This window comes from Musa acuminata, chromosome BXJ2-7, assembly GCF_036884655.1.
Source record: "Musa acuminata AAA Group cultivar baxijiao chromosome BXJ2-7, Cavendish_Baxijiao_AAA, whole genome shotgun sequence".
Taxonomy (NCBI): Eukaryota; Viridiplantae; Streptophyta; class Magnoliopsida; order Zingiberales; family Musaceae; genus Musa; species Musa acuminata.
Genome location: NC_088344.1, coordinates 26,718,207 through 26,790,295, shown reverse-complemented (window position 1 = coordinate 26,790,295; position 72,089 = coordinate 26,718,207). Strand labels below are relative to the sequence as shown.

The window sequence follows — 72,089 nt, the reverse complement described above, 5'->3', positions numbered from 1 at the left end:
ATTGGTCCATTGACGCTTCATCCGATTCTTCGACGCATCGTCCAGTCTTGCAGCCTATTGCCCAATCGGCCAGTTGATCTTTGCAACTCCGATATCCTTGGTGCAATATCCGCTCTTCTTGGCCCGAAGCCTTCTATCGATACGTCGACTGATCCTCCGACCCGACGTCCAATCTTCTGACACGTTTTCCTTCGGCCCAACATGATTCTTCCTACTTTAATTGTCTCTCCCTGATCGAAGCATTCTACGTCACTCAAAACGTAGATTAAATAATAAACACTTATCAATTGGTTTCATCATTAAAATACAAGATTCAATAATTTTAAGTCACGAATTCCGAAAAAGATATTCTCTTTAGTAAACAATAAAAGAATTGTAGGAGAACAAATAATAAAAATATGTTCAATGAAACCTTGCTTGATGTTGTAATAAAAATATTGAAGTTTTGATACCATGATTTGACGATTTTATGTATGAGATTTTAAAGTTATACATGATGATTTTTGTGATTTATTGGTCTCGATGGTTTTTATGACAAAATTAATTTTTCGATCCTAAACGTTGATGCACATTTTTATTTGGCATAAATGAAATAAATCACATGAATTTAAACAACTAAAAAATGAAAAGTTGGTTTTTGAAAATTTCTTTTTCTCTATCTTATCAATTTTTCACTAAGATTGATAAAGTTGTTTGTGTCCATTTTGAATCTCTTGAAAGTAATGTTGAGATTTTGATGATTTGAATTTAATGATTTTTATCGAAATCATGATCTTGATTTCTCATGAATTATAACTTGAAATCATTTATGAATCAAGATCTCCTACTATGTGTTCTTATATCTATTGAAATTTATCGAAATGAATCATGATTTTTTGGAATTATAATGATTCATAAAGAATTGAGAGATATTATACATGAATCAAGATCATTTACGTGACATCTTTTTGCTATAGGAATGTCTTCATCTATATCATCATCTTGATTTCTCGATATTCAATACATGATATTTTTCTATGAATCAAGATTTTTCATACTATGATTCTTCTTGATATTCTCCATGTGATGGAATGATACATGCAATACTTATTTTTTTTATTATGATGATGTATGTGATGCATATGATGTGTATCATGAATGCTCTAAATGATGAATGTTTGGTATCATGATCAAAATGTTGATAAATGCTTAAACGTTTTTAATGTTTTAGTATCATGTATGTTATGCTCATAATGATGATTGATTTATTTGTATCATGCATGAAAAATGAAATGTATGGTTTTGAAATTGTGCATGTCTTAATTTGAAAATGTAATGATGCATAAATAAGATTGATACTTACCTTTGTCATGATTTAGAAATTGATGTAAAGGATCTTCCCTTCTTTTTGATAATGACAAAGGGGAAGAAATGTTGCTAGCTAGCTTGCACAAGTCAAGAGAAGATACAAATGTACTTAATGTAGTTTGCTTCATGTAAAACATTGTCTCTTGCTAGCTTGTTATCTTGCATTTTGCTAGCTTGTACTTTGCAAAGAAAGCAAAAACTAGCACTTCTCAAAAAAGAAGAAAGAATTTACTATCTTGAACATCACAAAAATTTGCTACCTTGCATGATGTAAAATTTGATAGAATTACTAGCTTGTGATCTAAAGAGAAGCAAAGAGTTGCTATCTCAAAAGAAGCAAAAGTGCTATCTTGCAAATCTCAAGAGAAGCAATGTGTGCTAAGTTACACATTTCAAGAAGAGGCAAAAATTGCTATCTTGAATATTACCAAAAATTACTATCTTGCCTATCTCAAGAAAAGCAAATATGCCAACTTACATATCTATCATGATAAAACTTGATCTTATCTTTTTCATGCAGTGATTTGAACTTAGATATCTCAAACACATGAATAGTTGGATTTCTCCTTTTTGTTGATGACAAAGGGGGAGAAGTATGATGTTATGCATAAGTTTATGATGACATGTTGCTTGGATTTTTGAATCAAAGAGTTTCTATCAATATGGTATATTGATAGGGAGAGTTTGTTTAAACTCTGAGAGTTAAGTTTAACTCCATCATCAATTGGTTGTCATCATCAAAAAGGGGGAGATTGTTGAATCTTGGATTTTGATGATGAAACCAATCAATATGTGTTTATATTTTAATTTACATTTTGAGTGACATAGGATGCTTCGATCAGGATGAGACAATTAAAGTAGGAAGAATCATGTTGTGCCGGAGGAGAACATGTCAAAAGATTGGACGTCGGGCCGGAGGAACGGTTGACGTATCAACAGAAGGCTTCGGGTCGTGGATTTGGGCATCGGGCCAAGAAGAGTGGATATTGTGCTAAGGATATCGGAGTTGCAGAGTTAACTGGCCGATTGGGCAATAGGCCGTAAGAGAGGACGATGCGCCGAATAATCAAACGAAGCGTCGAGGGACCAATGACATGCCGAACAACTTGATTAATGCTTAGTATTAATTGTTTAGATCGAAGTATGTTTTATATGTGCAAGATTAACTACGATGGCAAGGCATGGAGCAAAATAAAGTCCTGGAGTCAAGGACGCGATCACATTAGGAGTTCGAGAGTTCATCGGAAGTCCGGACGTTCGTCGAAAGTTCTGGATGAACTAGTCGAGAAGTCTCGGAGCTTGCTAGAGAAGCTCGTCAGAACTCACCAAGAAGATCGTCGTGAAGTCCAGGAGCTTACCGGGAGTCCGTCGGAAGTTTACCGGAAGATCGTCGGAAGCTCGTAGGAAGAATAGACATAGGGAGTTGTTTTGCTTAGCAAATGTCTTAGGATTTCGTAGTTAGCACGTAATTGGACTTGGATTGGGCCAACCCAATTATGAGCTAGCTAGGCCCATGTAAGAACTGTGTTGGGCCCAATAAGAAGCCCAAACAATGCCCCAAGAAGTCTCACCATCGTGGCACAGTCTTCAAGATTATGTCAAGCGGTGGTACCGCTAGTCTGGGCGGTTGTACCACCCCTAGCAGGGTGCCAGGTGGTGGTACCACCAATCTGGGCAGTGGTACTACCCAACACTGAGCCCCAAGCGGTGGTACCGCCAAACATGGGCGGTGGTACCGCCCAGGATAGTTTCAGTCAAATTGACACTAGGCGGTGGTACCGCCCGTACCCGGAGAACCCAGGATGAGAAAGTTTTATGCTCCAAGTTTGAATCAACTTGAAGCCTATAAATACCCCTCTCATCTCTGGTTAAAACACATTAGCACAGAGAAGTTTAAAGAGAGAAAAACGCTGTTGTAATCTCTTGTGAGAATCCTCCTCCTTGAGTCTAAGTGTTAGATTAGTTTGAGATGAGTGAGTGCTTGTAAGGGTTGTCTCCCAAACCTAGTAAAAGGAGAAGAGGGGTGTAAGAAGGAGATTGATCTTCGCCTAGTAAAGAAAGATCATTAGTGAATGCCGGTGGCCTCGACGGAATAGGAATCAGAGGAGTGGATGTAGGTCATGATTAACCGAACCACTATAAACTGTCGTCTTCTCTAGTTTGCATTTTATTCTTGCCATTTACATACCGTAAACTACTTAGATAGTCACTATGCTTCCTTATGCTTCCATGTTATTAACTTTCCAAAATCGATTTTCAACGTAAATGACTTTTATCGTACGAAGGTTTTTTGAACCGATGTAGTTTTTACCGCTGGACTAATTCACCCCCCCCCCCCTTAGTGCCGACCCCTGATCCTAATAGCTAGTACCCGGGATGAGACTTTTTTTTGCTCCAATTTTGAAGCCATTTAGGGTCTATAAATACCCCAACTATTCCTACATGGAGTAGCAAGAATTGAGCACGAAATTGAGTTGAAAAGGGGGAAAGAATACTTGAGAAAAGGGTAGTTGATCTTCGCTCATTGAAGGAAGATTGTTATTGGATACCGGTAGCCTCAACAGAAGAGGATTTGGGATTGGATATAGGTCATGACAATTGAACCACTATAAAAATCTTGTTTGCATTTACTTTAAGCTCTTTACTTTAATTGCAAACTGAATTCTTACTTATATTACACTTATATATGTTTTCAAGTCAAGCATCTTTACGATATCAATTTTCATTGTATGAAGTTTTTTTAAATTAATTAAATTTACATTTTTATCTAGTGCACTAATTCATCCTCCCCCCCTCTTAGTTCCAACTCGATCCTAATAGTTGGTACTAGAGCCACATTTTTTCTCGTTTGGTTTAACAACCAAGAGAAATGATTTTTTTCGGCTTTCAAAAGGGTCACTCTATTATTCGTCCTCTAATGTTCAATGGGATGAACTATACTTATTGGAAAACTCGAATAAGAGTTTTCTTGCTTTCTATGTATTTGAATTTATGGAATATTATCAAAAGTGATTTTCAAAAGTCTTCTACTCCAATGAACAAATGGAATGACTTGGAGAAAAAAAAATTCTTTAAAAGCTAGAGCTATAAATGCTCTATTTTGTGCTTTGGATAAAAATAAATTCAATTGGGTTTCTATTTACGAAATAGCTTATGACATTTGGCATACACTTGAAATCACACAAGAAGGCACGAGTAGGGTTAAACATTCTAAAGTTAATCTTTTGATGCATGATTTTAAGTTGTTTCATATGAAACCAAGCAAAACCATTAGAGACATGTACACCCGTTTTACGGATGTCGTCAATGGTTTAAAAAGCCTTGGTAAATATTTTTCTAATTTTGAACTTGTGAATAAAATATTGAGATCCCTTCCAAAGTGTTAGGACCCTAAAGGAACGATCATTCAAGAGGCCAAGGATTTGAATAATTTTCCTCCCGAAGAACTTATTGGATCTTTGATAACCTATGAAATAACATATAAGACACATGATGACCTTTATGAACATGAGGATAACTTTTCAAAGAACAGGAAGGATTTGACACTTCGAACAAAAGAAAATCACTCGAGCGAAAGCTTAAGTGATGATGACATAGAACTCCTCACAAGTAAATTTATAAAATTTATAAAACATGAAACTAAGAATAAAAATGAACTTAAAAGAAAAAAAGTTGTCAAAGAACAATAAAGCACTCAAGGTGACTTGGGACAAAATGAGTGCATATGTAGATGAGGAGCAAACCAATAAAGACGTGAACTTCTCCTTAATGACTCTCGACAATGAGGTAAACAACTCAAACGAAACAACTTTACCTTATTTTGAAATTACTTGATGCTTTTCATGAGTTGTTTTTAAATTAGTTAGTAAAAATAAGAAAAAAATATAAAAAATATCATGCTTCTCTTTCTAAGTTATTTTGAAAAAATTAAAATTTGAGCATGAAAATTGCATGTTAATTCCTAGCACTAAGCATAAAAAATTAGATTTAATTAAAAAGAAAAATACATTACTATAATAAACAAAATAATTTTGAAAATACTTTATATTTGATGAAATCAATTTTGATTATTTAACGATGTATAATGATGTAATGATGTAATGAAAATATTAAAAGTTTTTGAACAATGCTTGATGATTTTATTCTATGCATCAGATTTTAAAGTTATACATAATGATTTTTGTGATTTATTAATCTTGATGATTTTTGCGATAAATCTTGCACTTTCATTTTAAATGATGATATATGTTTTGATTTGGTAAAAAAAGACAAGTACATGCTTCTATGAAATCAATAACATGAATTGAAACAACTAAAAAAGGAATGCATTTTAAAAAGTTCTCTATCTTATCAAATTTTCAATAAGAAATTGATAAATCTATTTATGTCATTTTGAATCTCTTGAAAGTGATTTTGATGATTTGTTAATTTGAATTTGGATGAGTTTCATCTAATCATGATTTTTATCTTGATTTATTGATATTTATAACTTGAGATTTATTCTATATGAATCAAGATCTTTTATCCTCGATGTTTCTTTTTGTTATCTACTATCCAAATAAATCATGATTGATATTATTGTTATGAATCAAGATCTTTTATCCTCGATGTTTCTTTTTGCTATCTACTATCCAAATGAATCATGATTGATATCATTGCTATGTTTCTTCTTATTTTTTACTAAAGAGGAAAATTTTCTAGTGAATCATGATTTTTCAGAACTACAATTTTTTTATGATTCATAAAGAATTGAAAGATATTATACATGAATCGAGATCCTTTATATGTTCTCTTATGACTCCTTTTGCTATAGGAATGTCTTTATCTATATCATGATCTTGAATTCTTGATATTGATACTTGAAATCTTTCTATGAATCAAGATCTTGTTTATGAACTCCCATAATTCTTTTTTTTTACTATTTACTATGATTCTTCTTTTCGCTATTTAAGTCATCAAAAAATAATCATAATTTTTCTCTTGATATTTGATTATAACTTGAAAGTTTTATTATGGATCAAGATTTTTCACAAATTGTCCCCCGACAATTCTACTTGGTATGCTCTAAAAAGGGGGGATTCATTCAAATTAACCATGATACATCACTAGGCTTCTTGATGTTTATAATTTAAAGTTTATTATGTACAATTTTATTGTATTTATGATTTGTATATCTCGTGATATGATTGAATCATTGTTGTAAAAAAAGGAAGAAAATTGTTAGCTTGTATATTGCAAAAGAGAACCAAAAAAGTGATAGCTTGAATGATAAACTTAAATCTCACAAATGCATAAACTCTTCTTATACTTTTTTTGGATCTTGATCTTGATTTCTTGATTTTTATGACTTGAGTGTTCTTTTTAAATCAAGATTGTTTCCTATCATTCCTTTTATTTACAAAAGAAAAAATTTGTCAAAAATGACACATGGTCTTTTGGTATTCATGAATTAATCTTTCATTTTTTATGATTGAAACATTGATGCAAATTTATCTTTATTGTTTACCCTTGTCATTATATGAAAATTGATGTAAAGGGAAAAGAATTATAAAATTATATTCTTCCCTTCTATTTGACAATGACAAAGGGGGAGATAAAATTTGCTTGCTTGCACACTTCAAAATGCAAAAATAAGCTATCTTGCACTTCTCAAAAGAGAAAAAGAAACTCACTAGCTTGAATGTTCTAAAGTGATGAAAAATTTGTTAAATAGCTAAGCTTTCATATCTCTAAAACTTGATAGTTGCACTTCTCCGTTTTGTTGATGACAAAGGGAGAAAAAATATGATGATATGAGAATCATACATGGTAGGATGTAATATACTTTGATATTTTGATACCATGATGATTTGAAATATTTATGATGATACATGCAAAACTTATTATAATGATGCATGAAATGCAATAATATGCATATAATGTGTTGCAAATATTCATAATTAAATTTGCTTTGACTTGAATTCAATTTGAATTCAAGGTTCTATTAATATGGCATATTGATAGGGGGAGTTAAGATTAACTCCGTCATCAATTGGTTGTCAACATCAAAAAGGGAGAGATTATTGAATCTCATATTTTGATGATGAAATCAATTGATGTGTTTGTGATCTAATCTATATTTTGAGTGACACAGGATTAGCTTCAATTAGGAAAGACATTAAAGCAGGAAGAATCAATGTTGGGCCGGAGTGAAACATGTTAGAAGATTGGACGTCGAGCCAGAGGATTGATCGACGTATTGATAGAAGACTTTGTGCCATAAGTTCCAGCATTGGACCTAGAAGAGCGGACATTGCGCCAAGGAGATCGGAGTTGCAGAGGTCAACATGCCGATTGAGCAAAAGGTCGCAAAAGAGGATGATACGCCGAAGGATTAGATGAAGTGCTGATGAACCAATGACATGCTAAAAATATTTGATTAACACTTTATAATAATTGTCTAGATCGAAGTAGTGTTAAGATGTAATTGGGTTGGAATTAATCTAACTCAATTAGGGGGCCTATTGGGCTTGAGTTTGGACTATTTTAGGCCAAGTGAAAGGCACATTCAGTCATCCTAAGTTAAGAGGAACCACCCATGAGCTGGAAAAGTCAAGAGCACACTTTTTCATACTGTCAGGCGGTGGTACTGCCCAGTATCAGTGCTGCAAGCGGTGCTACCGCCAGTACTCGGGAAACCCGAGATGAGACCTTTTTTTGCTCTAATTTTGAAACTATTTAGGGTCTGTAAATACCTCAGTTATTCCTACATGGAGTAGTAAGAATTAAGCACGAAATTGAATTCAAAACGGGAAAGAATACTTGAGAAAAATTGTGAAACTCTCTTAGGATTTAGGATCACTTCTTCCTAGTATTTAGAAGTTTGTCTAAAGAGAGCAGTGAGGTATAAGAAAGAGAGGCTTGTAAGGGTTGCCTCTTAAACCTGTGAAAAGGAGAAAGAGTGTAAAAGGGTAGTTGATCTTCGCCAATTGAAGGAAGATCGTTAGTAGATGTCGGTAGCCTCAACGGAAGAGAAATCGGGAGTGGATATAGGTCATGACATCCAAACAAGTATACAAATCTGGTTTGCATTTATTTTAAGCTATTTACTTTAATTGCAAACTGAATTCTTACTTTCACTATGCTTCTGTATGTTTTCAAGTCAAGCATCTTTACGATATCAGTTTTCATCGTACGAAGTTTTTCAAAATTAATTAAATTTATTATTTTTATTCACTGCACTAATTCATCGTGCCCCCCCCCCCCCCCCCCCCCCGCCCCCCTCTCTTAGTGTCAACTCGATCCTAACAAGAATAGCCTCTAAGCATATAGAGGAGAGAACTCAACTTTCTAATAGGGTTTGCAACCTTAGAATCATAGAGTATTGGGGTATTTATAGACCCCAAATGACTTTAAAAATTAGAGCCAAAATTTAAATCCCTGAGATTTTGGGGTACTGGCGGTACCACCACTTGTGCTGGCTAGTACCATCGCTTATAGCACTGACACTAGACGGTACCACCGCCTAGTCTTGTAGTACCACCACCTGAAACTAGGTGGTACCACAGCTCAATCTGACGATACTACCGCTTGACACAATCTTGGAGATTGTGTCTTGGAGACTATGCTCTCCACTAGGCTCAAAATAGTCTCAACTCAGGCCCAATGGGTCCCTAATTGAGTTAGCATGGTTACACTTGAAACAACTTAATTATGACATAACTATGACCAATTAAAATAACTGATTACATGATTAGAATTCTATGTTATCTAGCATGTCATTGGTTCATCCAGTGCTTATCTAATCCTTCGGCGCATTGTCCTCTCCTTCGGTGTATTGTCCAATCGGTATGTTGACCTATCATAACTTCCAATCTCCTTGACGCAATGTCTGATTGTTCAGTCAGATGCCCAAACTCACAACACGAAGTCCTTTTGCCGGCACATTGACCGATCCTCTGGTCAATGTCCAATCTTCTGATATATTCAATCCAACTCAACGTCTGATTCCTCCTACTTTAATCGATTTGCCTTTTCTAATTAAAGTTAGTCCTACGTCACTTAAAATACAGATTAGATCGTAAACCCATCAATTGATTTCATCATCAAAATCCGAGATTCAACAATCTCCCTTTTTTTATGATGACAACCAATTGATTATGGAGTTTAAACTAAACTCCTCATATCAATATGCCATCATTTCAATCATGAATTATATATAATACATCATATCATTACTTACATCATAGGTTCAAGTATTGCATCCAAACTATCATACATAATAAAATTTTATTATATCATACATGATCATCACCATACCTTCTCCTCCTTTGTCATCAACAAAAAAGAGAACTGCAACTAGTAAGTTTTTGAAATATGCAAGCTAGTAAGATAGCAAGTTTTGAAAATGCAAGCTAGCAAATTTAGCAATTTTTTTGCTTCTTGAGATGGGCAAAATAGCACTTTTGCTTCTCTTAAGATTGCAAGCTAGCAATTCTTACTTCTCTTTTGAGATAAGTTTACAAGTTTTGCTTCTTAAGATGGGCAAGATAGTAATTTTTTCTTCCTTTTCTATATGTCCAAGGTAGCAATTTTTCTTTTCTTTGTGATGTGCAAGCTAGCAAGATTTTCTCCCCCTTTGTTATTGTCAAAGAAAAAGAAGAATACAATAGTATAATTTTTCTCCCTTTTTTATATCAATGATTCATTCATATCATGAGATATACAAATTATAAATATAAGGCAATTGTATATAATAAAATTCAAGTCATAAACATCAAGAAGTCAAGTGACATATCATAGTTAATTTGAATACATCTCTTCGATAGTTAAAGAAAAATTCTTGATTTATAGAAAACTCAATTTGTAAAAATCGAGAAATCAAGAAATCAATATTATGATCCAAAAAATGTATAAGGAGAATTTATGCATTTGGGAGATTCAACATGCTTAAGTTTAATATTCAAGCTAGCAATTATGGTTCTCTTGAGATGTTAGCAATTTTATTTCTCCCCTTTGTCATTACAAACAAGAAAAAAGAAGAGGGGAGGTACAAAAATTTACATCAATGATCATCACATGAAAGATATTAAAGATCATGAAAGATCAATACAAAAAATCATTGGTCTTTTGTATTATAAAGAAAATTTTCAAAATATAAGAGATCAATTTGATTATCAATACAAAGGAGTCATAATGAATCTCAAGTTGAGAAATTAAGATTATAATTTATATAAATCTCCTCTTAAATAAAAACATCATAGAGAATTTCAAGAATATCGAGAAATCAGGAGAAGGATAATGATTAAAAGAAATATCCTTTTTAGTGAATAGCAAAAGGAAGAATCATAATAAAGGATCTTGATTCAATAAAAAATGTAAGTCATTGAAAACCGAGAAAACAAGATAAAAATCATGATTCGTTTGGATAAATTAAATAGCAAAAAGAAGAATCATAGTAAACAATCTTGATTCATAAAGATCTCAAATTTTAATTATCAAGGAATCAAGATCATGATTTCGATAAAACTCATTCAAATTCAAATCGTCAAATCATCAAATTCACTTTCAAGAGATTCAAAATGACATAAATAGATTTATCAATCTCTTATTGAAAAATCGATAAGATAGTGGAAGAGAAATTTTTAAGAAAAATGCATTCCCTTTTTATATGTTTCAATTTATGTGATTTATTTCACGTAAGCATGCCTTTATCTTTTATGTCAAATAAAAACATGCATCATTGTTTAAAACAGAAAAAGCAAATTTCATCATAAAAATCATCCAAATCAATAAATCATAAATCATAAAAAATATCATTACTTCAAATCATCATGCATAATTAAATCATTAAATCATCATTTCATTAAACATAAAGCATTTTCAATCAAAATCATATTGTTTTTAGCTAGTGAGCTTTGTGAAGTATGTTGGATCTTCGATCATAAGCCTTGAGTATCCACTATCAAAATTTTATTTTTGCTCCTAGCTTTTGATTGTAGATATATCTATAAGAAACGTGAGATTCTTTTAGGTACCCATTTGACTTTGTGTCCCTCACAGTTGAATCTATCTATTTTAATTTTTGGCATTAAGATATTCATGGTTCTTTTAGGAACTCAAACAAATTTATGTGAGTCATACTTTTTAAATGAACATTTAAAAGTAAAATGACCACATCTATCATAAAAATTACATCTATTTTCATGGGATACATGTAATGTGGGTCCTTTAATGAAGATAGTTGGCTTTTGTTGAGTGGTATTCACAAAGCCAATTCCTTCCTTTCTATGAATATGACTCTTATTAGCAAGAATCATGTTCAAATATTTACTACCAATTTTAAATTTATCTAATATTTATTGTAATAATAAAATTTTCTTTTTGCATAAATCCAATTCTTCACATTTAATGCAAGAGTTTAACATGCAATTATAATGCTCATATTTTAATTTTTTAATTCATTAGAAAGTTAAGCATGATCCTTTTTTAGCAATTTATAATTTTTATCAACTAATTTAAATTTATCATACAAATCATTGAATGCATCAAATAATTCATTATAAGATAAAGACATTTTGGTTGAGTCATTTATCTCGTCATCGAGAGCCATTAAGGTGTAGTTTGTCATCTCGCCTTTGTTGGTTTGCTTCTCGTCTTCGGCTGAACTTAATTCGTCCTAAGTTGCCTTAAGTACTTTATTCTTCTTTGGCAACTTCTATTTTTTAGTTCATTTTTATTTTTTGATTCTTGTTTTATGAACCTTTTAAATTTACTTGTAAGGAGTTCAAGGTCATCATTACTTGAGTTTTCACTCGAGTGGTCTTCTTTTATTCTAAGTGTCAAATCCTTCCTGTTCTTTGAAATGAGTAGTTCAAGGTCATCATTACCTGAGTTTTCGCTCGAGTAGTCTTCTTTTATTCTAAGTGTCAAATCCTTCCTGTTCTTTGAAAGGTTGTTCTCAAGTTCATCATATGCTATACACGTCATTTCATAGGTAATCAAAGACTCGATAAGTTCTTCAAGCAGAAAGTTATTTAAGTCCTTTGCTTCGTATTGTCATTATTTTAGGATCCTAACTTTTTGGAAGGGATCTTAGAATCTTATTTACAAGTTCGAGATTAGTAAAATATTTGCCATAAGCTTTCAAGCCATTGATGACATTCGTAAAACGGGTGTACTTGTCAATAATGGTTTTACTTAGTTTCATTCGAACTAAGTCAAAATTATGCATCAAAAGATTTATTTTAGACTCTTTAACTCAAAGAGAAATGTGGCTCTGATACCAATTGTTAGGACCAAAATTGGCACTAAGATGAGGGGGTGAATTAGTGCGTTCGTAAAAGTTACATTGATTCAAAAATCTCATTTGATAAAATCGTATTAGAAATATGTTTAACTTGAAAACATTCGTAAGAATATAATAAGCAAGTAAAGCAATTTGCAATAAAGGTAAATAGCAAAATAGAAATACAAACCGAGTTTTATAGTGGTTCGGTCATCACAACCTATGTCTACTCCCGATTCCTCTTCCGTCAAGGCCACCGGCATTTACTAATGATCTTCTTTCCAACAAGCGAAAATCAACTACCCTTATAACTCTTTCTCCTTTACACAGGTTCAGGAGAGAACCTTTATACCCCTCTATTATAAGTATTCCCTCACACTCTCCCTTAGAACAGCCTCTACGCATATGGAGGACAGAACTCAGCTTTCTAATAGGGTTTCCAACCTTAGAATCATAGAGTTTTGTTCTACCTTTTGTGCTCTCTTAAGCAAGAGAGATTTGGGTATTTATAGACCCCAAATGACTTCAAAAATTGGAGCCAAAATTTAAATCCCTAAGATTTCGAGGTATTGGCAGTACCACCGCTTATGTTGGGTAGTACCACTACTTGTAGCACTGATACTGAGCGGTACCACCACCTGACATAATCTTGGAGATTATATCTTGGAGACTAAGTCACTAGCGATTCCACCGCTTGGACCGATAGTGTCATCGCCTGACCCAACTTTTAGGTCACTGAATGGGCTTTCCATTAGGCCCAAAACAGTCCCAACTTAGGCGCAATGGGCCCCTAATTGAGTTGGCATGGTTACACCTGAAACTAACTCAATTATGACCTAACTACAACTAATTAAGACAAGCGATTATAAGACTAAAATTCTATGTTGACCTCCCATAACTTTCGATCTCCTTAGCGCAATGTCTGATCCTTCGACCTGATACCCAAACTCATAGCACGAAGTCCTTCTACCGGCACATCGATCGATCCTCCGGCCGACATCCAATCTTCAAACATGTTCAATCCGACCTAACGTATGATTCCTCCTACTTTAATCTAATTATCTTTTATAATCGAAGTTAGTCCTATGTCACTCAAAACGCATATTAGATCATAAACTCATAAATTGATTTCATCATCAAAATCTAAGATTCAATAAAATATGTAGTGTGAGTCCTTTTACAAATATAGTTGCCTTTTGACATGTGTTACTTCTTGTGAAACCAATATATTCTTTTCTAAATACACAATCTTATTTAGTAAAAAATTATATCAAGTGATTTATTTTTTAATTTTAATTTTTTATTATTTATCATAGCAATATATTTTCTTTTTTAAGAGATTCTATTATATTATTATTTTTAATTGATTCTCCTAACCAATATTCTAGTTTCTCATTCATGGCAATTAGGCCCTTTTTTTAATTTTTCAAAGCATATAATTTTTAAAATAACTCCTTTTTAAGTTTAAGATTAGATGATCTTAAATCTTCACATTTATAACAAAGAGTATAAGATATTAATATATATTTGTTATGAATAATTTTTAATGTATCAAATTCATTAGTAAGTAATGTATGATCTTTTTTAGTGAATTATATTTTTTACTGGTCTTTTTGAGTTCATCAAATAAATCATGAAATGCTTCAAATAATTCTTCATGCGATAAGGAAGCTTCGAGAGAGTCAAATGCCTCATCATTGAGAAATATTAAGGCATAATTTATCATTTCTTCTTCAACAATTCGCTCTTTTACTTCTAACTCACTTGATTTATCTTATGTTACTTTGAGTATCTTCTTCTTCTTTTAGGTTAATAACTTCTTCTTCAATTATGGATAATCATTTTTGAAATGTCTCGGCTTTTTTCATTCATAGCATACAACTATATCTTAGGCTTACTTTTAGTTTATCCTTCTCTTCTTGCTAGATTTGTCTTGTTTTTCCTTATGAATTTTTTAAATCATTTTATAAGAAGTGTTATTTTTTCATCATCATCACTTAAGCTTTCACTTGAGTAATCTTCTTTGGATTTAAGAGTTATATCCTTTATTTTCTTTGAAATGTTTTCCTTTTCTTCATCAGAGTTTTGTATATCATTTAATAGGTCATTAAAGATCCTATGAACTCTTTAAGAGAAAGATTGTTCATATCTTTAGCTTCTTGAATGGTTATTACTTTTGGATCTTAAAATCCTACTCACTTTAGAAAGAGACCTTAAAATCTTACTCACTAATTTAATATTATTATAATTTGGGGGTGGGGGGGGGGTGAATTAGTGCAATGGATAAAATCACCAGTTTGAAAAATCTTTAATTCGATTAAAACCGATCTCGGAAAGATAACTTCAAATCTCATTCGTAAGCGTAGTGAAAGCAGTAAGTAGGTAAGGTAGTTTGCAGTAAAGATAAATTGCAAGAATAAAAATACAAACCGAGTTATAATGGTTCGATCATTGTGACCTACATCCACTCCGCCAATTCTCATTCCATCGAGGCCACCAGCATACACTAACGATCTACCTTCAATAGGCAAAGATCAACTACCCTTACAACTTAATTCTCCTTTTGACAAGTTCAGAAGAGAACCTTTACAACCCCCCTTCACTCATCTCTTAAGCAAGACTAACACTTTAGAGTTTGAAGAGTTCACACAAGATTACAATAGTGTTTTCTTTTCTTTTTACTCTCAGTTGTTGTGTGTTAACCAAGGATGAGAGGGTTATTTATAGGCCTCACGTTGATTCAAACTTGAAGCCTAAAAATATCTCATCCCGGGTTTCCCGGGTCTTGGCGGTACCACCGCCTGTGCTAGGTGGTACCATCGCTTGGGAGACTATGTCTAGGTAGTACCACTATCCAGATTGATGGTACCACTACCTAACACTACCATTGGGCGGTACCAATGCCCAGTCTGGCAGTACCATCGCCTAATATAGTCTCGGAGACTGTGCCACCGACGATGGCACCAGTTGGGTCATTGTTTAGGACTTTTACTTGGCCCAACACAGTCCATAAATGAGCCAAACTGACTCCTAATTGGGTTGGCCCAATTCTAATCCTAATTATATACTAATTACAATTTCTAGGGCATATAGTAAGCAAATTCGGTCCGGTTAGTCTTGGTTTCTTCCGGCGAGCTTCCAGCGATCTTCTAGCGAACTTTCGATGGTCTCTCGGCAATGTTCCAATAGACACCCAGAAAGCTCCTGGACTTCACGATGATCTTCTTTGACAAGCTCCTAGACTTCTCGGTCAATTTTGGCAGAACTTCCAATGAATGTCCGGACTTCCAACGAACTCTCGAACTCCTAACGAAATCTTATTCTCGACTCCGGGACTTCATTTTGCTTTATGCCTTGATCATTATCATAGTTAATCCTGCATAAATAAAACCTACTTCGATTTTAGATAATTATTATAAAGTTTGAATCATGTTGTCCGGTATGTCATTGGTTCATCGACGCTTTGTCCTATTCTTCGGCTCATTGTCCTCTCTTGCGGCCTATTGCCCAATTGGCCAGTTGACCTCCGTAATTCTGATTTTCTTGGTGTAATTTCCACTCTTCTTGGTCCAATGTCCGAACCCATGGCTTGAAGCCTTATGTCGATACGTCGACCGATCCTCCAGCTCTATATCCAATCTTCTAACATGTTCCATTCCGGCCCAATATGATTCTTCCAACTTTAATTGTCTCTCCATGATCAAAGCTTCTTGTGTCACTTAAAATACATATCAAATCATAAACACTATCAATTGGTTTTATTATTAAAATCTGAGATTCAATAATCTCTCCCTTTTTTATGATGACAACACCAATTGATGACGGAGTTTAAACAAACTCCCCCTATCAATATGTCATATTGATTGAATCTTGAATTTAAGTCAAAGCAATATTTCATCATGAATATGTGCAACATAAAATTATGCATAATCAAATTTTCAATACATCATTCCATGCATGATCATCATTATAACTTCTCCCCCTTTGTCATCAACAAAAAGGAGAAGTGCAACTTTCAAATTTTTTGAGATATGTAAGTTTTACAATATACAAGCTAGCAAATTTTTTCATCACTTTACAACATGCATAATCACCAAATCATCATTAATTTTAAAAATGTGTAAGATTGTAAATTTTGTAAGTTTGCATTCTTGCTTCATGAGATAGGTAAGATAGCACTTTTGCTTCTCTTGAGATGTGCACAGTTTTTCTATCTTGCAAATGTGCAAGCTAACGAATTAATCTCCCCTTTGTTATTGTCAAAAAGAATGGAAGAATATAATTTTATAATTCTTTTTCCCTTTACAATAATTTTCAAATCATGACAAAGGTAAAGTATTAATTTTATTTTAATATGTTTGTGCATCATTATAATTTCAAATTAAAACATGCATAATTTCAAATCCTTACATTTCATCCTTCATGCGTGATATCAAAAATAAATCATTACTATGGGCATATCATACATGATACTCAAGCATTCATGATATATCATTAAAAAAAATTATAGTATTGCATACATCATTTCAAATCATAAATTTTTCACATCATAATGGTATTAATATTTTAAATTATATTACATCCTATCATGCATGATCATAATTTCTCATTTGTACGAATCAACATAATATCATGAGTATTTCATGCATAATTTCATATCATCACATGAATAATATCAAGAAAAATTAATTGGGTGATGAGATAAACACTTCATGAATACAAGAAATTGTATATAAAAATCATATCATGAAATATAAAATATTAAAGATCATGAAGGATTAATTCATGAATACTAAATGACATGATTTATCTTGACAAATCTTCCTTTTAGTAAATAACAAAAAGAAACATGGGAGTTCAAAAACAAGATCTTGATTCATAGAAAATTTTCAAATATCAATATCGAGAATTCAAGATCATGATTCGAAAAATCTTTAAGAAGAATTTATGCATTTGAGAGATTTAACATGTCTAAGTTTATCATTCAAGCTATCAAATTTGGTTCTCTGGAGATTCTAGCTATATTCTTTACCCCTTTTATCATTATAAGCAAGAAAGAAGAAGGGTAGAAATGCATAATAAAACTCAAGTCATAAATTCTCAAGATGTCAAGTAGCATACCATAGTTTTTTCTTTTTAGAATAAGTCTCCTTTTTAGTGAATAGCAAAAAGAATTGTAGGAGAACAAAAACAAGATCTTGATTCATAGAAAAATCTCATATATCAAATATCAAGAAATAAAGATCATGATTTGAATAAAACCCATTAAATTCAAATCAATTTCATAATCCAAGAGATTCACAAAAGTATAATATACATGGATTCATAAATCTTTTATTAAAAAATCAATAAGATAGAGATGTTTCATTTTAAGTTGTTGGTTTCATATAAGCATGCCTTTGTCTTTTTATACCAAATAAAAACATGCATCAATGTTTAGGATCAAAAAATAAATTTCATCATAAAAAATATAAAGACTAAAAAAAATATAACACATTAAACATAAGGCTTCTTCAAATAAGAGATTTGATTCATCATTTTAATTTCAATGATAATATATTTTCCTTTTTATATGTTTTATTTTATGTGATTAATTTCATATAAATATACTCAAGTTTTTCATATAAAAACCATTCATCTTATTTAAAACCGAAAAAACAACTTTCATTGTGACAAAGATCAATGAGCCATGAATCACAAAAATCATCATGCATAATTTCAAAATATAAACTTATTAAGCTTGATCATTATGCATCAATACTTTGGGCATGACATCAAAACATAGTTTCAAGTTTTCAAGGTATAACATAAATAATTTCAAACTATAAACTCATTAAGCATGATATCATCAAACATGATTTCATAAAGCATTTTCAATCAAAGTCGAAAATCATCAATTTAGATACATATTATTTTTTTTAATGAAAAAATACATAGGATTAATCATTAGATTTAAATCTAACATTTTATTGTATTTTCATAAAATATGGAATTGTCATTATCATTTTCAAAATTAGCTAGAAAAAGAAAAAGCATGATCCCTTTTTTTTATTTATTTAATATAATTTTTTTACTAACTAATTTAAGAATAACATATGAAATGCATCAAGTAATTTCAAAATAAACTAAGGGGTTTTGTTTGAGTTTTTTACCTCATTGTCGAGAGTCACTAAAGTGAAGTTTGTCGTTTCATCTTCATCGATTTGCTTCTCTTCTTCGAATGCACTCGTTTCATCCCAAGTCACTTTGAGTGCTCTCTTCGCCTTTAACAACTTTTTTTTAAGTGTATTTTTACTTTTTTATTCTTGTTTTAAGTACTTTTTAAGTTTTATCGTAAGAAGTTCAAAGTCATCATCACTTGAGCTCTCGCTCGAGTGGTCATCTTGAGTTCTAAGTGTCAAATCCTTCATATTCTTTGAAAGGTTGTTCTCATGTTCATCAAGTTTCATATAACTCATTTCATAGGTTATCAACAACCCAATTAGTTCTTCAATAGAAAAATGGTCTAAGTTTTATTATTATTATATTGTCGTTACTTTCGAATCTTAATTTTTTGAAAGAGATCATAAAACTTTATTAACAAGTTTAAAATTTGAAATACATTGCCAAAAGATTTTAAGCCATTGAAAACATCCGTAAAACAAGTGTACATGTCAATAATAGTTTCACATGGCTTCATTCGAAATAGTTCAAAATCATGCATCAAAAGATTTATCTTAGAATCATTTACTCTACTAGTACCTTCGTGTGTGATTTCGAGTGTATGTTAAATGTCAAAAGTCGTTTCATAAATAAAAACTCTATTGAATTCAATTTTATCTAAAGCGTAAAATAAGGCATTCATAGTCTTGGCATTTAAAGAGAAAGTCTTCTTCTCCAACTCATTCTAATCATTCATTGGAAGAGAAGACTTTTGAAAACCATTTTCAATAAAATTCCATAAATTTAGATATAAAGAAAGCAAGAAAACTCTTATTTGATTTTTTCAATATGTGTAGTCCGTCCCATTGAACATGAGAGGACGAATGAGAGAGTGACCATCTTGAAAGCCGAAAATGGTCATTTCTCTTAGGTGTTAAACCAAATGATAAAGACATGGCTCTGATACCAACTGTTAGGCACAAGTCAACACTAAGAGGGGGGGTGAATTAGTACAGTGGATAAAATCGATCTCGGAAAGATAACTTCAAATCTCGTTCATAAGCGTAGTGAAAGCAGTAAGCAGGTAAGGCAATTTGCAGTAAAGATAAATTGCAAGAATGGAATTGCAAACCAAGTTATAGCGGTTCAGTCGTCGTGACCTACATCCACTCTGTCGATTCTCCTTCCGTCGAGGCCACCAGCATCCACTAATGATCTTTCTTCAATGGGCGAAGATCAACTATCCTTACAACTCGATTCTCTTTTTGACAGGTTCATGAAAGAACCTTTACAACCTCCCCCCCCCCCCCCCCCCTTTCACTCCTCTCTTAAGCAAGACTAACACTTTAGAGTTTGAGGAATTCACAAAAGATTACAATAGTGTTTTCTTTTCATTTTGCTCTCAGTTGTTGTGTGTTAACCAAGGAAGAGAGGGGTATTTATAGGCCTCAAGTTGATTCAAACTTGGAGCCTAAAAAGGTCTCATCCTAAGTTTCCCAAGTCTTGGTGGTACCACCACTTGTAGTGTTGAATCTCGGATTTTGATGATGAGGTCAATTGTCATTTGTTATCTAATCCATATATTGAGATAAGTGTGCAGGATTAACTATGATGAAAGTAAGACATGCAGCAGGAGTTACGCCGGAGTCAAGACTATGATCACGTTGGGAGTTCGAGAGCTCGACGGAAGTCCGGACGGTCGTCGGAGGTTCTACGAGAACAAATCCGAGAAGTCCAAGAGCTTGCCAAAAGAAGCTCGTCGAAACTCGCCAAGTGGATTGTCGCAAGTCCAGGAGTTTGCTGGAAGTCCGCCGGAGCATCGCCGAAGGTTCATCGGATGTTCATCGAAAGTTCGCTGGAAGCTCGCCGGAAGAAGTGATTGACACACCAGAGCAAGTTGCAGTAAATGTCTTAAGAAATTCGTAGTTAGCACGATGATTAAGTTAGAAATGGGAGGTGATCCCATTAACTTAATCTTGGGGCAATTTGGCCCTTGACAGACCCAAATTGGGCCGAATGGATCAACCCATTTGGACCCAGATTTCTTGGCCAGAGGTGGCACCGCTTGGGTCGGCGGTGGCACCGCCTAGGGCTCAGTCTCCGAGCTCTGGTTGAGCGGTACAACCGCCCTAGTCAAGCGGTGGCACCGCCTGAGCTCGGTCTCCAAGCTCTAGTAGGAGGTGCAACCGCCCCCTGACAGGAGGTGGCACCGCCTAGAGGCTCAGTCTTCAAGCTCTGCCAGGCGGTGCAACCACCCCAGTCAGGCGGTGCAACAGCCTGACCCCATAATTCCATGAATTGATAGTTTTGAACTCGGAATTCAAATTGGGTTGGAGCCTATAAATACCCCACCCTTTCAGCAATGAAAGGGCAACAAAAACACCGAAATCCTGATCTTATTCTATGATTTTTAAAGCTCAAAAGTGTTGTAAAGTCTAGAAGTTCTCCTCCCTCTTTTCTTCCAAGTTCTGATCTTTCAAGAGAGGAGAGAAAATTCTGTAAGGGTTGTCTCCTAAGCCCGTCAAAAGGAGTGAAACTATAAAAGGGTGGTTAGCCTTCGCCTATTGAAGGAAGGCCTCTAGTGCACGTCAGTGACCTCGTCAGTGGAGGAAGCCAGAAGTGGATGTAGGTCAAGATTGACCGAACCACTCTAAAATCACGGTACTCTCTGGTTTGCATTTACTTTGAGCATATTATCTTTACTGCAAACCTCCTCAATAGCTTACTACCTTCTGCGCTTTTACGATCGTGTTTCAAAGTTCAATATTTTTCGAATCGGTGTTTAGACGTAAATCAGTTTTATCGTATGAACATCATATTTCAGTTTGCGCTTACATTCTGATTTCCATCATAACTACAAATTACCTTTATAGATTCGCTTTAACAACATCTTGCTTGATCACAAGTTAAAGTGATTTACGAATCGGCTTTTCTACTAAAATTGCTCTTATCTTACGAACGCAGTTTTAATCGTTGAAAGTTTTCCGCTGCACTAATTCACACCCCCGCCCCCCCCACCTCTTAGTGCTCTTGATCCTAACAATTGGTATCAGAGCGGGGTTTACTCTCAAACGGATTAAAACCCAAGAGAGATGGCATATGCCGAAAACCAAGAGGGCCATTCTATTATACGTCCACCCATGTTCAATGGGACGAACTACACCTATTGGAAGACCCGAATGAGGATCTTCCTTATTTCAATGGATTTTGAACTTTGGAATCTTGTCGAAAATGGATTTTCGAAGTCTTCTCTTCCAATGATCGATTGGAATGAATTGGAGAAGAAGACTTTCGCTCTTAATGCAAAGGCTATGAATGCCTTATTTTGTGCGCTTGATAAAAATGAGTTTAATCGTGTTTCGGTTTGTGAAACTGTGTTTGATATTTGGCATACACTCGAAGCGACTCACGAAGGCATAAGTAGAGTGAAAGAGTCAAAAATCAATCTTTTGATACACTCTTTCGAACTTTTCCGAATGAAACCGAGCAAGACTATTGGTGACATGTACACCCGTTTCACGGATGTCATTAATGGTCTAAAAGGACTCGGAAAAAGTTTTTCGGATTTTGAGCTCGTAAATAAGATTCTAAGATCCCTTCCTAAGAGTTGGGACCCTAAAGTCACTACTATTCAAGAGTCTAAAGATTTAAGCAACTTCCCTCTTGAAGAACTAATCGGGTCATTAATGACCTATGAAATGACATGCAAGGCTCATGAAGAGCAAGAAGACATCCTTCCAAAGAATAGGAAGGATATGGCACTTAGAACTTCAGATGACCACTTGAGAGAAAACTCAAGTGATGAGGACTGTGACGATGACTTGGCACTTCTAACAAGGAAATTCAAAAAATTCATTAAGAGAAACAAGTTTAAAAATGACACAAAAAATAAACTTGAACCCAAAAAGGACCAAGTTATTTGCTACGAGTGCAAAAAGTCGGGACACTACAAAAGTGATTATCCCCAAGCCAAGAAGAGAACATCAAAGAAGAAGGTGCTCAAAGCAACGTGGGATGACTCGAGCGCGTCCAAAGAAGAGGAGTCCAACACCGAGCAAGTTGCTCATTACGCCTTAATGGCCATCGGAGAGGAGGTAACAAATTTAATTGATGCATATTTATCATTTGATGAGCTATTAAATGCCTTCCATGACTTATTTGATGAATGCAAGATTATTAGTAGAAAATACAAATTGCTAAAAAACGAGCATGATAGTCTTACTTGTAATTTCGATAAGTTAAAAACTGAATATCATGATAGTTTAGGTTCTTGTATAAAATGCCATGATCTAGAAACTATCCAAAAGGAAAACTTGCTACTTAAGGACACCTTAAAGAAATTCGAGGTTGGTAGTAAGTCTTTGAACATGATCCTTACAAAAAAGGGTCACGTTCCCAAAAGAAGTGGAATCGAATTTGTGAGAAATCCTCATCAAAATCCAACCACCTTCATAAAAGGCCCCATCCTACATGTTCGACACCAAAACAAATGCAACTTTTGTTGCAAACATGGACACAAAATGCATTATTGTCCATTCAAGAAAATTAGTCCGAACAAAGTAATTTGGGTTCCTAAAGGAACCATGATAAACTCTATGCAACATGATAAACAATGTAGATCAGTTTTTGAGGCACCCAAAAGTAAATGGGTACCTAAAAATTATCCTATCTCGTAGAGACGTAAACCATCTCAAGCTGGGAGCATGAAATAATATCCTGCTCTTTGGATACTCGATATTCATAACTCGAGATCCAAAAAGAACACACGATGCTCCCTAGCCTAAATAACAAAAAGAGGATTAGAAAATTAAAATTACAAGAGCAATGCAGATACAATCCTATTTGATCCCTCAGAATTGGAAACCCATGATTCTCCCTTCACATATCCTCTAGATTTTTGAACCCATCAAATTTACTTGTTCGAATCCAACTATATCATGAACTTACGTCTTGTAAGCAAAGTTTGTCATGGACTTGCAAAGCTTACCAACTTGGACAATCTGTCATAAACATGTGTACAACATTTGAAGTAGAGTATGCGCGTCACTAGATCTATCTTGATCGTGCAAAATTTCTCATCTTAAAATGAAAATTCTTACGTAATTACGTAAGTAAAGTTGACTACTCTAAATACAAATTCTTCTCAAGTCAAAAATATTCAAATCAGATCACACAGTAGTCAAAACAAGTGCTCACCGCCTGTAGGCGGTGGCACCGCCCCAGTTGGAGGTAGCACCTCCGGCTATCACTTATTGCAAGCAGTTGCACCGCCCCAGCCAGCGGTGCAACCGACCGCAATCCTGCCCCCTTTTAAACCAAGCTAGGGTCGGCGGTGGAACCGACCCCAACTCACTCCCTTCCCCTCTTTACTCTTCCAAAGCTTCTCCACCTTCATTTCTCCCCTCTTAGCATCTCAAATACTCCTCATTTCGAAGCAAAAGATCAACAATCTTTCCTTCTCTTAAAGATCTCACTTAAGGTATTCTCTAAGAAGCCTCTAAATTCTGTTTTTGATTCATTTACTCTTGCTCATTACTATCCTCTTATATAACAGTAGTTATGGGCTCTAGAAGATCCTCAAGGGACAAAGGGAATAGGAGATTAGTGGAAGACTTTGATCTTACCCTTTTCGATTCAAAATATCATGCTGAAAAATTTTCCTCTTTCGAATTCAGAAGTGTCAATAAGGGAAAACATGTAGATTTAGATGAACTAAGAGACTTAGAGACAATCCAATGGTTTGCAAACCTAGATCTACTCCATATTTTATAAATTAGTGAACCCATCTATCCAAGACTTGTTAGACTGTTTTACAACAATCTACAAGTAGATGAAGAAGAAAGAATGTCTACCTATCTCTTAGGACAATATATCTCTATTACGGATAAATTTATTTGTGACATGATAGGCATTCCTGTAAAAAATAGAGGACTCTATTTTAGAGGATCATGGGACAATGAAACAATTGGGACAATATATGTTGAAGCCTTAGGAACTGTTTTCGGTAATCCCAACCTAGTGATAGTTCCTAAAAGCTGTTAACATCTACTACCACTAAATACTAAAGTACTTCATCATATCCTAACTAGCATCATTCTCCCTAAACAATACCATCATGATGAAGTAAGTCAAATGGAATTAGGAACTATGTATTGGATCATGAAAGGACATAACATCTGTTTTGGATACCTTATACAACAAAACATGATAGAACTATCCAAGAGAGACATGATGCTTCCATATGGTGGTATAATCACTAGAATACTTAAAGCCTACGATATTCCAATACCACTCGACGAAGAAGTGATGAAAGTAGATAGGTTTAGCATAATAAACAAAAATCTACTTCACCGATTGAGATGTGTTTATAGAAACGGTAATTGGGTTAGAATGCCTAGAAGAACCGATCCCCCTCAACCAGAACCAGAACCCGAAACACCAGTCTTTAGAGGTACTCAATCTCCTTCAATCTGTCCATTTGAGGAAACACATCCATTTGGACAAGCTCCTACATCATCTATCGAAGACAGTGGAATTCGGATGGACCGATTTGAACAAAGACAAGATCGGCTTGAACTTTGAGAAGATCAAATCCTATCTGAACTACAGCAAATTCATCGACAATTTGACTCTTTATTTAGGCACTTTAATTTTCCACCTCCTGAATAAGCTTGTATATGTGGACACAATCACCTCTTGTTGTAACAATTATGTTATTGTAAACTCTTTATATTACTCACCTTGATCATAATGCCTTGATGACTACTAATCGCTGATATGGTTACTTAATGTATTAATTGGTGAGAATATGCTCAATCTTGTTACTCATTGTCGCATTTAATGTTAAAATTAAATGTTTCTATAATGCCTACTTTGAAAACCTCGTGTCTTGGTAAATATGATATGAGAAAGTAACATTACCATGATGTTAAATATTACCATGATATTGATGTATTGTCATAATGTTAATATGTCTGAATGCATAAATTTGTTAAAATTATTATTCAGACTTTATTGATTAAATGATCAAATCACTTAATTGTCATTACATGCCTAAAATAACATGTTGGAAATTAATACAAAAATTTTCATAACAATGAGCATATGTCTTCATGATTGTATAGTCTTGTCTGATTGCATGAAAGTGTTAAATTAAATTTTCAGTTCCAATCAGATTTCATGAATACATTATTCTCTTTCGGACTTTGATTCACACCATTGAATTTTGACAAATAAAATCATCTAGCAAATGCATATCTTTTAGACTTATCATGTGAAAAATATTCCCTTTGAGAAATAAATTTAATGATTCCTTCTTATAAAAGCAAGATATTTTTTTGTGCAAGGATTTGATTCACACAAATATCCTGATCCTTGTAAAGCATGCCTTAATATCCTATCAATTTGAACTACATAATTGGCTTTCCTCCTTCATGCAAAAAGATAATAACAAATTAAAAGGAAGAAATTTTCACTTCATGTCATGTTTTTCTTGAGATGTTTGTATCCTATCACTCTATGTAGATAAATGACATGAACCTACTTATGACATCACACATATATTTAAATGTTATTTATACTGTTCTCCTTTTTGTTGATGACAAAGGGGGAGAAATATATGAATTGATGCTATAAATGCCATATTATGTTGAAAAAAAGCAGATATATGAATTGATGCTATGATTATGCCATGCTTTCATCATCGAAAATATATGAATTAATGATAACTATGATTGCCATATTAGCAATATGTCATGTTTGCATTATGTTAAGATATCAAGAACTTGCATCATAGTCCTACGTGTTGATATCTTACCATGTGATGAAATGCTCTGATTGCTAATAGACTTGAAATGTGTGCATCATGTTAAGATATCAAAATCTTACTTCAAAATTTTACATATCTTACCATATGATGAATTGCTATCATTACCATAATTCACATTTGAAATTTGAAAATGGATGTCGAGTCTTGACATCATACATCATTTTCAGAGAGATATATCATGATGGGAATCATGATGGGAGTATTGATAAGGTTAAATGATTTAAACTTATCAATATGAATTCAGAGGCTTTGAATTCAATAATGACTTATCTCAATTATGGCACATAGATAGGGGGAGTTAAGATTAACTCCGTTATCAATTGATTATCATCATCAAAAAGGGGGAGATTGTTGAATCTCGGATTTTGATGATAACGTCAATTGTCATTTGTTATCTAATCCATATGTTGAGATAAGTGTGCAGGATTAACTACGATGAAAGTAAGACATTATCAATTAGTTTCATCATCAAAATTCAAGATTCAACAGTTATTACTTTTGGGTCTTAACTTTTAGGAAGAGACCTTAAAATCCTACTCACTAATTTAATATTATTATAATTTTTACCGAAAGCTTTTAATCCATTGACAACATCAATAAAACGGATGTACATACCACCAATAGATTCATTTAGCTTCATTTTAAATCACTCATAAGTATAAAGAAGAAGATTAATTTTAGATTCTTTTATTCTACTTGTATCTTCATGAGTGTGTGTATGTCATATATCATGTATAGCATTACAAATAGAAACTTGATTGAACTTATTTTTATCTAAAATATAAAATAATATATTCATAGCTTTAGCATTTAAAAAAAATATTCTATTTTCAAAATCATCTTATTCATCCATTGATTTAGAAGATTTTTAAAAGCCAACCATAACAACATTCCATAAATCAAAATCCATATAAGTCAAGAGAATTCTTATTTTAGTTTTTCAATAAGTGAAGTCCATCTTATTAAACATAGGAGGAGTGATGGAGTTACCTCTTGATTACCTAAAAAAGTCATTAGATCTCTCTTGGGTGTTGAGAGAACCTTGTTTTGACACTAATTGTTAGGATCTTAATGTTATTGAAAATTTAACTAACTTTAAAGCTCGATCGAGAAATATGTATCAAAAATATAATTAACTAAATATTGAGTGCAAGTAAGATTTATAAGTAAATAATAATAAGTAAGCAATCACAAACAATAATCATAAACAAGAGAAGGAATACATACTGATTTATAGTGATTCGATCTTTCCGACCTATGTCCATGTTAGGATCGGAGCGGCACTAAGAGGGGGGGGTGAATTAGTGCAGCGGATTAAAACTTTCGGTTTTAGAAAATCTTTCGTACGATAAGAACGGAACTTGAAAAGCTTAATCTTGAAAGCGTATTCTTAAATATGCACAGTAAGGGTAATAAGGAACTAAAGCATGTAAGAAGGTTTGCAATAATGTAAATAGCAATAATGAAATGCAAACCAAGGATCATGCCGATTTTATAGTGGTTCGGTCAAATGACCTACTCCACTTGCGAGGCCCCTCTTCGATGAGGCTCCCACCTTCCATTAGCAAATCTCTTAAAATGGAAGGGTAAATACCCCTCTTACAACTCTTTACAAGCGGTTCACTCTCTTACAGATTTTCGAGAAGGGATGAGGTGAACACTAGCAAATTGAAAAGAAGACAAGCTAACACTTTTCTAAGACCTTTCTCTCAAAACACTTGCTGCTTAAAAAGTTATAATCTCGGCTGAGATTTGAGGGGTATTTATAGGCCTCAAGAGGATTCAAATTTGGGCTCCAAATTTGAATTCTCGTGGAGTTCCCGATGCTGGCGGTGCTACCGCCTGTCAGTGGCGGTGCCACCGCCTGTCAGTGTCAGGCGCTGACAGTGCTGGGCAGTGCCACCGCCTGGCTCTCGGGCACTGGGCGGTGCCACTGCCCAGCTCTCAGGTGCTGGGCGGTGCAACCGCCCAGTCTGGCAGTGCCACCGCCAGACTCTTCAGTTGACTGGTTGGGCTTCAAACTTAGCCCAAACCAAGTCTAATTTTGGGCCCAGTTGGCCCCTAACCAGGATATAGGATTATCTCTTAATCCTAATCCTAATTATAAGTTAACTACATAACAAAACACATCCTAAGCAATTCTTTAACCGCGAACGTCGAGTCTTGTTCCAGCGAGCTTTCCGACGAACTTCTTCCGACGGACTCCCAGCAAGCTTCCGAACTTGTGATGACTTTAAAGAGTAGCCGAGCCTTCTCGGTGATCTCCGTGAACCTCCGACGATCTCTTCGGCGAACTTCCGAAAATTCTGACAGGTTCCCGATTTCTTCTCGGTTGGTTCTGGCAGCATCTCCGACGATTCTTCGGACTCTTAAACGTCCATCGAATTTGACTCCGGTATTCTTGCTTTGTGTTTTCTGATTATCGTAGTTCATCCTGCACACTTAACTCAATAATATGGATTAGATCAATTAACCCATCAATTGATTATTATCATCAAAATCCGAGATTCAACAATCTCCCCCTTTTTTATGATGACAATCAATTGATGACGGAGTTAAACATAACTCCCCCTATCTATATACCATATTATGAGAAGATAAAAACACTTGAATTCCATCCCTTGAATTCAAGCATAAACCGATAAGTTCTAACCGTAGAACTTATCGTTATTCTCATTAAGCATAATGTAAATGCGAAACTTCGATGAAAATCTTTTTCAAGTCGAATGATAAGAGACAATTTTTACTACGATAGGAGAAAAAGATTTTCAACATGAATTTAATGATATACATGTTAGACATGCTTTCAATATAATCAATCGATCTTGCAATATTCTTAAAGATTTTGCAAGGCATATAAGACATGCTATTGAAATGATACAAGTCATCACTTTTCTCCCCCTTTGTCATCAACAAAAAGGGAATGAGACTTGAAGCACATAAAGAAGCACATAAAGTATTGATCAAAAAAATTTTATCATTCAAAGTTAAGTATGCTAAATTTTTCTTAAAAGAAAATTCAGCATTCATTCATTTTATCAAATCTCTTCTATAAAGAACAAAGATTGTAGATGTACAAGAAAGAGATAGTGATAAAAAAATCTTCACGTAGTAACTTCGATAAGTCAAGATCATAATTAGAATACAAACCCATTCAAAATCAATTCGTCAACTTGAAACTCATAATCAAGCCATTAATTTCGAGATTCACTAAATATCATAAAATCATTAGAGAAAGAATACAACATTAAGATTAATCATTCAAATTTGCCAAAAATACTTATCCAGAATTCAGCTTAAAAAGGAAAAATTAGCATTCATCCAGAAGCATATTTTAAAAAGACATTTTTCGAAAAATATATTCAAACAAGCTTATTTTCAGGGATAATTTAACATGCCTAGTTCCCTTCTAATAAATTCAAATTGGTCTTCATTTAGGGCTTTTGTAAAGATATCTGCCAATTGATGATTTGTGTCAATGAATTCTAGAACAACATCATTGTTAAGGACATGATCGCATATGAAATGATGCCTAATGTCGATGTGCTTAGTTCTAGAGTGCTGAATTGGATTTTTAGTAAGACATATGGCACTAGTATTATCACATTTTATAGGAATATTCTTAAACTGAATTCCATAGTCTTCTAATATATTTTTCATCCAAACAACTTGTGTACAGCATGCACTTGCAACAATGTATTCAGCTTCTACCGTAGATAGTGCAACTGAATTTTGTTTCTTGGAAGTCCAAGAAACAAGTGCATGTCCTAAAAATTGGCATGTTCCGGAAGTACTTTTTCTATCTATCCTACATCCGCCAAAATCAGCATCCACATAAGCTATTAAATCAAATTTTTCAGATTTTGGATACCACAATCCTAAATTTGGAGTTCCTTTAAGATACCTAAATATTCTTTTAACACTTTTAAGATGAGATAATTTAGGATTAGATTGAAATCTAGCGCAAAGTCATACACTAAACATAATATCCGGTCTAGTCGCGGTAAGGTAGAGTAGACTACCTATCATTCCCCTATATGTTTTTTGATCGAAATGTTCACTATTTTCATCCATATCTAACTTAGTTGCAGTACTCATAGGGGTGTTTATTGCTTTTGAATTATCCATGTTAAATCATTTTAACAATTCTAATGTATATTTAGATTGGTTAAGAAATATACCAACCTTAAGTTGTTTGATTTGTAATCCTAAAAAGAAAGTTAATTCACCCATTAAACTCATTTCAAATTCATGACTCATTGATTTGGCAAATGATTCACATAGTGATTCATCCGAAGAGCCAAAAATGATATCGTCAACATAAATTTGCACAATAAGAAAATTCTTTTCAAAATATTTAATAAACAATGTAGTATCAACCTTGCCTTTGGTAAAATTATTTAAAATAAGAAAGGAACTAAGCCTTTCATACCAAGCTCTAGGGGCTTGTTTCAAGCCATAGAGAGCCTTAGTCAATTTGAATACATGATTAGGAAGAAGAGAATTTTCAAATCCGGGAGGTTGTTCGACATATACTTCTTCGGAAATAAAACCATTCAAGAAGGCACTTTTGACATCCATTTGAAATAGTTTAAAATTATAACTACTAGCATAGGCAAGGAGCATCCTTATGGCTTCTAATCGAGCCACGGGAGCGAAGGTTTCTTCGTAATCGATACCTTCTTCTTGGTTGAAACCTTTGGCCACTAATCTAGCCTTGTTTCTAACCACGATACCATTTTCGTCTTGCTTGTTTCTAAAGACCCATTTAGTACCAATGACTAAATGGTCACTAGGTCTAGGAACAAGCTCCCATACCTTATTCCTCTCAAATTGATTCAATTCCTCTTGCATTGCAATAACCCAAAAATCATCTTTTATTGCCTCATCAATGCACTTAGGTTCGATTTGAGAAAAGAAGGCGGCATTAGCACAAAAATTCTTGAAAGAGGAACGAGTTTGAACCCCTTTAGATGTATCCCCTATAATTAGCTCCTTTGGATGAGCATCTATATACTTCCATTCCTTAGGTAAGGAAATTTCGGAAGAAGGTGCATCCAAGTTGCTATTTTGAGGAGGGGGTTCATTTAAATTCAAATCATCAAAACCAAGATCATCATCAAAATCATTTTTCTTTAAATTAGAAACTTCATTAAAAACTACATGAATAGACTCTTCAATTTATAAAGTTCTTTTATTAAAAACCTGAAAAGCTTTAGAAATGGAAGAGTAACCAAGAAAGATGCCTTCATCGGATTTAGCATCAAATTTTCCTAAGGCATCTCTTTCATTTAAAATAAAGCATTTACAACCAAAAACTTTAAAATAGGAGATATTTGGTTTTTTGTTATTCCATAATTTATAGGGAGTTTTTGATAAGGATGGTCTTATTAGGACTCTAATCATGATGTAGCAAGCCGTATTTACGGCTTCGGCCCAAAACTACTTAGGTAAACTATGTTCATTCAACATAGTTCTTGCCATTTCTTATAGGTTTCTATTTTTTCTTTCAACTACTCCATTTTGTTGGGGATTTCTTGGAGTGGAGAAGTTGTGATTGTATCCATTAACTTCACAAAAATTTTGAAAGTCATGGTTTTGAAATTCGCCACCATGATCACTCCGGATTGATGAAATCATGAAACCATTTTCGTTTTGAGTGAGTTTATAAAATTTAGAGAAACACTTGAAACAATCACTTTTGTGAGTTAAGAAATAGGTCAAAGTGTATCTAGAGTAGTCATCCACAATCACAAAAGCATATTTTCTTCCACCTAGACTTGTTGTATCAATTGGTCCAAATAAGTCCAAATGGATCAATTGTAATGGTCTAGTGGTGCTAATTTGATTTTTTGGTTTGAAACTTGTTTTTATTTGTTTCCCTAGTTGACATGCATCGTATACCTTATCCTTAATAAACTTCATATTCGGAATCCCTCGGACTAATTCTTGAGATGAGATTTTAGATATTGTTTTCATGCTTGCATGGCCTAATCTCCTATGCCAAAGCCAAGCATCATCATTTACGGCGGAGAAACACATTTCATTTCTTAGTTCATCAAGATTGATGGTATAGACATTATTTTGTTTTAAAGCAATCATAGTCATGTTATGATTTGGTTTTTCAATAATGCACATATTTGATTCAAATCTAACGATATAACCTTTATCGCATAATTGACTAATGCTCAATAGATTATGTTTCAATCCATCAACTAGTAACACATCATCAATAGAAAAACTTGATTTGTTACCTATGGTTCCCTTGCCAATGATTTTGCCTTTGTTGTTGTCTCCGAAGGTGACATAGCCTTCGTCCATGCTAGTGAGCTTGGAGAATTGGGATGGATCTCCGATCATATGCCTTGAGCATCCACTATCAAGATACCATCTCTTGCTCCTAGCATGTGATGGTGTATGTTTCTACAAGAAGGAATTATTTTTAGGTACCCATTTACTTTTGGGTGCCTCAAAAACTAATCTAACTTGTTTATCATGTTGTATAGACTTGATCATGGTTCCTTTAGGAACCCAAATCAATTTGTTCGGACTAATTTTCTTGAATGGACATTGGTAAGTTATATGTCCATATTTGCAACAAAAGTTGCAATTGCTTTGGTGTTGAACATGTAAGATAGGACCTTTAATAAAGGTGGTTGGATTTTGGTGAGTACTTCTCACAAATCCGATTCCACTCCTTTTAGGAACGTGACCCTTATTTGTAAGGATCATGTTTAAGGACTTGCTACCGACCTCGAATTTCTTCAAGGTGTCTTTAAGTACCAAGTTCTCATTTTAGAGAGTTTCTAGATCATGGCATTTAGCACATGGAGCTATACTATCATGATATTCAGTTTTTAATTTATCAAAATCACAAGTAAGGCTATCATGCTCCTTTTTTAGCATTTTGTACATTCTACTAATTGTCTTACATTCTTCAAATAACTCATGGAAGGTATTTAATAATTCATGATAAGATAAATCTGCATTAATTAAATCTGTTACCTCTTCTTCGAAGGCCATTAGGGCGTAATGAGCAACTTGCTCGGTGTTGGACTCCTCTTCTTCGGACGTGCTTGAATCATCCCATGTTGCCTTGAGCACCTTCTTCTTTGATGCTTTCTTTTTCGCTTATGGACAATCGTTCTTGTAGTGTCCCGGTTTCTTGCACTCATAGCAAATTACTTGGTCCTTCTTGTGTTCGAATTTATTTTTTGTATTATTTTTAAATTTGTTCTTTCTTAAATATTTTTTAAATTTTTGAGTCAAAAGTGCAATGTCATTGTCACTGTCCTCATCACTTGATGTTCCTTTCAAGTGGTCTTCTTGTGATGTGAGTGTCATATCCTTCCTGTTCTTTGGAAGGGGGTTCTCGAGCTCGTCATGAGCTTGACATGTCATTTCGTAGGTCATTAGAGACCCAATGAGTTCTTCAAGAGGGAATGTTTTAAGGTCTTTGGCCTCTTGAATAGCCATAACTTTTGGATCCCAACTTTTAGGGAGGGATCTTAAGATTTTAGTTACTAGTTCAAAGTTAGTAAAATCTTTACCAAGAGCTTTGAGTCCATTGATGACATCCGTAAACCGGGTGTACATGTCTCCGATGGACTCACTTGGTTTCATTCGGAAAAGTTCGTAAGAGTGCACAAGAATGTTGATTTTGGACTCTTTCACTCGGCTAGTGCCTTCATGAGTGACCTCAAGAGTTCTCCAAATATCAAAAGCCGAATCATAAATTGAAATACGATTAAATTCATTTTTGTCTAGTGCACAAAACAAGGCATTCATAGCCTTTGCATTTAAAGCAAAAACCTTCTCCGATTCATTCCATTCGCTCATCGGAAGAGAAGATTTTTGAAATCCGTTTTCAACAATAGTCCAAAGCTCGAAATCCATAGAAATGAGGAAGATCCTTATCCGAGTCTTCCAATACGTGTAATCCGACCCATTAAACATAGGTGGACGTGTGATAGAGTGTCCCTCATGCATGCCGGAGTAAGCCATCTCTCTTGGGTATTAAACCAAATATGAGAGTGAGCCTTGCTCTGATACCAATTGTTAGGATCGGAGCGGCACTAAGAGGGGGGGTGAATTAGTGCAGCGGATTAAAACTTTCGGTTTTAGAAAATCTTTCGTACGATAAGAACGGAACTTGAAAAGCTTAATCTTGAAAGCGTATTCTTAAATATGCGCAGCAGGGGTAATAAGGAACTAAAGCATGTAAGAAGGTTTGCAATAATATAAATAGCAATAATGAAATGCAAACCAAGGATCACGCCGATTTTAGAGTGGTTCGGTCAAATGACCTACTCCACTTGCAAGGCCCCTCTTCGATGAGGCTCCCACCTTCTACTAGCAAATCTCTTGAAATAGAAGGGTAAATACCCCTCTTACAACTCTTTACAAGCGGTTCACTCTCTTACAGATTTTCGAGAAGGGACGAGGTGAACACTAGCAAATTGAAAAGAAGACAAGCTAACACTTTTCTAAGACCTTTCTCTCAAAACACTTGCTGCTTAAAAAGTTGTAATCTCAGCTGAGATTTCAGGGGTATTTATAGGCCTCAAGAGGATTCAAATTTGGGCTCCAAATTTGAATTCTCGTGGAGTTCCCGATGTTGGCGGTGCTACCGCCTGTCAGTGGCGGTGCCACCGCCTGTTAGTGTCAGGCGCTGATAGTGCTGGGCGGTGCCACCGCCTGGCTCTCGAGCACTGGGCGGTGCCACCGCCCAGCTCTCGGGTGCTGGGCGGTGCAACCGCCTAGTCTGGCAGTGCCACCGCCAAACTCTTCGGTTGACTAGTTGGGCTTCAAACTTAGCCCAAACCAAGTCTAATTTTGGGCCCAATTGGCCCGTAACCAGGATATAGGATTATCTCTTAATCCTAATCCTAATTACAAGTTAACTACATAACAAAACACATCCTAAGCAATTCTTCAACCGCGAACGTCGAGTCTTGTTCCAGCGAGCTTTCCAACGAACTTCTTCCGACGGACTCCCAGCAAGCTTCCGAACTTGTGATGACTTTAAAGAGTAGCCGAGCCTTCTGGGTGATCTCCGTGAACCTCCGACGATCTCTTCGGCGAACTTCCGAAAATTCCGACAGGTTCCCGATTTCTTCTCGGTTGGTTCTGGCAGCATCTCCAGCGATTCTTCGGACTCTTAAACGTCCATCGAACTTGACTCCGGTATTCTTGCTTTGTGTTTTCTGATTATCGTAGTTCATCCTGCACACTTAACTCAATAATATGGATTAGATCAATTAACCCATCAATTGATTATTATCATCAAAATCCGAGATTCAACAGTCCACTCTCAATTCCTCTTCTCTCAAGGCTACTGACTTTCACTGCCTATCTTCTTTCTAATGAGTGAAGATCATTTATTTTTGTTATAACTTTTCTCCTTTTTATAGGCTTAGAAGAGAACCTCTACACTCATTCTTTTATAAGAGATTTCTCACCTTTTACATCTTAGTATCACAACCAAATTCAAGAGAAAGGAAGAGACTCAAATAATGCTTAAAGAGAGAGCTATAACACTTCACAAACTAAAAAATAAATGCTCCATCAATCAAGCTTAAGTGAGGTATTTATAGGCCTTAAAAGGTTTGAAAATGGAGCTAAAATTTTAAATCCCCAAAAATTTTGAGATTACAACGATTCTACCATTACAAAATTTAAATTTTAGAAGGTACTATCATTGCTTTAGATGATACTATTATTGTCATAAGCGATACCACCGTTGGAAAGGCTGACAAGCATAAATAGTGCTTGTTGATTGATTTAGACAATACTACTGCATGGGCTTACTGGTACGATCACATAAGCCTGCTTTAGGTTATCGATTTGGCCTTTTAACTGGCTCAATTCAGCCCAACTTTAAGTCCAATGACTTTCTTAATAAGTCAATATTGTTTCTGCATAATACTAACTTTGATCCAAATGATCTCGATCAAGACTTTGTTAAATCAACCATATATCTGACAAATTTATAAAGCTTTCACCACATTGTACAATATTTTGGCATGTCTTTTGATCTTCCGATACTTCGTTCGAACCTCCAGCACATCACCCTTTCCTTGACATAACGTTCATTCCACCGACATGTCGACTTTTTTACGATATTCAATCTTCCGACACAATATCTAATTCTTCCGGCACGATACCCAAACCTATAACACAAAATCCGATCTCCAATACGTCGACCAATCCTTCGACTCGACGTTCAATTTTCAACACGATAATTTCTCGATGCATTATCCGACTCTCCTACTCAATAGTTAGACCCTCGGTGGTCTAAATTTGTGATCGAAATATTTTCTACGTCATTTATCTCAAAAATATGAGTTTAATAAACTTATCAATTAATTTCATCATCAAAATTTAAAATTCTGACACCATAATTTATTGCCTCCCAAGAAATGGCTAATTTGGATACGTGAATTTTGTTCCGTCTACGTTGAATGTTGGGTTCTACCCTATTCTATCCTCAAACACTAACTTAGACCGTGTTGTATGTTACTGGATGCATATTCTATAGTTCATGTTAAAGTCGGAGTAGAGTAACTCAGTGATTGAAAATTTTGGGTTGGATTGTGATGCATAATACACACTCAGCTTCGGTGATCCATAACCATATGTTCTTCAATTGAAATAAATTGCTTTATGATGTACACCACCTCAAAAATACAAAAATAACAATCAGGAAGTTAAAATTTTAATTGACCGTCTTGAAGGTCAAAATGCCGACATAATTTCTTCCTATTTTTAGATTCCTTATTATATAATAAATACAAGGATTACTTTGATACTATTAACAGTTACGGGTCTAAAATGTTTAATAGCGATACGTTTATACGATCCTATAACTCAACTCAAATCTCTTTTCTTCTTGAAGTAAACTGAGACGTCCGAGCTCGGTGTTTATAATGGTATTTCTTAGATCATGCATTGGCATGAATCTGAACCTTTCTTTTTTTGATAAAATATTCCTCTTCAAAATAAAAGAAAATTTAGGTTTTCTTTTCTTTTCTCTTTTCTTGCTCCCTTTCTTCCTCATTCAAAATAGTGTTTTCGTTAAGTTAAATTCATGTGCGCGAATAGGTAGCCACAATTAGCTCTGGTCATGATTCCATAACCAAACCAATAAGGGGGCTGATTTTAGAACTAGAATTTTATTATTTTTAATTAAAATTTTGAAAATATAAAAACAATATATAAATTAAATTTTAAATAATAATAAAAATAAATAAATTTATAAAACCGATAGTTCAAACCGAAAATGTCAATTTTACGAATTGGCTATTCCGATTTCCCGAATAAAAAAAATCAGAATCGAATTATCCTATATCGATTTTTGATTCGATTTGAAATCAATAAATTAAATTCGATTCAGATTTAAATCCGATTCAACGAATCGAATCATGATTAAACATAATCACAATCACCGTCCTCTTACGCTTGGGGCCCATCAGCGGTCGACATGGGTCCACGACATTGTGTCCTGAACAATTGATTTTGTGTCACGCTGGAGGGAGCCTACTATGCTCATTAAGTCAAAGCACACTAGGATGGCACCATTACATACGTACATATATTAAATATATGTATGATTAGGTGCCACTCTTGGTGTGTATTAATCCCAAGTCCTTTCTGACAAGACTGCTTCGTGGAACAGGACAGACTCGTCTCACTGCTCCAACTTGCGTGCAACCTCTGGTGCTGGGACCTGCTGTCACCGGTGTTGTGACACAGAGATAAGATCAAGGCGAATCCGTCTTTGAAAGAGAGGGAGGGAGGGATGTGTTCCAGTCAAGGACTGGGACTGGCAGCTTTGGACCCTAGTGCTGGTCGAACGACTTGAAGATAAATGTTGCCTTTCAAGCATGCCATCCACCAACCTCCCCTGCAAGTTGCGGAGATGCCAATTGCATGAACTTCTCCCAAGCATCAGAGTTTTCCTTGTACCTCTTTTTTTTTTTTCTTGTTCTCTACAGTAAATGGATGCCGAAATCAAGACTTGAGGGATAAGACGATGAGAACAAAATAGGGTAAAGAAAACAGGAGGATGAACAAAGAGGCAAAGAGCTTCTGGAACAGGAAACTTAGACAAGCATTAAGATAGCAGGTTGTTCCAGTGGAAGCTTTTCTGGGTTGAAGCTGTGCCTGTTGCTCCAGTTTGGAAGAAGATGCCATATACAGTGCAGTGATTGAGATGTTTTTGAATTACTGATATGTTTTTGAATTATTACCACAGACATCTACACCTCACGAGGTCTGTCCAACCTATTGATTCATCAACATTTGCCTTAAGAAACAAAGGAATCAGATCAGAGAAGACGAGCTTTTTCTATTGTCATTTCGAATGATGTACACCAATACTCGATCAAGGAAAATAATACAAGAGTAAAGGAGTTGAAGCCACTTGTTAGTGTATCACCAAGTCTCTTACCTAAAACTCTTATTATTCGTCAAAGCAAGAACAGTAAGATTCAATCAGCATCCACTCCATACTCCTCCTCCCTTCTACTGGGGAGGAGCTGAGCTCTGCACAGTGGGCAGGTGACATGCCCGATGTCCACCCACTTATCTATGCAGGCCCTGTGGAAGGCATGGGAGCAGTTGCCGAGCTGCCTGACCTCGTGTCGGGCCTCCAAGGCGCCCAAGCAGACGGCGCAGACGGGCTCGCACCGGTGGAGCCTAGTCTTCCTGTGGTTGGAGAACCTGACGACGGGAAGACCGGTCTTGATGGCGGAGGCGGGGAGGGGAAGGGAAAAGGAGGGGGAGGGGGGGTTGAAGTCGGGCAGCGGCAGGGGGTAGAGGAAGTGGTCTTCGTAGGAGGAGATGAGGCCGAGGTGGAAGAGGGCCATGGAAACGGCAAGCTTGATGCGGTCGAGGAGGTGGACGACGAGGGCGACGGGGCGAGGGAGGATGACGGTGTAGCAGACGGAGGGGAAACCCATGGAGGAGTCAGCCGAAGAAGAGGAAGGAGAGGTGGTGACGGAGGTGAAGGAAAATGCGGTGCGACCGAGGAAAATAAATGGTGGTGGCAAGACGTGGGGTCTCGGTGTGCGTGAGAGAGAGAGAGAGAGAGAGAGAGAGAGAGAGAGAGAGAGAGAGAGGTGAACATGCCATGTGAAACCTCTATTTCTTCTTTGTTTTGTGTGTACGAAGCAAAAGCTGCCTTCCCCTGAGAAGGACAAGCTTTGAGTGCAAAAGTTTCATGGATTTTTGTCAAGATTTTCTTTTTCTAAAGCGATCATGTGTCAACACCATTTGATAAGATACTCATCACCACGTTGTGTCATTGGTGAAATCAAGAAGAAAATTTAGAGCCCAACTATGTCATCTAATAATCAGATTTTTCTTGAAGGATAAAAGACAGCACATGATTTAATCCTAATATCTTAATCAACTAACTAAATCTTTAATTTATAGCACCATCCAGCAAAGAGAATGGTGATAAGCATTCTCATATGATTGTAGAAATTAGTCAATGTCAAGTTTACCTTATTATGGAGATGTGTCTTTAAAACAGGAGTTCAATTCTTCTACACAAAGAGAAAGTCAAAAGTAAAATATGTAAGATTCTTTGACTAGTTGACCAATAGATATTTATACCATGCTTAAATATATATATTTATATATTAAAAAAAAAGTCAGTCTACCTAAATTAACATGGTGGAACACAATGATTAATTTCCTTGAACATGTGTTGCGTCTTTAACACCCTATAAATCTTGATGATCATGATAAAACTCTGCTTCACATGAAAGCACATATATCAATCTATTTATGCAGTAGAAAGGGAGCGAGATGCATGCATTGTACCTCTTTTCTATTGCCTTGGTTTCTTTTGCTTTCCCCACTTCTGCGGCAACGCATCATGGAAGGTCCCATCAAGCCATGAAGAGTCCTGCTATGAACCACCTTATTTCTGAGGACTTAAGCTGATGGGAGTTCCATTTTTTCAATGAATATGACAAACCTCTTGTCTGCTAAATGCTGGGAGGATCAAGCATCAACAATCTTATTATAAGTCTGCATAATTTGGCAAAGAAAATAAAAGAACGCTTTATTCTTACCATTTAGATTTTCTTCTGCTGACAACTTGCCATCCCTCTTCCACAGAAACATGTTAGGTAGAGACTAGCATTAGCACAAAGAATTATATAATCACTTCTTCCACAAAAGGAGCAGATTTTGCACCTGTTATTGCAGACTTAAGGCAATAATTCAATTAGTCAGAACGATATTGTCAAAGCACAAAAGTATTGTTTGACTGACTGCCTTCCCATCAGGAAAACATGGCATCTGCTCTAAGCTGTATCAAGTCCTATTTTCAAAAAGACAAAATTGCTCGAGTGGTTAATTTCTTATCAGAGAGACATAATACTTGTGTGAATCATCAATTCCAGCATCTGTTCCTGAATGCTTTCAGGTAATTTGTGGAGCTGAACTTGTTAGATTTGTGTCAAAAGTTAATCATACCAGATGCTCCATTTCACTGCTCAGAAACAAACTGCTTTGTTCCAGAGAAAAGATCACGCTCCTATTCAGCTGCCCCTCACTTTTGTTCTCCAGCAGCTGGACAAAAAAGGACTAGAGTTGCTGCACTTATCTTCGACCTCCATGGACTCTGTTTCGAGATGGGCCATCCATCTATTCCTGTCCTTACAACATATTACTTTTGATTTCACCGACTATGTGTTAGGCATTTGTATGTGATTCCTCATCAGTAATTTGATGAAAAGCACGGGCCAAGATATGTCCCATGAACATAGGGTCCACAATAGAAGCCCCTGAGAAATCAACCTCAACCTGCCAAAGGCATTTAAATCTATCAATGGTCACAAAGTGATCTAGGAAAATTACAAGTAACTTAAAGGATATATTTGATGATATCTGCAATGCAAGCAATTTATATCACAACTTTCTTACTGGAGTGAAAGCCAAGGGTACAAAGTGACATACCATGATTGTGTAGTATAGACAGAGAAGAAGTCATGATACCATGCCCTCGTCAGAGGTCCTCCTCAATCCAAGAACCCACATCCTACTTTTAATGACTACATCACCTCACATGAATCCCAAAAGAAATGACATCAAGATATTACCAAAATTAAAGACTTAGAGATGCAGGATATCAGAATTCAAACATTTAACAGCATACAAACCAACACACACAAGCAATAAGAACCTGATCAAAGTCTCTGAGTTCGTAAGATTCAAATGACTGAAGGAAAATGAAACAAATTGAGATGCAATCTTTCAAAAGAAAATGATGGGTAGTTCACAACATTCTGAAGTATCTCTCTAGTTTTTTTTTCCCCAATAGATAAAAGGCAAAAAAATTAAGTATAATTCTTAGGCTTAGCTGAGTCTGTGATGATTTTTACATCTAGCATTGTGTTTACTGGTTGACAAGAAACCAAAATGCTCATCCTCAAAGTGCACAAAGCCATGTAGCAATATAAGAGCTAGGATACTAACAATCCTACGTTACAAGAGGAGCAAGTGAATTGGTGCGACCCACAATAATGGAAGTATGGTTCGTCGTGCCGACTTGTACCCCCACAAGGGATCAACATGCGGATCGCCTTGTACCATGCAATTCATAATAGGAGATCCCGTTTCGCCTATGAGGTTTGTACCAGTCGAAACGATCGAAATCCAATTGTTACCGACCTATACCGATCGGATTTCAATTGATACCAATCAATGACTAAAATTTGTTGAACTCAAATGGTTCAAACCCTTTCTACCCTCACATTCTCTCCCCATTCACTCTCTCTAACTAATCTACTATCTCAATCACTTCCTCTCTCATATTTCTCTCATTCTCTCATTTGTATTTTCTTGAAATTCACAAAGCTATGATTTATGGATTGGATCAAGTTTAGGGGGTTAATTATAGAGGATTAACACCTGAGTTAGTAGAAGAACTTTTTTATCAAAGGTATGTAGACAATTTCTCAATCGTATTCAATAACCCATTTGGTATGGAGACATGACAACAACGTAGACAATAGTGCCTCGAGCGACGATGATGATGTCGAGGCATCAATGGTCCCATCTATATAGTTTGAGTGTGGTGCATGGATCAAAGAATAATATTTTATGTATGCTACTCAAGATTTAAATCATGGTGCTCAACATGATAATTGGTCATTATTCTTTGAATAGTAGTACAATGATCAATCTTATGATATGGAATAATAGATCATTAGCGAAAGTAGAAGTTTCAACATTTTGCATGCTCTGCACTAATATATGCCACAATCATACTTATCTCAAAGGTCACCTCAGACACGTGGTTCACGACAATTAAACTACGATCATCATCATATTGATATACCAATAATATATGGTTTATCCGTATACTATGTCGTGAGATCAATTTCAGGATTTAGTTTGATAAACATGTCAAATTGATATACAAATACATAGGATTGAGAACCTTAATCCACTGTCCATTTAGTTCCATTGTTTTTTTTAGTGGTAAAATCAAGTATATCCATCGATCAATTACTTAATTCATTTGAATCTTAAAGTTTAAATTATTTAATAAATAATCTAGCAACTCAAATTATTATTTTTTAGATAATTCAATATCAACAAAAGAATGGTCCAAAACGTATCACAAAGCTACTCCTTAGAACCTTAAAAAGATATATGATATTATTCTTTCCTAGTTATCTTTGCTAAATTATACTAAATTTATATTTATTTTTAACTTAAAAACCTAATCTAATTTTTATTTTTCAAGAATTTTTAAAATTATTTTTGGCTATTTTTATGTGTTGTCGATACGTCACATCGTATTGACACATAGTAAGTCGATACAGAGTGATGTATATCATACCATCGATCGATTGATACATCAGTATGAACCGGTAAAACAAACCTTGAATAGAAGAATTCAAACTCCTTACATGTTCTGAAAGAAATTAAATGGTTTACCTATATCTCTAGTTGTACAAATTAAAGAACTCCATGATCGAAGTAACTATGCAAAAATGTCCTCCATCCATTTATTACAACTTTAAATAGCAGACAACACGACTAGCAGTGATAAATATCTAATAATGACCTTCAAATAGACAAGAACATAGCTGACATAAATCAGTCAACTCTGCATACAAATCTGGAAGAAACATCTAATTGAGCAAAAACAATTTAAACTGAGACGATTAAGCCTTGAACCAAATTGAAGCGCAAGAAATGTGTCCACATAATTAATAACTACCACAATAATCGCAGCAAACATTGATAACCAAATGATATATGAGTAAAAAACCTAATTCCGAACTGAGAACCAAATGATGCTGAACTGAGAACCTTACTCCAAGATTCAGTAAGAAAGAAACATAAATAAGATAAAGAAAGAAATATTGAATGAGAAACATACTGAATGAGATACATAAATAAGATAAAGAAAGAAAATCCAGGACCTTCGCCATCCAAATAAAGCTTAAAAGTTCATGTCTTGGAGGTGGCATAGTGAAATGAAAGATAAAGAAAAGCAAATGATCAAATGCAGCTCAATAAAACTCATCTCCACCCTTTAGTACAATTCCGATGAGTTTCAAATCGACCACGAAACTGATCTCCACCCTTCTGAACCACCTTTTATGGCCCTCCATGGCCTAACACCAACATATCCCGCAGAAATCCCAAGGAAGAGATAGAGAATGATCATCCCCGTCAACAGCATGCCCTGCGACGCAGGGGACATGAAGCCAAGAGCAGCGAATACAATCATCACGGCTGCAATACGTGTAATTTGCACTCCATCACCAACCATGACACAAAGTAGCTTCAAGCATGTTGGCTCCCTAAAAACATCACCCCACGACAAGTTTCCAGCCTGATAGCTACTCAGTCATTTGAGCTTGAGACTCTTCATCCAGTTCCTCATATCTAGTAAGGTCCCTCCTCACAGTCCTCAAGAATATTGCAAAGAGTATTCCAGCCGGAAAGAATATAGCCATCAAAGAGTTCATAATTGAGAACCAGTGAACCTTGTCACCCTCCGTCCTGAGATATGCATCCCACCTCGAGGGCCATCTGACATCACTTTTCACAAATACGACTTCATAGGTGAATGAGATCTTCCCTTGTTCCTGAATTGCTTGGGACTTGTCAAGCTCCAATGGGCAGTCCACCGGATCAACTTTATCATACATGCTAAGCTTTGACATAGCAGTTGTATCTCTCTTCACACTGCATGGAAAAACGTCAAACCCAACAATCTCATACCTGGACATCTTCTTCATTTCAGTCTCTGAGATCTTCCATCCCTTCTATCCCTGTGCTAATTATCTCTGCACGGTTCCCTTCATACTCATGGACCAAGACCTTAAACTTCTAGTGATTGATGATATAATATTCAGAACTACCAGCCGGAGTGTAGCCAATAGGAAACCCTGTCCATTGAAAGGTGACCCCATTCTGTTCAGTGAATCTCCTAACATGAAGGCTGTCAAGAATCATGTTCGCCTGATACAGATCGTGCGTCCTCTGCTTCAGGAGCTTCACCTCACGTTCATTCAACGGGCTTGTGGTGCAGAGGTAAAAGGATTCATTGGCGTAGACATGTAATTGGTAAGGGGAGTTATCAATCTAATCCCCCATGAGAAGCTCGCCCAAATTCTCCGCACTCTTCTTGATCCCTCCCTGCGGTTGGCAGTAGGGAAGGCTGTAGAACGAGGTGAGAGAATTCACTTTAAACGATATCATTTCACCTTAAGAATACGTATGCATATAACTCCCCGGCAGGTAAAACGCGTTGCTCAGCCCCAAATTTAGGATCACAATCAAGAAAGCAAGGATGAAGATGGAAGACCTCAAAAAGATGGAATTTGGAGCCATCGAGGCGCACCAATCAGTGAGATCCATTCAATCTCGATCTTTTTTGCAGTAACCTGCGATCAAATTCAAAGATGCGATTTTTGCTGTTCACGCAACGGATCAGCGGGTTCAAACACCAATTGAGGCATTGAAGACGTTGCCAATCTAATCCACACAATACAAATCCAAAACAAATGGGCAATAGAACACAAAGCCGAACATTATCATGACTTGCTTCGCATCAAAAGGAATAGGAAACAACCAAGGAGATCATCCCAGGCATATCTTACGAGGTTGTTGAACAGAAAATCCCTGAAAATCCCTGGATTAGCACCGAGCGAAGTGAAAGGATCTGGGGATAAAGAAGAGCTTTACCAATCGAATTGGGCCAATGGGGAGAGGAGATCTGCAGGGAGAGAGGAAGAAGGCGAAGAAGCACTTCCAACGGATCTCCATTGTTCTCGAGAGCTCGCGACGCAAAACCGTCGAGGGACGAACCACGTCCGAGTTGACCCAAGACAGTTAGATATTAGTGCGGCACTAATCTTGATAGCTTCATCTGGACCGCTCATTGGAGTCATTGGGGGCGCAACCAGCCGTTCAGAGTGTAAGCATATATGGGACTTGGACCAGTCCCCGTTGGTGGGACCCTTTCCTTAATCCAACGGTTGAGATTAATAGAAGTGAGATGGACCATATCCATCTTCAACTTGGGAAGTGCACGCCCCACACCGTCGAGCAAATCACACTCGGGGACAGATTTCTTTTGCGGGGGGGGGGGGGGTTCATCGGAGTTGTTCCTCTAATGATAGAAACGCTGCTCCCCAGTGACCGACGTCCACACACTCCCACGTGATCATCACCTGCATTTTGTCCTCCTCGCTCGTCGGCTCCATGCGACCGCCTCGTCCTCCGGGCCACCTTTACACGTCATCCGCCCTACGTCGCCAATGCATAAGCCATCGTGATGACTCCACGTGGCGGAAGCAACGTATGATCTCATCCCTCATAAAACAGTACACACAGTTCTCAGGAAAGCATTGGTTCGAATTGTAAGGTCTTGCTTTTGTGGACGAAAAACGCACCCGACTTAGCATGCCAACAGCAGGATGCGCCACGTGGCATCGTCCTGCTTCTTTGTTTTCTTAATATTAATTTTATCGTTATTATTGTTATTTCTCTGAAGGGTCCAAGGTTTCTCGTCCCTTCGTCGAGAAAGGGAGACGGCCACCGGCCCCTCCCGCCACTCTCCTTTCCTGCTCGCCGTTGCCGTCGGAACTTCGAGGAAGCGAGCCAAGACTTCTTTCCCTCTTTCTCTCTCTCGTTCCCGTCTCCACCCGTTCGTCTCCATTGAGATTCGTGTCGGATCCGGGTTTGAGATGTAGGAGACGCAGTGCGAAGATGCATTGCCGGCGTTGGTGATGCCTCATGGCGGTCGCCTGAGGTGGGTTCCGGTCTCCAGGGTTCCCGTCTTCGATCTCTCAGGTGATAGACGATTCCTTGCTTGCTGTCTGGTGGGCAAAGGCTTGATGGAACCGATCCGTGATTTGGTGGGTTCTTGATTCTTGATGGCGATGCAAGTCATGGCGAGTGATGAGGTACTTCTTGCGCCAAATTGAGCGTCTGGTCGGAGACATGGAAGGAGGAGTCTTGCTTTTCGTGGATGACTTGAAGTCCAGCTGATCCACGTCGTGCCCCTTTTTCTGCCCTCGGCTTCTTGGATTTGAGATTAGAGCATGGAAGGGAGTTCTTCCGGAGAAGAGCTGGTCGTCGTGAAGGTCCAGGGGACTGCCGATGCCTCTTCTTCATTACCTTTTGTTTCTTGTTAGCTGGATGCTTACGAGGGTTCGTTCCGATGTAGACAAGGAAGCCTTATACCATTACAAAGCAAAGGGAGAGGTGGACTGAGGAGCACAGCCGCTTTCTCGAAGCGCTGAAGCTCTACGGCAGGGCCTGGCAGCGCATTGAAGGTTTGTTGATCTAAGTCAACTCGTGATTCAACTTTACCCCGGTCAATTGTGCTCTGTCAGTTGGATACATACTTCTCCCCCTTAAAGACTTAGTTTGAAGCATGAGTGATACAATGTACTGGAATTGTTTGATACTTGATAGAAGCATGGAGTATTGATTTGTCGGAACATAATAGAGTTACACTTATGTTAACCATACTTCTCATCTTCTTAGTTTATTATGCTTGTGACAGAGCATATTGATACTAAAGACGGCCGTGCAAATTAGAAGCCATGCACAAAAGTTCTTCACCAAGGTCAGTTTTCTTTTGTTTGTAGAAATCCAGGTATGGAGCTCTACCAACTCTATGTGCTTGATGCTTGAATCAACTTATTGGATTTCCTTTTAATGTTTTATTGAGGTTAGCTTTGTTGATTCGGAGTAGTTGTTGGCAATACATACATACACGAGTGTAACATAGTCCCAAAAAAATAATTCTAACTTGAACCAATATTAGTAAATATCTGTCATAACAACTTGCAGAGTGGATAATGAAGGTTTATTGACTTTCAAATGCAAGTATGACCATGGCATATCATCGTAGTGCTGGAGTAAGGACACAAATGGTTTTTTGCAGAAATATTTTTAGATTATCACTACCGAAACATCCATCATGTGCAGAAGTATTTCTATACAATTCACTCAATAATATCCATCTTCTATGCAGTCATTGGGATGTCATAGTCTATTTATCTTCTTAATTAACTGTGTCATTAATTTGACATATCCTATCAGAGTAAGAAACATTATCCTCAATGCAATTTTTATCTTTCTCATAGGGGGCGTGATGCTTCTAAAAATATTTTCATCTAGTAACAATATGATAGTATATGGATTTGCAAAGGTGAAATTCTGGGAGAGATGTAGTAATAGACAAGAAAAAGGTTTCATTCTGAAGGCTAGGGGAACCTCTTGCTTGTGTAATTGAAGCAGCAAGATTAGGCTGCCAAAGAGGGTAATACTAGAAGAATGTTCAGCTATGGCGATGCATTATGCATCAACCTAGTAAAATTATGGCCAACAACTTGGAGTTCTTTCAACCATCTGAAATCCATCTTAATTTCACGGCCAAATTGAGATTTATGTTTGCAATCAGAAATCAAGTGATAGATCAAGTTACCACAAGGCCATGTAAATCCTTAAATAATTTGAGCTAAGACTAGGAGGAATACAATAGCTCAGTTGTTTTTTCCCATTCAATTTAGCATTCAATCACTATGAAAAAAGTTTTAATGAATTGAAGTCAGCTAGTTAGTAGTGAAGCGGGCAACCAATGGTGTACTCTGTGAAAGTAGACGATTATGCTCAAAGAATACTAGATTCTATCATGAAGTAAGTGTTGTGATGTTAATTTGGTAACACAACAATCTTCTAATGTTATCTTATCACCACAATTGAAAACTTCTGCACAATTCTTGGACCTAAAAAATGGAAATGCATGAATATCAGCCGATGCGGGGGTTGGTAATTTCAAATCAACATAACTAGATATCTAGTTCTTTATAATCAGTCCTAATAATTGGCTCCAGAGTTTGAAAATCATACTGTATATGCCTAAAAACAAGTCAAATTACAGCTTGAAAAGGAAGCTCTTGAGTGATAGGACGTATTTTGATCCTATATGACGTTTCATCGTACACCTCCAAAATCACGGGGTGCACGTCACGTTAAAGCTCTAACGGTGCTACTATGCGGCCTGACCACCCCAAGAGCTAGGGGCGATGTCGTCTGCTATTAGGGCAGTGCCGTCTAACGACGCTCAAGCACCCCCGAAGACGTCATCTCGTCAGAAAGGTTCTTCCGCCCCCAGAGTCAATGGCCATGCCAGACCCGAGCTCGACCAATTCTCGCACTCAAGTATAAATACCCCCGGGCTCGACCAGACAAGGGGAGGAGAAAGAAGGGAGGAAAGATTCGGGACGAATTTAACTTGCTCATCGGAGGGGCTAAAGTCGAGACTTACCCGACGAGGACATTTTTGCAGGGAGGCGGTCGCCACCAAGCCACGAATGCCTTCTTCCTGCAGACGGCGCTCGGTACGTAGGGGAGGGTGACCTAATGAGTCGGACCCGTCGAGTGTCAGCCCGCACCTCTCATCTCCGGGAGACTTCCACATCAGAAGGAGGAACTCCAACCATCCAAGGGGAAGAGAGGGCGTGCCTTCCCACAAACAATGCTCATATCGATCGGCCTTGGAGTGTCCACCCGCAGCAAGGCTCAGGCAGACCTTGCGACCTCAATCGGCACCCGACATGTTTGAAGGGAGCAACCACTCCATCAACTCAATAGTTCCGCCAGAGGTTCCCAATGTCGGCAGGTGAGCCTAGCCGTGCTGACTCGTCAGTCACAGTATATTTGTTCACTAACATTTTGGTTCTAAAAGGAGAGCCCATGTCGTAGGAATAGCTGGCAGGAACTCGCCCTGGGAGGGAGCCCCCAACCGACCTCCCTTCCGTCGAGCCAGAAGGATAGGCCCTCTCTGCCCCTATGGATGGAAGGATAATGGCTTCAACGCCTGATCGTTACTGGCATATGTTCAATGACCCGGGACTATCGCCCCCGGGGCTCACCCCGAGGGGCCCGGTTGTGACGCCCGAGGAGTTCCTTAGCCTAACCAAGCAAGTATAGACTATGGCGGGCATGATGCAGATGCTCACCCCGGTCATTCCCTAAATTGAGCAGCTAGCGACCCCCCCGACCGATCCAGCCCGACAACCCCCGACTAGGGAATGACTCAAGATCAGAGAGGCCTGTGGGCGAGCGACGGACTCGAGCGATCCTTCCAAGCAAAATGCACTTGCCCCTTGCCAAGCCATGTTATCTCACTTGGAGCCCGATATCATATCATCCGACTCGACGGACGACTCGCTTAGAGCCCAGCTATCATGGGTTAACTAGCACCTGGATGCTTTCCAACACGAGCTTTGGAGGTTGCACAACGAGACTAGTAAGTGTGCCTCGGGCGGGTCCCCTTTTACCCAGGAAGTACTAGATAAATCGGTGCCCCTCAACTTTAGGTTCCCGATATTGGAAACATATGATGGAGGCTCTGATCCCATGGGGCACGTCTTTGTATTTCGGGCCCAGATGGCCCTCTATGGCGCCTCCGATGTGCTGATGTGCCAAGCGTTTCCAACCACTCTACAGGGGTCGGCACGGATGTGGTTTAGTCGGCTACGCCAAGCTTCGGTCTCGTCCTTCGACTAGCTAGCCGAGGAATTCGAGCAAAATTTCCTCACTAGGGCGCGACCCAACCCTCTATGGCCACCTTGCTCGCACTGTCCCAATGCGAGGATGAGTCACTCTCTCAGTTTGTGGCACGGTTCGCCATCGACATCCGGAGTTTCCCGAATGCTCATCCTTCTCTAATCTTGCAGGCTTTTCTGATGGGTTTGAAGCCTTCAAGGTTCTTTTGGTCGCTGATCGAGAAACCGTCGGCGACCATCTCCGAGATGCTCCAACGCGCCAACCAGTATGTTGCCATCGAGGCTTTAGTGGCGGGGAGGCGCATGGAAGGCAAGAAGCCGAGGATGGAGCTGTCTCGAGGAATGGCCTCGGCAGTCCCGACATCTTCTCGTTGGGGGCCCAACTGACAAGAGTTACTACTCCCAAGACCCCCACCTCTCCCCCTAAACGCATCCCGCACTGAGATCTTCCTCTAGATCGAAGAGACGGGCCTCCTGCAGTAGCCTCGCCCTATGAAGGCCGCCCACAGAGGCCAATCTAAATACTATCGGTTCCACCGGGACCACGGCCATGACACGGAGGACTCCCATGACCTCCGGAACCAGATGGAAGCACTGATTCAGAGAGGCCACCTTAGACGCTATCTCAAGTCCCAGGAGGCGACTCCATGCCCCAAAGGGCCCCGAGAGACAGATCGATGTCATCTCCAGCGGGCCGGCAGTCGGCGGCACTAGCACGACAGTAAGAAAGGCCTATATATGTAGCACGGTGGAGAAGCATCCCCGGCCTGAGCACGAGTCTACAATTACCTTTAGGGCGGGAGAGGTCGAGTGCTCCCACCATGACGACACTTTGGTGATCTCCGTCCAAATCGCCAACGCCCAAGTCAAGAGGGTGATGGTTGATACGGGGAGTTCCACCGACGTCCTCTACTTCGACGCCTTCGGGAGGCTCGGTTTGACCTAGGAAAATCTTACCCCTGCGACGTTAGCTCTTACAGGGTTCACCGGAGACTCCATCTCCCCGCTCAGAACCATAGTGCTCCCTGTCACTCTCAAGGAGGAACTAAGGGTGAAAACAGTGTTGAATCTCGTATTTTGATGATGACAACCAATTGATAATTGTGTTTATGTTTTAATCTGCGTTTTGAGTGATGCAGGATGCTTCGATCAAGATGAGACAATTAAAGTAGGAAAAATCATGTTTGGCCGAAGGAACATATCAGAAGATTGGATGTCGGGCCGGTGGATCGGTCGACGTATCGACAGAAGGCTTCGGACAATGGACTCGGGCATCAGGCCAAGAAGAGCGGGTATTGCGCCAAGGATATCGGAGTTACGGAGTCAATTGGCTAATTGGGTAATAGGTCGGAGGAGAGGACGATACATTGAAGAATCGGACGAAGCGTCGAGGGACCAATGACATGCCGGCCAACTTGATTAATGCTTAGTATTAATTGTCTAGATCAAAGTTTGTTTTACATGTGCAGGATTAACTACGATTGAAGTAAGACATGCAATAGGAGTTACACCGGAGTCAAGACCATGATCATGTTGGGGGTTCGAGAGTTCGACGGAAGTCCGGACGGTCGTCGGAGGTTCTATGGGAACAAATCCAAGAAGTCCAAGAGCTTGCTAAAAAAGCTCGTCGGAACTCGCCAAGTGGATCGTCGCAAGTCTAGGAGTTTGCCGGAAGTCCGTCGGAGCATCGCTGAGGGTTCGTCGGATGTTCGTCGGAAGTTCGTCGGAAGCTCGTCGGAAGAAGCGATTGATGCACCGGAGCAAGTTGCAGTAAATGTCTTAAGAAATATCATAGTTAGCATGTAGATTAAGCTAGGAATGGGATGTGATCCCATTAACTTAATTTGGGGGCAATTGGGCTCTTGACAGACCCAAATTGGGCCGAATGGATTATCCCATTCGGACCCAGATTTCCTGGCCGGTGGTAGCACCGCCCAGGAGCTCAAGAAAGCTGAGCGGTGCAACCGCCCAGGTCAAGCGGTGGTACCGCCTAGGCTTAGTCTCCGAGTGAGACTAGGCGGTGGTACCGCTTGGGCTCAGTCTCCGAACGAGATTGGGCGGTGGTACCGCCTGAGCTCGGTCTCCGAGAGGTAGTACCGCCAGGACCCCGAAAATCCGAGAGATGACATATTTGAGCTCCAAATTCAAATCAGTTTGGGCCTATATAAACCCCACCCTTTCCTGCATGAAAGGGCAACCAAAAGGCACCAAAAATCTAATCTTACTATGTGATTTTTAGAACTCAAAAGTGTTGTATAAGCTAAAAGTTCTCCTCCCTCTTTTCTTCCAAGTTTCGATCATTCAAGAGAGGAGTGAAAATTCTAAGGGTTGTCTCCTAAGCCCGTCAAAAGGAGTGAAACTGTAAAAGGGTGGTTGGCCTTCGCTTATTGAAGGAAGGCCTCTAGTGGATGTCAGTGACCTCATCAAAGGAGGAAGCCAAAAGTGGATGTAGGTCAAGATTGACCGAACCAGTCTAAAATTACAGTGCTCTCTGGTTTGCGTTTCTTCTTGCTGCTTACCTTACTGCAAACCTTCATATGTGCTTTACTTCCTAATTACTTTTGCTACACTCCTTTACGAATTCGCTTTCAAGTTAAGTTTCTGAAAACGATTTTATGTCGGAAATAATTTCATCGTACAAATGTAGTTTTAATCGTCGAAAGTTTTTCGCTGCACTAATTCACACCCCCTCTTAGTGCTCTTGATCTTAACAAATAGTAATGACCATCTTCATGGTGGTCGACCTACCATCAGCCTATAATGTCATCCTCGGTTGCCCGACCCTCAATAGGATCCAGGCGGTGGTCTCCACCTATCATAGAACCATCATGTTCCCAACCTCGGCAAGGATTGGGGAGGCTTGGAGGGACCCAAGGGAGTCGAGGCGATGCTACCTCACCGTAGTCGCTCTCCCGCCAATGCTTCTCCCAACCCCGGTTCCCGACCTCCGCGAGGCACCTGTACCACAAGTGACGCTGGAGCCCCTAGAGCCACTTATCAAGGTGCCCTTGAAGCAGGGCCGACTCGACCAGACCGTTAGAGTTGGGACTACGCTCCCCGAAGCGGACCAGCTCCACCTTGTGGATTTCCTAAGGGAGAACGTCGACCTATTTGCATGGTTCCTCGAAGAGATGCCTGGGATTGACTCGGAGGTGGCGCAACACTAGCTCAACGTTGAACCTGGGGTGCAACCGGTAAGACAAAAGCTTCAAAGGTTTGCCCCCAACTGGCAGAGGGTGATCCAAGACGAGGTCGATCGCCTTATAAAGGTCAGGTTCATCGCTGAGGTTAAGTACCCCTAGTGGTTATCTAATGTAGTCCTCGTCAAAAAGCCTAATGGAAGTTGGAGAATGTGTATTGATTATACCAATCTCAATCGAGCGTGCCCCAAAGATTGCTATCCGCTCCCCAGGATAGACCAGTTGGTCGATGCCACCGCCGGTCATGAACGTCTTACGTTCTTGGACACGTTCTCCGGCTACAACCAAATCCGGATGGTGACCCAAGACCAAGAAGATACTGCCTTCGTCACCAACTAGGGGGCGTATTGTTACAAAGTAATGCCTTTTGGCCTGAAGAACGTCGTACAACCTTCTAAAGGATGGTCGACAAGCTTTTTAAATACCAGCTCGGAAGAAACACGGAGGTGAACATAGATAACATGATTGTAAAAAGCAAGGTCGCAGGTACACACTTGGCCGACCTAGTGGAAACATTCCAAATCCTCAGACAGTTCAACTTGCATCTGAAACCAACAAAGTGCATCTTCGGGGTCAACTCGGGGAAGTTCCTCGGCTTCATCATTCATCGACGAGGAATTGACGCCAACCCAGAGAAAGTTCGTGCCATCACTAAGATGCACTCCCCCCGCTCAGCCAAAGAAGTGCAGCGAATTGCCGGGAGGCTGGCTACGCTCAGTAGGTTCGTGTCGCGCTCGGGCGATAAGAGCTTCCCTTTCTTTCGAGTTCTGCGATGGGCCAGCAGTTTCACCTAGACCCTGGAATGCGAAGAGGCCTTCGAGAAGTTGAAGGAATGTCTCGTCCTCTTGCCCTAACTCACCTTGTCTAAACTGGGCGAGACCCTCGGCCTCTACCTAGTGGCCTCACCACAAGCTGTCAGTTCAGTGCTAGTTCGGGAGGTACTACCGATGCAATAGCCAATGCATTACGTCAGCCATGTCCTCGGAGGGCTCGAAATATAATACCCCCCGATTGAAAGGCTGGCTCTCGCCCTTGTCCTGACAGCCCGGAAGTTACGGCCCTACTTTCAGGCTCATACAATCAAAGTAGTCACTGACCAACCGCTGCGGTAGACCCTATCCAACTTCGACACATCGGGTCACATTCTGTGGTGGTCGGTCGAGCTCAGCAAATTCGATATCCAGTACTCCCCCAGGACCTCCATTAAAGCTCAGGTGCTAGCCGATTTCATTTCCGAGCTGATGCTTGAGGATCAGGCTGCATGGCGGCAAATTGGCCAGGGGGCATGGACGTTGCATGTAGATGGCTCTTCCACTTTCGAGGGGGCCGAGGTCGGGTTCGTCCTCAGAGGTTGGTCAGGAGAGGCCTATGAAAGGTCTCTCCAATTAAAGTTCCGGGCCACCAATAACGAAATTGAGTACGAGGCGCTACTCCACGGTATGTGTCTTGCTCTGGAGTTACATGTGGGCGATCTTGAAGTCTTTAGTGACTCCCAACTGGTGACGGGACACATCAACAGGAGCTGCGAAGCCCGAGACCCCGCGATGATATCATACCTAATGGAGGTAAAGCAGCTAGCCCACTGTTTCGACCACTTTTCAGTCACCAGAATACCTCAGGCGCAGAACGAGCGGGCCAACGTTCTGGCCAAATCAGCCTCCACCTACACCCTTGAGTCGGTCCCGGCCACTGAGTCCATGGTGGACCCGACAATACCGACTCACGAGGTCGTCGAAACAAATCTACCTCCGAATTGGATAGAAGAGATCCTTAGCTTCAAGGCGGGTGGGAAAGAGCCCGACGATCCCGTGGCTGCAAGATGGCTGAGGCGAGCTCAAGCATGGTACTGCGTCATCGGTGGAAGATTGTACTGAAGGGCATTCGCTCAACCCCTCCTGCGCTGCCTCACACCGTCGGAGGCTAAAGCCATCCTCGCCGAGCTCCATGTGAGAATATGTGGGGAGCATGTCGAGTGGTGGACCTTGGCCTTCAAGACCCTTCGGCAGGGGTACTATTGGCCGACCATGCACTAGGATGCCATGACGTACACAAGGCAGTGCCCGCAGTGCCAGCGGCACGCCCGACTGCCACACCAGTCGGCAGTCCCCCTAACCCCCATTGATGTGGCTTGCCCCTTTGCCTAATGGGGGCTCGATCTCCTTGGGCCTTTCCCTCCGGCATCGGGTCAGCGATGTTTCCTCATAGTCGGGGTCGACTATTTCATGAAGTGGGTCGAGGCTGAACCCTTGGCCTCCATCACCGTGAGGCATGTTCAGAACTTCACATGGAGGAACATCATCACTCGGTTCAGGATCCCGAGGGCTATCATCATCGACAATGGGACCCAGTTCAACAACAGTAAGTTCATGGCATATTGCTAGTCCTACAGGATTCAGTTGAAGTTCAGCTCGGTTGCACACCCCTAGACCAACGGTTAGATCGAGGTGATGAACCGAGCAATAATTGAGGGCCTCAAGAAGAGAATCTCAAGCGCGTGCAGGGCCTGGGTGGACGAGCTCCCCAGCGTCCTATGGGCGATGTGAACAACCCTCAAAGCCGCCTCGGGAGAGTCCCCATTCAGCCTAGCGTGTAGGACTGAAGTCGTTCTTCCGCCCGAGATGGTATTCCTGACCTTGCGCACCTCCCACTATGAGCGAAGGCACTTAGAGGAGGGACTGCGGGCCAACCTGGACCTCCTCGAGGAGAGAAGAGCTGAGGCACACCTGCACACCCTGACATACAAGAAAGCGACTGCTTGGATATACAACCGGAGGGTCCGCCCATAGCCTATTCAAGTCAGGGACCTCATCCTCCGAAAAGCAGAAGTGAGCGATCCAGCCCAAGCAAGGGGAAAACTTGCACCCAATTGGGAAGGCCCCTACCGAGTCTATGACATGGTGCGGGAAGGCCCCTACCGAACATAAAGAAATTCTACCCTTGAAGGGGGAGGAGTTGGTCAGGACACCATAAAGGTATGGAGAGCCCGCACATACATGGTCAAAGGAGAAAAATAAGCCAGGATTCCCAAAATGAAGTCGATTCTTGATTGCAAAGTATGTACATATTCCAGTCGGGTGACCCGACCCCAGGCCCGACTGGACAAAAAGAGAGGGAAGGAAAGACAAAACAAAAATAAAGGGAAGCAGCCCCTAGCCCAAGGGAGGAGTCGGCAGCCCATCATCAAAAGGCACATTCGCCGGCATGTTGACATTCTGGTCCACAGGGTCCTTGGCAAATGGATCCGATTATAGGTCCAAGTCCGGGAACTTCACCCGAAAATGAGCACAGGCCAACCGGAACCCGTACTCGTATGTGACCCGGCCTAACCTCACCAAGCCGTGCTCGAACCTCGCAGACGCCTTGTACCCAGTGACCGCCTCCTCCACCCTTTCGGACATCCTCATACGCTCCTCCTCGAGCGCCTCCTCAGTGGCCTGGGCCGCCGCCTTCGCAGCCTCAACGTCTTGGGAGAGGGACAGTAGCTCGTCATCTAACGAATGGATGTGTAACTGACTTTCTTCAAGCTCGGCCTTCAAACGAGCCACCTCCCCCTCCAACGCCGTGGTGTGCCCTTCGGTCACGGCAACCGCCTCCGCACCCCCCTCGGCCCTTAGCTTCAGGTTCACCTTCCTGAGGGCGTCGTCGAGGTCCATCTGATGACTAAGCGGGCCCCCGGCGTCCAGGACCCGGTCGATCAGCGCCATCCCGTAGTGTAGGCCCTACATTAAAGTCACTGTCAACATCCACAAAGCAAGGAGGTGAAGAAAAAGGAAGGCCATCACTTACTCGGATGAGCGACTTGGCCGCTCCCTCCACCAACACCTCCGAGTTGGAGTTGTACAACTCCTTGGCCAATGAGGGGTGCAGTGCCCCTCGGACGAACTCTTGGGTGGTTGCTCCGTCAACCCAAGGTCGGCTGTCGGCCTTCAAAGCCGACCATCGGGTGGCGAAAGGGTCTCCTGGCTCCTCGACCGGAAGGTCGGCCATTAGTTGGGCTTGAAACTGCCCACCCTCAGGCTAGGAGAAGATGCGACACATCTCCTGCACCGCCAAGGGGGATGCCGGCCCCCTCCTGGGAGGGTCGCCACCGGATGATCCGGCCAGCCCCTTCCCCTTCTCACTCCCCATGCCCTCTCCCTAGACAGGGGTCCTGGATGATGCCAGGGGAGTGCTCGAGCGTGTGGCTCGACTGGCCGGTGTCTTTCGGACTGCCAGCTTTGTCCTCTTGGGAGGGCGCCCCATTGCTGGTGATGCCGGCGCCCTCTTCGGAGTCCCCTCCAACGGGACAATCTTGCCTCCAGAACCTTCCCCGTCTCGAGGTAGGGGTTCGACGGCCTTGATATTGGTCGTCCTCATCATTGATCGTAAGTCCACCATTCTTGCAAGAACAGATAGCGATCAGACGGCATGGAATGAACAAATAAGCCGTTATATGCGAATATCCATACCCCCGGTGGCGGGGCTCAGCTTAGCTCCAACCATCCACTCCTCGGTCATCTCTTTTATTACCCGAGAAGAGGACAGGATGCTCCTCAGATGGTCCACCAGCGCTGTGTCACTAGTAAGGAGCGACGCGAGGGCGTTATCAATGGACCGAATGGGCCACCCGGTACTGAAACCCCACTCTTGATCACAACTGATGAAGAAGAAGTGCCTCTTCCAACCTTTGTTATTGGAGGGTGCACCGCTAATCTTGAAACCGCTTCGAGTGGTCAGATAATATCTGCTTGGTCCCTTCCCCAAGCGGAAGCAAGTCAGGAAGAGAGGGTGGGATGGTTTAATCCCAACCTCCTGACACTCCCAGATGAACATCACTAAGTACCGCCAAGAGTTGGGTGATACTTGGGATGGGGAAATCTCCCAGAAGTAAAGGCAATCCCTAATGATGGGGTGCATCGGAAACCATAGGCCGGCTTCGAGCGCCCCCACCGTCAGACCGAATCAGTTAGGGAACCGGTCATATGGCCGTTGCCTCGGACAAGGAGCGTGCAAGCGGTAATGCTCTGGGATGCGATAGTGGTCATAGAGCACTCTCAGGAGGTCCTCGGTGACCACCGAGTCTACATCATGCAAAGACTTCAGGGTCTCCAGCTCGACGGTGCCCTTATAAATCCCTGGTGAAGCACTACCCGAGGATACGCTCACCACTTCATCACGAGAACTCGCCAAAGGAGAAGGAGAAGTCGGGGGAGAAGGAGAAGGAGTGGGAAGGGGGGACGAGAAGGAAGACGAAGATGAAGGTGAAGACATCTCGATCTCAAAGTCGCGAGAAAGAAGCCCGGTCGTCAGGGACTAAAGTTGAACCAAAGAGAGCGGCGAGGTTGCAAGGAAGGAGCCAAAAGCACAAAACGAAAGACTGATCACAAGAGTGACGACAACCCACCCTTGCTAGGGGATATATGAAAGGCGTGACCCACAACAAGACGGCGATTAGGGCCTCCTGAGGAGAGCAACAGCCGCGACATTTAAGGCCCGTCACAACCCCTCGGATCCCCCAAATACGCCTACCTCGGACTCCCCACCAAAGATGTCCCCTCATTCGAAACCCCTTGCCAAGCGCCACTCAAAATGAAGTTTCCCGTTGTGCCCCGTGACGTTCCGCCTGACCCGCCACATGGCACGGTAGCATTCAGGTATGACCTAACTCAAGCTCAATTCCTACCTAGGTCACTCCAGATCGCTCCCAACTGGTGACCCGTCAGCAACCCAAGCTCGATTCTTGCCCGAGTCACTCTAGATCGCTCTTGATTGGCGACCCATCGGCAACTCAAGCTCAATTCCTGCCCGGGTCGCTCCAGATCGCTCCCGACTGGTGACCCATTGACAATCCAAGCTCGATTCCTGCCCGGGTCACTCCAGATCGCTCCCGACTAGCGACCCGTCGGCAACCCAGGCTCGATTCCTGCCCGGGTCGCTCTAGATTGCTCCCGACTAGCGACCCGTCGGCAACCCAAGCTGGATTCCTGCCCAGGTCGCTCCAGATCACTCCCAACTGGTGACTCGTCGGCAATCCAAGCTCGATTCCTGCCCGGGTCGCTCCAGATCGCTCTTGACCGGTGACCCGTCGGCAACCCAAGCTCGATTCCTGCCCGAGTCGCTCTAGATCGCTCCCGACTGACAACCCGTCGGCAACCCAATCTCGATTCTTGCTCGGGTCACTCCAGATCACTCCCGACTAGCGACCCGTCGGCAACCCAGGCTCGATTCCTGCCCAGGTCGCTCTAGATCACTCCCGACTGGTGACCCGTCAGTAACCCAAGCTCGATTCCTGCCCGGGTCGCTCCAGATCGCTCCCGGCTGGCGACCCGTCGGCAACCCAAGCTCGATTCTCACCCGAGTCGTTCTAGGTTGCTCCCGACTGGCGACCCATTGGCAACTCAATACGGGGCCGAGCTCATAACTCGGTCCCCATACTCAATATAGAGCCGAGCTCACAACTCGATCCCCAGACTCAATACGGAGCCAAGCTCACAACTCAGTCCCCAGACTCAATACGGAGCCGAGCTCACGACTTGGTCCCCAGACTCAATACGATGCTGAGCTCACAACTCGGTCCCTAGACTTAATACGGTGTCGAGCTCACAACTCGGTCCCCAGAACTAATGCAGAGCCGATCTTATAACTTGGCTCTCATGCTCGACTCGAGGCTAGATCCACCCTCTCGGTCACTGCACTTAGTTTCCGACTGAAGCGTACTAAATCACTCTCGGTTAGTGATCGCCGACGTTAAAACCCGAAAACGAGCATAGGCACTTGACCCCCAGGTTCGACACCGACGACCGAGCCGCGCCCTAGGCTGAGCCGCACCCCGCTACCTGAGTCACTCCGCGCCAATCACAAATTGCCCACATCTACGTCTCGGCTTCACTCCATAACACCCCCATCCAGCAGGATCAGCCCTGTCCACACCAGGGGATTGACCCCCCTAAATTACCCCCGACGAATCAATTTGTTCCTCCCGCAAAAAGTCCAGTGCTATCATACCCCTTAAACCCAAGCATGCCTCCCGGACCGCCAATGATCCGTCGGCACGCCTCGGGGTGGGGGCGTGTGTGTGTGTGGAGGCGATAGGGCGTATTTTGGCCCTATGTAACGCGCCACTATACGCCTCCAGAACCGTGGGGTGCACGCCACGTTAAAGCTCTAACGGTACTACTGTACGGCCTGACCACCCCAAGAGCTAGGGGCGGTGTCATCTGACGACGCTCAAGCACCCCTGAAGATGCCATCTCGTTAGAGAGGTTCTTCTACCCCTAGAGCCAATGGCTATGCCGGACCCAGGCCCGACCAATTCCCGCACGTAGGTATAAATACCCCCGGGCCCGACCAGACAAGGAGAGGAGAAAGAAGGGAGGAAAGATTCGGGACGAATCTAACTTGCTCGTCGGAGGGGCCAAAGTCGGGACTTACCCGACGAGGGCCTTTTTGTAGGGAGGCGATCACCACCAAGCCACGAATGCCTTCTTCCCGCAGACGGTGCTCGATATACAGGGGAGGGTGACCTAACGAGTCGGACCCGTCGAGTGTCAACCCACACCTCTCATCTCCAGGAGGCTTCCACATCAGGAGGAATTCCAACCATCCGAGGGGAAGAGTGGACGCGCCTTCCCACGAACAACGCTCATATCGACCGGCCCTGGAGTGCCCACCCGTAGTGAGGCTCAGGCCGACCTTGCCACCTCAACCGACGCCCGACACATTTGAAGGGCACAACTACTCCATCAACTTAATAGTTCCACCAGAGGTTCCCAACGTCCACAAATGAGCCTAGCCATGTTGACTCGTCAGTGTTTGTTCACTAACATTCAGAAAAGTATATCTCCTGGACAAGAACATGATTTAGACATCCCTCATCCAAGACCTAAAAGTAAGTCAAACGATGGATTTCCACGAAAGTCTGGTGCAGGAAGCTCTCGCACCTCATGAAACAACAAGTGGGAAGCCATTAAAATCAATATCACCAAGCACAAATAAAGTAATGGACATCAAAGGTGATGCACTGCAAGAGGTCAACACTTGTATACACGCTTTTCATTTGTTCCACAACAGCATTGTGTTTTCTGTACTTTACACAAAATTTTATCTCAGTTAGCTGCTTTGACCAGAAATTCATGATGGCACAGAAGCTGCAAAATGAAGAGATTTCAGAAGATCGTAGTCACTCGGAAGTTGTTAATATCTTCCAAGATACGGTGCCTGCTTCCATCTCTTCTGTAAACAAGGGCTCTTCCAATTATAGAAAATATACTAAATTCTTATCCACAGAGGAAATGGAAGATAAGATTGCAATTAACAAATCCTTGAACAAGGAGCCAAGTGAAAAGGGCAAATCCTTGAGTGGAAAGGAAACAGGCGTTCAAGGAGATTGTATATATCCACATATCAATTTAGTCTTAGGAAATGGTGCAAGTACGTCAGTGTTTCAAGGTTTAACCTCAAAGAATACTGTAAAAGGGGATCAAACCCACCCAAAGAAACCTGCTACACATATTATTGGCAGAAATGGTAAAAGCATGGACACTGAAGATTCAGATGATCGAAACCCTACTGCAGTAACTGGCCAAGTCGGGGATCATGCAAATGCTAACCCATCCATGAACCCTATAGCGTTTGCGATACCAGTACAGAATGTATCGATAATTCGTTCTGTGCATCATCCATTTCCAGCCTTCACACATTTGACTCACTTCCAGAGCAGTCAAGATGCTTATAGGTCATTCCTAAACATCTCATCTACATTTTCAAGTCTTATTGTTTCTACATTGTTACAAAATCCAGCAGTTCATGCTGCAGCAAGCATGGCAGCATCTTTATGGCCATCTGCGGAGGCGGAGACCTCCCTTCGGTCAACTGCTGAATTCCTAGCTGGAGAAATTCCAGGAAGGCATATGAATCCAACTCCAAGCTTGGAGGCAATTGCTGCTGTTACAGTTGCAGTTGCAGCTGCATGGTGGGCAGCTCAGGGCCTCTTGCCATGTTCCCTCCTCTTGTTGGTTTTGCATTTGCTCCTCTGAACACAACCACCATCCCCTCAACGGATACAGCCCAACTTCAAGGACATGTTGGCACCTTTGGGAGAAAGTTGGAAACCAAAAACAAGTTGAGGATCTAAAGCCTTGGCATCACTCTTCTAAATCATTGTTGTCATCATCAGACTCATATGATAGTGGAAGAGGTGAGAACTCAAGTGAGCTTAAAGGCACTAGGTCCGACAAGTTCACACCATCGGTATTCATTGGATTTCATAGTTCAGATAAGGCAAGGAATAAGAAGAAACAGGATTGTTCCTCTTGTGGATCAAACACACCATCAAGCAGTGAAGTAGAAATGAATACCATAGAGAAACATGAGAAAGTAGATGGTGAGGCTAAAGAAGCGTATTCCAGTGACTCTGCAGCTTGCAAGATCAACAACCGCAGGTTCATAATTGGTGGAAACATGAATGAGTCCTGGAAGGAGGTGTCTGAAGAGGTTGCAATGAAAAATTTTCATCGCTATGTCTAATGAGTCCCATTGTTGTCAGGGTCAATTTGCCTTCCAAGAACTGTTCAAGAGAGGAGTACTGCCACAAAGCTTTTCTCCACCACAGGCTAGAAGCAGCAAAGAGATTTTCTCTGATAACAGAGAGATTTCTTCAACAGCATGAGAAAATCTCTCTGCTTAGTTAAAGAAATATTCTCTTTCACCATATATAAATAGACTTCATGTGATATTAATTGGAATATGCTTTCCTTGTTTCTATCATTTTACTCTTCGTTTCAACGTGGTATCAAAGCAGAAATTGTGAATAGCCATTGCTACTGTTGCAGCACCCTCATCGAGTCGACGCCGAGAAAATTTTTTACTATCCGACATCACATCGCCGTCAAATTTCTCCTCGTCTGCAGCAGTTTCCCCTTTCCCGCTACCAAATTTTTCCTCGGTGGCAGTCCATTCATCACCTGCGCCGCCCTCACCCCCTTCTCCAACGACCACCAACACCCAGACTACACGGCCCTGCCTAGTGTCCGCTCCATCACAGCCCGCGCAGGTCTCGTCGATTACGGCGTCGTTGCTTCCGATCTGAAGCCCATCGCCGAGGAGACGGTGCTTCTGATTTCTATCACAGACTCGATTGACGGTCCTGTCGTCTTTGGGACCAGCCTGAGGAGTGGCGAGTCTGCACGCATTTGGACTCCCAACCCCATCCATTCCATTCCGTGTTCAAGAATGGAGATGTCTGATTGCAGCCATCCCTCCTCTGCCATTGTTCTCTGAACTATACCGATTGCAGTTCTTCTTCAACCAACTGACAAGCTACGGAACTGGGACAAGCACCGGTTCCTCCTTACGGTAGCTTCCCTGCTTCCAAGGGAGCATGTACTCTTGATTCCTCCTTACTGTAGAACTTACTGTAGAACTCTTCTTCATTACTGCAGTCCATATCTTCCGTATGTCTTCATCGTCTACCTCTACTGTTCCAATTCTTCATTACTGTGTAACCAATTCTTCATTACTGTGTAACCATATGTGTAACCATATCTTGTGGAATCCACATGGCCCTTCAAATTTCAAATTATCCAAAGATGGTAACTATGCATCCTTACGTGCTTAATTTTCTAATCTTTTATTTGGATATGATCTTCTAGGCTATCTTGATGACTCTCTTTGTCCACCAGCGATGATCAACATCCCAAGAGCACCCAGTCCAATATCAAATCCAGACCACAAATTATGGTTACGCTAGGATCGTCTTATTCTTCGAGCAATTTAAGCCTCAGTCGTTGGATCTCTCGCCCCACTCATATCCTTGTGACACTGCTGTCAAACCTATGTTTAATCTCCTATCCGAACTTATAAAAACAAAACAAGAGGAAAGTATTGTTGTTGATTATCTACACAATATAAAGTTACTGTCCACATTCTTAATGGCCTAGGAGACGAGTATAAAGAACTGATGGCCTAGGAGACGAGTATAAGGAACTGGTAACAGCAATACGGGCACGTGATTCACCAATGTCGTTTGAAGAACTCTACGACAAGCTGATTGACTATCAACAAAAGTTTGACAACGATGCCTCCTGAACCTTTGAGCTCCAACCAAACCCCTCCTCCACATTATCAACATTTCAATCACAATAACCAAGGTAGCTACTTCAATCATCAGTAGCCCTGGCACCCTCAACACACAAACCAACGAAGAGTTGTCTACCAATTATATGATAAAGTCGATCACTCTGCAAAGGTCTGTTGATATCGACCCTGACTTCCTGCACAATCACATTGGCTTCAAGCAAATCTCATGACTACTCCAACCACTACTGATCATAATTGGATCGTGGACTCTAGCGCATCCCACCACATTACCTCTAATCTATAGAACTTGTCGATCCACAACAACTATAGTGGTTATGATGACATTATCATCGGTGATGGTAAAGGACTTCCTATTACTCATACTAGTTCTACAATGCTTAATTCACCTACCACAACTTTTACACTTGATGATGTTTTATGTGCACCTCATATTAAACGAAATCTTATTTTCGTTTCTCAATTTTATAAACAAAATAATACCTCGGGCACCCTTAGTTCAAGGCCAGAGTAAGGACAAGGATAATGTTTATGAATGGTCGTCAATTCCACAAATCAAATAGCCCATTGGTTACTCCTCAGTGGCAGCTCTAATCGATATGTGGCATCAATGTCTTGGTCATCCCTCTCTCTCTATCTAAAATAAATTATTTTCTCGTTATTTTCTTTCTACTCCTACAAATAATAGATTTTATTATGATGTTTGTCTTAGTAATAAAAGTCATAGACTCCTTTTTGGTTCTTCCTTCATATCATATTCTACACCATTTGAAATTATTTATATTAATGTTTGGGGTCCTGCTCCCGTCACTTCCTTTGACAAGTTTAGATTTTATATCATTTTTATAGACTATTTTACTAAGTACACATGGGTTTACCCTCTCCGTCATAAATAAGAAGTTTCAATAATTTTCACCAACTTTAAAAAACTGGTCGAAAACTTCTTTCAGTCTACAATTAAAACAGTCTACTCTGACAGTGGAGGCGAATATCAAGCTCTCACATCCTACTTCTCAAACTATGGTATCCAATACTTAAGTCACTCTCACACACTCCTCAACTAGTTGGCTCTGCTGAACACAAACATCGACATATCGTAGAAACTGGTCTCACGCTTCTACATCAAGCTTCCATGCCAGCAACCTTTTGACCTGCAGCCTTTTAAACTGCCATTTACCTTATAAATCATCTACTCACTCCAGTTCTCCAATACCAGTCTCTATTTGAAAAACTATTTTCTACATTCCCAAACCTTCAAAAACTCAGAATATTTGATTGTTTATGTTATCCGTGGCTATGTTCCTATGCCCCACACAAGATAGTACCAAGATCTAAACCTTGCATCTTCATAGGATATTCTCTTGAACATAATGTCTTTCGGTGCTATAAACCAAAAACTCAAAATGTCTTTACTTCACGTCATGTTATTTTTATGGAGTCTGCATTCTATTTTAAAATCATGAGTCTTCTCCCATGCAAGCTACTCCAATAAATATACATCACTGAAGTATTCTCATCGATCCCCTCAAACGAACCTCTTCCCACACCATCCAGTCCTTTTCTTTAAGATCCACACTCTTTTGTTCTCTCGGTTCAATAGCTCCCTACTCCCTCTATTCCTTCTCATCTTTATTCTTCATAAGCCTCCCCTACTACTGAAGTAATATCCTCAAAAATATAATAACCTTCTTTATCTAGTGCCACTGATGTATCTCAGCCTATCCCGACCCCTATCGATACCTCTAAACCACCCATATCAATAACATAACTTACATTTCCTAGACATCCAATGACAACACGCTCAAAAAGTGATATCTTTAAACCACGTCAGGTTCTTGGCCTGCGTGCTATCACCAAATCCTCTCCCGAGACCAATGAACCCATCACAATTACTCAAGCCCAAAAATCTCCTCACTGACGTAAAGCCATGTGTGAAGAATATAATGCTCTACTCCATAACTCCACATGGACTCTTATACCTTTTCATCCTACACAAAATATCATCGAGTGTAAATGAGTCTTCCGAATTAAGCAGAACCCCAATGGGTCCGTTGCTCGATATAAAGCACGATTAGCAGCCAAAGGGTTTCATCAATGACCTGGAGTTGACTTCATAGAGACTTTTAGTCCTGTAGTTAAACCCACAATAATTCGGCTTATTCTAAGTTTGGCCATCTCCAAAGGCTGGCACTTATGACAATTGGACGTTAACAATGCCTTTTTACAAGGGACTCTAACTGAAGACATCTTTATACAGCAACCCCCTAGCTTTGTTCATCACCAGTATCCGAGACATGTCTGCAAATTACAGAAAACCATTTATGGACTCCGTCAAGCTCTAAGAGCTTGGTATACTGAACTTGGATCATTTTTGATATCAACTGGCTTCATCAACTCTAAGTCTAATACCTCTTTATTCCTACGATAATAACATGGAAATGCAATATATCTTTTATTATATGTATATGATATTATTGTTATAGGTAATGATCCATCGAAGATTCAAACATTTTTAAAATAATTGGCTGATCGATGCTCCCTCAAAGATTTAGGACCCTTGAACTACTTTCTGGGAATGGAAGCAACATTTACATCCTCAGGTCTCTGTTTCATTCTTCGTTTCAATAGCAACAATAATAAATAAAGGAGATGCTGGCAAATTTTCTGTTGATCTTAACAAGAATGCAAGATCTGAACCTAACCATCTCAATGGTGACACAAAGGAAGAAATGTGTATAAGAAGCAATGGCAGCATAGGACATCGAAAGCTAAAGGTTCATCAAGTGGGATTTAAGCCATACAAAAGGTGTTTAGTAGAAGCTAAGGAGAACAAGGAAACAGCAGAAGAAAAAGCAGAAAAGAAGGGGATACGTCTGCAAGGGGAAGCTTCCATGTGATGGCATTGGTATGATATGAAGAGCTTGTGCTAGATATACCTTCCTCTCGGCACCTAGAATTCATTTTATGGCTTCATAAATAAGACATAGGAGTTCGCCCAGCATCAAAACCTTAGGACTGGATCAGCATTTGATAGTGTTGTATTCTTAATTAATCAAGTAGCCCTTCTGCAAGGAGGTAAACTACTTCATGATAGAAGATAGAAATTATAAAAGAAGTTATATTCCACATTGATATGTTCTTCCTATTATACAGGTTAGTATTAAATTTTAGATTTTGATGATGAAATCAATTGATAAATTATTTGATCTAATATATATATTGAGATAAGTGTACAGGATTAACTATGATAGTGGTAAGGCATAAACCAGATGTTGGGTCGGAGTCAAAGATCGGACGATACGTTGAAGATTCAAACGATGTGTCAGAAGTTTGTCGAAAGCTCGCCAAGAGTTCGTCGGGAGCTCGCCGAGAGTTCGTCGGGAGTTCGCTGAGAGTTCATCGAGAGTTCGTCACAAGTTCACCGAGAAGTTTACCAGAAGTTCGTAGAGAGAACAATTGACATTGAATAGAGATTACTTAGTTAAATATCTTAATTATTGTAGTTAGACTATAAGTTAAGTTAGGATTAGGAGGTAATTCTACTAACTCAGTTAGTGGCCAGCTGAATTGGACCAGTTGAAATAGCTCATTCAGCACCTGAAGTCACGGTCGACGGTGGCACCGCTTGGGACTCAATCTCCCAAGTGGTCTAGGTGGTGGTACCACTGGCAGTTATTACATGCTAAGCGGTGGTACCGCCTATCAAGCGATGGTACCCTCAGAGCTCAGTCTCTGAGAACTCTGTCAGGTGGTGGTACCACCCAATGTCAGAGTGTCAGGCGGTGGTACCGCCCAATACTAGCGATGGTACAGTTAATATCCCAGAAATCCGGGATGAGGCACTTTTTGGCTCCAATTTTGAAGCCATTGGGGCCTATAAATACCCCACCCTTTTCTACATGAAAGGGTAACAATGTGCAATCAAAGTGTGAAAAAAATCAAAGTGTTGGGGTGTTAAAGTTATTATAAAAGTGAGAAGAGTCCTCCTCCTCCCTCTCTTTAGCATTGTAATCATCCAAGAAGAGGTGTGAGGCTTGTAAGGGTTATCTTCTAAACCCGTGAAAAGGAAAAAACACTGTAAAGAGGTGGTTAGTCTTCACTTATTGAAAAAAGATCATTAGTGGATATCGGTGATCTCAATGGAGGAGGAATCAGATGTGGATATAGCGAACCATTATAAATTTTGGTATGCTCATTTCTATTCTGCTTTCCATTACTGTCATTACTTTCTAAGTTAATTACTAGTTCATTTACTCTAAAGTCAAACGCTTTCCAAGATTAGTGTTCAATGAACGAATATCTTACAAACCGACGATTTTTTTCACTGCACTAATTAGTATCAGAGCAATTAGTGTTCAACGAACGAACGAGATTGGTGTTCATTTACTCTTAGTGCCGCTCTTGATCCTAACAATTAGTATTAGAGCAAGGTCACTCTAAGTTTGGTTTGAAACCTAAGAGAGATGGCATTTATCGGCAACTAAGAGGGTTACTCAATTACACGTCCACCCATATTCAATAGGACGGATTACACTTATTGGAAGACTAGAATAAGAATTTTTCTAATTTCTATGAATTTTGAATTATGAAATATTGTGGAAAATGACTTTCAAAAGTCTTCTCTTCCAATGAATGATTGGAATGAGTTGGAGAAGAAGACTTTCGCTTTAAATGCCAAGGCCATGAATGTATTATTTTGTGTTTTAGATAAAAACGAGTTTAATCGAGTGTCTGTTTGTAAAATGGCTTTTGATATTTGGCACACACTCGAAATCACTCACGAGGCACTAGTAAAGTAAAGGAGTCCAAAATTAATCTTTTAGTTCATACTTATGAGTTATTTTGGATGAAACAAAGTGAGACCATTGGAGACATGTACATCATCAAAATACGAGATTCAACATATAGGCCCCAACCCAGTTTGAATTTGGAGCTCAAAACTGTCAATTCCTGGAATTTCGGGATCTGGCGGTTACACCGCCTGACTGAGGTAGTTGCACCACCTAGCAGAGCTCGAAGACTGATCCTCCGGGCGGTGCCACCTCCTGTCAGGGACGGTTGCACCTCCTGCCAGAGCTCAAAGACCGAGCTCAGGCGGTGCCACCGCCTGACTGAGGTAGTTGCACCGCTCAGCTAGAGCTCGGAGACCGAGCCCAGGCGGTGCCACCTCCTGTCAGGGGCGGTTGCACCGCCCAGTCTCACTCGGAGACTGAGCCCAGGCGGTGCCACCACCTGGCTTGGGCGGTTCAACCGCTTGGCAGAAATCAGGGTCCGAATGGGTTGATCCATTCGGTCCAATTTGGGTTTTTCAGGGGCCCAATTGCCCCAAGATTAAGTTAATGGGATCACCTCCCATTTCCAACTTAATCATTATGCTAACTATGATATTTCCTAAGACATTTACTGCAACTTGCTCCGGTGCGTCAATCGCTTCTTCCGGCGAGCTTCCGGCGAACTTACGTCGATCATCCGATGAACCCTCGGTGATGCTCCTGCGGACTTCCGGCAAACTCCTGGACTTGCGACGATCCACTTGGCGAGTTCCAACAAGCTTCTTTGGCAAGCTCATGGACTTCTCGGATTTGTTCCCATAGAACCTCCGACGATTGTCCGAACTTCCGTCGAACTCTCGAACTCCCAACGTGATCTTTGTCTTGATTTTGGCGTAACTCCTGCTGCATATCTTACTTTCATCGTAGTTAATCCTGCACACTTAAAACAAAACTTCGATCGAGATAATTAATCCTAAGCAATTAACCAAGTTGTCCGGCATGTCATTGGTCCCTCGACGCTTCGTCCGATTCTTCGGCGCATCGTCCTCTCCTGCAGCCTATTGCCCAATCGGCCAGTTGACTCTGCAACTCCGATATCCTTGGCACAATACCCGCTCTTCTTGGTCCGATGCCCGAGTTCACGGCCCGAAGCCTTCTGTCGATACGTCGACCGATCCACCGGCCCGACGTCCAATCTTCTGACATGTTCCTCCGGCACAACATGATTTTCCTGCTTTAATTGTCTCATCCTAATCGAAGCATCCTGCGTCACTCAAAACGCAGATTAAATAATAAACATATATCAAGTAGTTTCATCATCAAAATACGAGATTCAATAATCTCTCCCTTTTTGATGATGACAACCACTTGATGACGGAGTTAAACTTAACTCCCGGAGTTTAAACAAACTCCCCCTATCAATATGCCATATTGATAGAACCTTGAATTCAAACTGAATTCAAGTTATTGCAATATTCATCATAAATACTTGTAACACGTCATCATGAACTTATGCATAAACTTATGCATAACATCATACTTCTCTCCCTTTGTCATCAACAAAAAGGAGAAGTCCAACTATTCTTGTGTTTGGAATATTAGTTTAACTTATTATATGAAAAACATAATATCAAGTTTTATCATCATGTAGTTTTGAAGCCAAAAAATTTAGCAAATGTTACATCATGCTTAGAACTTTCAAGCTATCAAGTTTTAGATATGCAAGTTTTACAGCATACAAGAAGGCAAGCTAGCAATGTTACAACATTTTAGAACTTGCAAGCTAGCAATTTAGAGATGTTCAAGAAGGCAACTCTTGCTTCTTGAAATATGCAAGTTGCAAACTAGCAAATTTTTGCTTCCTTTGCAATGTTTGAGCTCGCAATTTTGCTTCCATTACAAGGTGTAAGTTTAGCATGTTTAATTTTCTTGAGATAACAACTATTTGCTTCTCTTTATACTACAAGCTAGCAATTTTTACGATATGCAAGTTTTACTACGTACAAGCTAGCAAAAATTTCGAAAGCAAATGCAAGATAGCTTTCTTATGTAAGCTTATGATTCTTGCTTCCTATTGCAATGTGCAAGTTGCAAGTTTTGCTTCTTGAGATAGGCAAGATGACACTTTTACAATTTTTGTTTGGCAAGCTTGTGATGTTCAAGATAACAAGCTCTTTCTTCTCTTTTGAGAAGTGTCATTTTTGCTTTCTTTGCAAAGTGCAAGCTAGCAAAATACCAAACTAGCAAGAGATAATGTTTTACATGAGGCAAGCAAACAATTTAGCAAGTGTTACATTTGCATCTTCTCTTTAGAGGAGTGTAATTTTTTCTTTCATCTTGAATTGTGTAAGCTAGCTAGTTTGCCTCTTTTCATGATGTCCACGTTAGAAATTC

The 72,089-nt window shown here is 39.8% G+C and overlaps 2 protein-coding genes, 1 long non-coding RNA gene and 1 pseudogene across 3 annotated transcripts; 2 read left to right on the top strand and 2 right to left on the bottom strand.

Annotated features, from left to right (window-relative positions):
• Positions 1–38,909: 38,909 nt before the first annotated feature.
• LOC103992085 (brassinosteroid-responsive RING protein 1) lies at positions 38,910–39,676 on the bottom strand. The gene has a single exon (XM_009411672.3). It carries the CDS (start codon positions 39,542–39,544, stop codon positions 39,074–39,076), a length of 471 nt encoding a protein of 156 aa, XP_009409947.2. The 5' UTR covers positions 39,545–39,676; the 3' UTR covers positions 38,910–39,073.
• A 4,134-nt stretch (positions 39,677–43,810) lies between these two features.
• On the bottom strand, positions 43,811–45,966 carry LOC135617474 (transmembrane 9 superfamily member 12-like; annotated as a pseudogene).
• A 666-nt stretch (positions 45,967–46,632) lies between these two features.
• LOC135617473 (uncharacterized) lies at positions 46,633–47,800 on the top strand. The gene is made up of 3 exons (XR_010488753.1): positions 46,633–47,212; positions 47,296–47,404; positions 47,638–47,800. It is a non-coding gene; the product is annotated as an uncharacterized LOC135617473 (long non-coding RNA).
• Positions 47,801–61,729: 13,929 nt separating this feature from the next.
• LOC135616375 (protein CCA1-like) lies at positions 61,730–63,354 on the top strand. The gene is made up of 3 exons (XM_065115562.1): positions 61,730–61,841; positions 61,939–62,826; positions 63,005–63,354. The coding sequence occupies exons 1-3, from the start codon at positions 61,730–61,732 to the stop codon at positions 63,352–63,354; spliced, it is 1,350 nt and encodes a 449-aa protein (XP_064971634.1).
• The last annotated feature ends 8,735 nt before the right edge of the window (positions 63,355–72,089 follow it).

Excerpts from the sequence above, each read along its gene's own strand:
- LOC103992085 (XM_009411672.3), bottom strand. The coding sequence starts at position 39,544 with ATGGGTTTCCCCTCCGTCTGCTACACCGTCATCCTCCCTCGCCCCGTC.
- LOC135616375 (XM_065115562.1), top strand. The coding sequence starts at position 61,730 with ATGGATTTCCACGAAAGTCTGGTGCAGGAAGCTCTCGCACCTCATGAA. Across the intron at positions 61,842-61,938 it reads TAAAGTAATGGACATCAAAG|TTAGCTGCTTTGACCAGAAA; the intron begins GTGATGCACTGC and ends ATTTTATCTCAG. Across the intron at positions 62,827-63,004 it reads AGCTCAGGGCCTCTTGCCAT|ACTCATATGATAGTGGAAGA; the intron begins GTTCCCTCCTCT and ends TGTCATCATCAG.